Here is a 60,948-nt window from a genome sequence, read left to right on the forward strand (position 1 = left end):
CCCTCCCAAATCTAACAAACTAATTGTTAAATGGGCAAGGGAACTAAAGGGAGACTTCTCAGAAGAAGAAGTAAAAATGACAAACACATGAGGAAATGTTCATTATTCCTGGCTGTAAAGGAAATGCAAATAAATGTAAATAAAAACAACCCTGAGATACCACCATACCCCAGTCAGAATGGCCCACATACTAAATTCAGCCAACAACAAATGCTGGTGGGGATGCAGAGAAAGAGAAACCCTATTATATTGCTGGTGGGAAAGCAGGCTGGAGGTACCTCCGAAAGCTAAATATAGACCTCCCCTATGACCCAGCCATACCACTCCTAGGCATCTATCCTGAACAACAGGAACCAGAATACAAGGACATGTGCACCTCCATGTTCATTGCTGCACTATTCACAATAGCCAAGAAATGGAAACAACCCAGATGGCCCACTACAGATGAATGGATCCAAAAATTGTGGTACTTATATACAATGGAATATTATGCAGCCATTGGAAAGGACAAGATAATGGCTTTCTCAGGGAAATGGATGGAACTAAAGCAAATCATTTTGAATGAGGTAAGCCAAGATCAAAGACAAACGGCAGATGGTCTCCCTGATATGTGGATGTTAAATCCAAAATGCAAGGAGATATGACAAAGCAAATAGAACTCAGGGATATCTACTTAATTTGTCATATAATTTCTAAATGACTCCATGTTCTTGACCTCATCTATGGGGTATACATATAGATATGTATGTATATGTATATTTGTGTGTGTGTGTGTGTGTGTGTGTGCGTGCCTGCATGCACTTGCACATCTGAGGGAAGCTAGAAGGAGGGCACAGAATCAGAGGGAAAAGGGGAAAAAATACAACAGAGGGTCCCATCAGCTGTACTGGATATTAATGAAAATGAACTAAGAAAATCAAAGGCAGGGATGGGAGGGAGGGAAGGAGAAGGAAAGAGGGAACAGTTTACACCAAGCAAAAGGAAAGAAATGTACCCATTGCCCAATGCAGAAGAAGTAGTTGTAGTATCAAAGGTTATAGAATTCACAAACTTTATAGACCAAGATAATGAAAATTTGCCTTGTGAGGGTTAAAATGTGTTTATGGCTTTAAATATCACTATCCTACAATACTGTGAAATTTATGTAATCACTTAATCTCAATAAAAAAATTATTTTAACAATTTAAAAATTGTACAAATAGAAAATCAGTACTCCCACAACCCTGGTGATACAACCTGAAGAAGAGCCATTTAGAAAAGTTGCAAAAATAGCAGTTGTCCCTATTTATCTTTCACCTATTTCTCCTTCCAGGTTAGTATCTTATACACCATTGTATAATTATCAAAAACAGGAAATTAGAATTAGTACAACACTACAGACAAAACCACAGACATTTATTTGAATTATACCCGGCTTTTGTACTTTTCCTAGTCTAGGGTCCAACCCAACAACCCATACTGCAAGAAGTTCTCACTTCTTAGTCTTTCCAATACATGACAGTTTCCCCATCCTTGTATTTTACGACCTTTATATTTTTGAAGTCTACTGGTGAGTTGCTTTATAATTGACTTACAAGTCTGTCTACTATTTCCTCATGATGGTATCAAAGCAAAGCATTGTGATAACCTTCTTGGTGAATGATATCAAAGTCCATCATGATTGTCTTCAGAACTTTATTCACCTTGATACTTGGTAAGTGGTGAACTTAGTTTCTGCTGTGTTTCCCCATTGTGAATACTGTATTTTCCTGAGAAACCAATAAACACTTTATGGAGAACTACTTTGAGACCATGTCACTGTCCTGTTTCTCATTAAATTTTTACCCACTAATTTTAGCAAACATCAGTGGATCTTAGCAGCAACAATTATTACTGTAATGTTTAAGGGTGACTTCATTGCCCTAAATCCTTTTACATATGCCAATTGGACTTTAAGGAGTACTTTTGTCCCACTTTCTCAATTTCTTATTGGTATCAGTATAGATTCATGGATATTTAACATTTTCCAAAGATTTATAATGAAATACCATCATTATTTTATAGCTAAAATTAGTACTGATTTGGCCATTTATCAACTACTGTGTCCTGTTGTGTCTGCCTGTCTCTTTATCTCTTACATACACACACACACACACACACACACACAAACACACACACAGAGTTTCTTAATTGAATTTCCTTGTTTGTATCTTCGTCCTAAATCCCACTGTCCTCACCAGCAAGCTGGCTTACCAAAAAGGACCAATAATAAAAGAATAATCTGCCACAATCGACCTTTGCCTTCATAACATTTCAGATCCATCATATTCCTTGTCAGGAGGTTGGCACTCCTGACACTGAATTAGCAAGTCTGATATGGGCTTATATCTAGATTTCATAAAGCTAAAAACCAAATATCTCGTAGATGGTGATTCTAAAACTTGAGCAGGTATGGCTATTACTGTTATACTCCATAGGTTATGGTAGTATATTCCTTATTGGTTTCAGAGAACATTGCTAGTCAGCTCTTAGTCAGCAGCTGACAGTGGTGACTCAGCCTATGATCCTAGCTACTCAGAAGGCTGAGATCTGAAGATAACAGTTTGAAGCCAGCCTGGGCAGGAAGGTCTATGAGACTTTTATCTCCAATTAGTCACACAAACAAACCAACAAACAAAAACAGAAGTGGGGATGTGGCTCAAGTGGTAGAGTGCTAGCCTTGAGAATTTTTTTTTTTTTAAACTCTGGGCCTGGGCGCTGTCCCTCAGCTCTTCAGCTCAAGGCGAGCACTCTACCACTTGAGCTACAGTGCCACTTCCGGTTTTTCTAGTGGTTTATTGGAGATAAAAGTCTCACGGTCTTTCCTGCCCAGGCTGGCTTTGAACCATGATCCTCAGATCTCAGCCTCCTGAGTAGCTAGGATTACAGGCGAGAATTTTTTTTTTTTAAAAAAGAAAGACTTAGGGACATAGCCAAGGCACAGAGCTCAAGCCCCAAGACCAGCTTTAAAAAAAAAAAGGAGACTCTTCAGACATCACTGGAGAACAAGTTAGAAATGCTCATTTTTGAGCTCCTCACAGACATAAGAAAGAATCTCCAGGGAGTGGGGACGAATTAATATTTAATGAGCACTTTGGGGAATTCCTATGCATGCTGACCTATGAGAGGCACTGAAAATATCTTTTCTTGTAGTTAGAAAAAATAATAGACAAACTAACCTAAGTCACCTCTCCAGACTAAAATCTACACCAAGCAACTGCTCTAAGTGGATGGGTTTGTTTTTTTTAATGTGTTTACCTAAACTGACAGTCTCCTTTGCTCAAGTATTATCACTCAAACTGTTCCAAAAAGATGTCAGTGACCCTATAAAGCTGTCAGCTCAGAGGGAAGACAGCTGGATTCTTGTTTGCAAACAGTGACACAAATATTTTAACACAGCACTACATCCTTTTTCCTTACACTTCCAGTGTCTTTCCCATGGAAGAAACAATGCTTTTCAAAAAGAAAAAGCATATGCATTAATTAAATTGTCATCTTTTTATATAATGAAAATCACTTTCCAACAGACATATACAAGAATTCTTCTGTCATGTCTTAATTCATTAATTTTGTACATTATAATCTATTCACAGCAAACTCCATAGTAAGCAATAAGCCAACTAAGACCATCCACATTGTGCAATCAATTATTCTTGTTAACTTAGTAATTTGATGTTGTGTCTTTGTTAAAGATACATGCTTATAGTGAAAGGAAAGGACTGTAGTGGGTATTTTGTCTAAGTTTACCCATAATAGACTGATTTAATCAACGGGTCTGTTAAATCCTTTAAAAAAATCACTTCTTAATATAAGACCAATCCCCATACAAGTTTTTGTTAATAGTCAAGCCAATTTATTCAAGTACTTAGCCAAGCCAACATCTATTTGCCAGTTACTGTGCTGAAACCAGGAGAAATTTAACAAAAGAACAGGCTCTGGTAGAGATAGAGAAGGTTGCATGACCACACACTCATCTCTACTGCTATAAAGACGCCCTGTTCATTCATCTACTCTGTCTTCTAGACATAGTCTAAGTCATCTTTCCCTGGGGAATTGTGTGTGCATCCACTCTCTTCCAGTTCTGAAGCTTGAATGTGCCTAAAATACATGTAGATGCACAATGAGAGCTCAATAGGCACTTTAAAACATTTACCAATTTAAAGTTCCTACTGTGGGCTGGGTGCAAGGTGATCTTTATCCATTGCAACCAGTGCAGTATTGGTAAATGGCTCTCCAGAGGGAAAGGGCTTGACCTACAGTGTTTGCTGGTTTCTGTAGCATGAAGAATCCCATCACGACTAATTTAAAGTTACTCTATTTTTAACAATTGGCTGTAAAACTTCTGAAAATTTCACAGTTGAGTCTGCCCAAAATACAAGCTGTCTCTAGTCCCTACTGTGTGCAACCCTCACAAAAAGCTCATGTACTCACACTAGTATTTCCACAGTCATGTCATTGTCATTTCCATTTTACACATAAATAAAGTCAAAGCTAAATCATTTGTTCAGGGTCATACAGTAAATGATAAAGTTAGAATGTAAACCTGAGCTCATTATACTCTACTAACAAATATGAATAAGATAAGCCATGCAACGGTGACTCATCCCTGTAATCCTAGCTGCTCAGGAGGCTGAAAATAGGAGTACAGAGTTCAAGGTCAGTCTGGGTAGAAAGCTTTTGAGACCCTTTCTCAACCTGTAGCTGTATGCAGTAGTATGTGCCTATCATCCTAAACTGCTGTGTGGGAGATTGAGATTGGGTAAATCATGGTTCCAGGACAGCCCAGGCAGAAAAGTCTGTGAGACAGAAAAAGCTGGACACTAAACAAACTGAGGGAAGCAGTAAGGCTCAGGGAATGATGAAAGTGATGACATTGACCAAGTGCATTACACTCATAAATTGACATGCTAAATTGATACCCCTTGTACAACTTAAAAGATAATATAAAAACTAAAGATAATCCAGGCACTTGTGGTTCATGCCTGTATCCTAGCTACTCAGGAGGTGGAGATTTGAGGCTTGAAGTTCAAAGCTGGCCCAAGCAGGAAAATCTTTGAGACTCTCCTCTTCAATCAATCAACAAAAAGCCAGAAGTGCAGCTATGGCTCAGGTGGTAAAGCATTAATATTGAACACAAAGGCTGAGGGATAGCTCCCAGGCACTGAGTTATGCCCAAGGACTAGAATACACACACACACACACACACACACACTAAGGGACAGAACCTAGGCCCTGAGTTCAAGCCTCAGTACTAGTGTGATAAATAGATAGACAGATAAAATAACTACTATTAATATGCTAAAGCTAATTATATGTGATTTGTTGTTGCCGCTGCCATTTTCCTTTGTGTGTGGTGCTAGAGCCCCTTGTATGGTAGGCAAGCAGTCCATTAATAAGCCATACCCTCATCTTTCAAATATATGTATTTAAACTTGTTTCGGTAAATACCTGACTAAAGTTTTCCTCTCTTTCCATCCTAGTAAAACATTGAACCACTTGCTGCCTATCTTGAGCATCTCTGGATTCTCAAGTAAACTCAAAATTGTAATCTGTGCGAGCTCATCTTTTATCAGTATTAACATTCCCACTGGAATCCTTCCAGATGAACCCAAAGCATACTAGGTCTTCACATCTTTTGCACTGGAATGTGAAGCCACTTCTCCATTGCCCTGAGGACCTTTAGACTTTACCCTTTCTCTTGGATTCAAGTTGTATATACCTGTCATAAGGTCGGAGCTGGATCCATTTGTCCAAGAACTTGCTTTTCACTTGAAATTTTGCTTATTATCCATATAGCCAAACATTTTCCAAGAAAACTAATAATAGCTGTTGTTTATTGTACCACACACTGTGTCATTTCCACTTATCCTCACAACCACCCTGGAAAACAGGACCAATTCTCACTATGTGCAGGAAACACAGGCACAGAGGAGGACAAAAATAAATTACCCGCAGGTCACACCACTAATAACTATCAGACACAGGATTTCAGCCCCTGGCAAATGTTTTTAGAGCATGAATGCTTAACTGTCAGATTATCCTATTTAGTCCCTATACTCTTGTTTGCTAAGGAGCTTCCTGATTTTATGACCTAGTAGCCAAGCATTATATTTCCTGCTGGGTTTTGAGTCTCTTTTCCTGCCCTAACCATTTGTCTTACATAAAGCAGGTGTTCCCTGGGAAGAGAGGCGCTGGATGCTGCCTCCTTATCTCCGAGCTGCTCTCCAAGGCTGCCTGCTATAAACGTGTCATGCTCTGTGACATGAACCACTCTTTCTCAATGACTCTTGGAGAACTCGGTCATGGGAACTGAAGAGTCCAGTTTCACATAACAGGACGTATAAACTTGTTCATCCACATCATTGTGGGTGGCCAGCTCACTGCTAAATTTATGGAGCAAGTAAATTATAATAAAGGCCCACAAACCATGTCTAAATATTTAGATTTATAAATCAAGCTAGCTAGTAAGCTTATAAAGCATATTGATTCTGTTCTTGCCTTAGGAGGCCAAGTTTGAAATTGAAATTATTGAACTTCTTAGTGGTTCTTGGTGGGGCAGGGAGGCCTGGCCCAAACTCAAACCCTGTCCCCATTTCTTCCTACCCCCAGGCCTGTTCTGGCACACATGAATGTGGACACCTGAGCTAGCTCCTCTATGTGCAAGCCTATATATCCAAGTAGCAAACAGAGCTGCCAGTCCTTTCAGGTCTACATTGTACAAACCAGAGCTATGGCCTGTCCCTAGAAAGACAGATCTGAGGGAGGGGCCAGCTTCAACCTTGGATGTCAACTCAGGGTGTTTGGTCAGGAAAATCCAGGGCCCAGGGTCTGGAATAGATGCCCTAAGACCCCGAGGTGGGGCCTTCAAAAGCATGGAGCTCAAGTCCAAATCCAAGGTAACATGAATTTGTGCTTCCTGAAGTATAGCTTTGAACTTGTAAGATTTAATTTTCAATGACTCAAGTATTCTACAAACAGATGAAATAAGGTGAACTATGCTCTAATATAGTACTGGAGCATGAACTCAGGGCCTCACACTCTTACTTGGCTTTTTCACTCAAGTTTGGTGCTCTACCACTTCAGCCACACTGCCATTTCCAGCTTTTTGCTGATTAATTGGAGACAAGAGTCTCAGGGACTTTTGTGTTCATGCTGAGTTCGAACTGTGATCCCCAGATCTCTACTTCTTGAATAGCTAGGCTTAAGGGTGTGAACTTCTGTTGCCTAGCTTTCATACTTTTATTTGTATTGTTATGAAATGGTAGCTTCATATCAATGGCTAAAAGTTTCTTGTTTGGCTCTTAAAGTCAACAAAACCAGTGTGAAAGGGAATATGGTATTATTTGGCTAATGGATTTTAATAAACACTATGACATTCCAAGAAATTCAGTTTAAATAAAGGGAAGACATCCAACACTCTATGCTATGCAATCTGATTTTGTACTTTATCCTTCTAAAGCTCCTCTCTTGAAAATGCAAATTATTTGAATAATTTTCTTTTTTTAGTTCACGGAGTGTGAAAGCATATGATTTCCTAAAATTAAAAGTTTGACATTTCAATTGCCTAAGCTCAAAAAAAAAAAAAAAAAAAAAGCTCACAGTTGTAATCCTAGCTTCTCAGGAGGCTGAAATCTGAAGATCTGGCTTCAAAGCAGGCAGGCAAGTCTGTGAGATTCTTATTCTCCAGTGAATCAACAAAAACCCAGAAGTGGAGCTGTGGTTCAAGTGGTAGAGCCAAAGCTCAGGAAAAGTGCCCAGGCCTGAGTTCAAGCCCCAGTACGTGGGGGTTGGGGAGATGGGGGAGGGAAGGATTCAATATAGTGGAGCCACACTGCATAAATGAAGAAGAAGAGAGAAAGAGAGAGAGACATAAAGAGAAAAGAAAGAGAGAATAGGAAGAAAAAGAAGAAAGGAAGAAAGAAAAAGACAACACCTTAACACAGACACTGAGCAACTGAAGTGGAGAGGCTGAGGGACCCTGCCACACCTAATGATAAGCAAGGTCACTGTGCTAGCAATTCTCAGCGATGCACACCAGGTCCAGCTTGTTCTCTTTGGCATGGAATTTCTGAAACATTCTGGTGTCTTGTTATAAAGCAGCAGAGTACCCTTGAGAGTTTCTAGGTCAGTAAATCAGGCATGGAGTCTGAGATTGCACATTTGTTAACAAACTCCCAGGTATGCAGATATTGTTATTTTTTGATTCTTTGCAGTTATTCAGTGCTGAGCCATGACCAGGCCTCTGTCTGTAAATGCTCCTCCTTCTTCCTTCCTAACTGCACAAGTCATAGCCCATCCTCCCCGCAAACACCCACACAAGGAATTAATATCAACAATGAAATCCATTTGCACACTAAACAACAAAAAGAGAAAAAGTATATGCAGTTTTCTAAAGTCAAAATTTTTTTTTGCTACAATCAAACAAGCAAACATCATCTTGGCAGCCATGGTATTTGGTATGAGTCTTTTACTTAGCCATAGCTTCAACTCATTTATGATCTGTTTCTGCTCACTTCCTGTGCCACCAACTTAAGAAAACAGGTGGATCCCGCTCAGGGCGACTCAGGGATATGCAGAAACGCAGCCTTATACATAAAGCTACCATCTTTTAGCATACCTTGAGGCACAAACTAATCATTTCCTAGTGCCCAAAAAATGTTACATCAGCAGATAAATCAAATCATATCAGAAACACCAGAACGACAAATTCAGCAGACTCAGCAGATGCAGTAATTGATACAACTCCTTCACCTAAGCTGTATAAAGGGACCTAGCTGGAGGACATAGCACCACATGGACCCATCATCAGACCCTCCAGTTTGTTCCAGTGTATACATCAAGGATAGACAGGTATGTCCTTGGAACTTCAGCTCAGCTCCATCACCTGCTGGATATGACCCATTCAAATTGCCTGCTATCCATCAGTGGGGGCTCAAATTCAGGGCCTTGAGCTTTCACTTAATTAATTAATTAATATCACGGGGCTTGATCTCAAGGCCTGGGTGCTGTCTCTGAGCTTTTTCATTCAAGGCTAGTGATCTACCACTTTGAGCCACAGAGCCAATTTTAGTTTTCTGGTGGTTAATTGGAGATAAGAGTCTCAAAGACTTTCCTGCCTAGCTTCAAACTGTGATCCTCAAATCTCAGCCTCCTGAATAACTATGCTTATAGGTATGAGCCACCAGGGCCCTGCTCTTAGTTTTTTTTTGCTCAAGACTAGTGCTTTACCACTTGAGCCATATCTCCATTTTCAGCTTTTTTTTTTTTTAATTGGAGACAAGAGTCTTGAGGACTTCCTGTACAGGCTGGCTTCAAACTGCTCTCAGCCTCTTGAGTATCAGCTAGGATTACAGAAATGAGCTACCAGCACCCAGCAGGACTATATTTTGACACTACTGGGCCCCAATAGCTCTATGACTGCGTAGTTACTATTATCTTACCTGACTCCCTACCGGGACTCTCTTGGGTTTTATTTGTTCTCCCTCTTGTCTCAAAGCTTCTTTGAACACTGCAGCCATTCTAACCCTTACTGTGAAGTGCATGTGTGATCTGTATTAATATTAGCAATTCAGATTGGAATAGAAGAGCCTTTGTTACCAATGGCCCAGGCTATCAAGTGACCTCAGCAGTATTTGATAAATTAACACCAATGAAAACTGATGCAGTCTGTGCATTTCTTGTTATTCAATAAATTATGACATTGTGGAAAGAAAGATACAAACACATTTGTTTCTAATACAGCTTGCTCAACACCAACAGACCCAGGCTCTCTACATTTCCACTCAAACCACTGAGAGAGACTCAATGGGTCCTTTTCTTGGTGCCTAAAAGTCACTGAGTGGGGCTAAAGGTGTGCCTCAATGGTAGAGCACTTGCTAAGCAGGCCTGCGACCCCAACGTCCATTCCGAGGACTTTGGAAAAAGTGGAGATATTCACAGATACTCTTTGAAAGTTTCCTAAGAACAAAAAAGAATTCCATAGACCAAATAGGCCCAATATTTATTCATGCCCGATGAAAGACTAATTTGAGATGGTTAGATATAAGGTATAGAAATGTCTGAGGGTGTTTGATAGGACTAAAAGAACACAGAGACAGGAAGCAGACATAGTAAGTGGTTCATGTGGAGGGGACGCATGCACCTGTGCTGACAGAGGCCCAGGGCCCTCTACCAGACAGTGCACTGGGGAGTAGAACCCTGAGTAGCTCACGCCAGCATATCACTTTGCAACCTGCCAGATTGGAAACCAAGGAATATTCCAGAACATCATTTTTGAAAGTTTTCTACAGAGTTGCCTTTCATAGAAATGATTCAAGACAGGCCTAATGCAGATGGATAAATCCATGCTAGACTTTTCTGTCTACTGCCATCACAACACTGCAATATCATAAGCGGTTCTATTATAAACTGATGTGGGATCTAGGGAACTTAAGGTCTACAGTGTGAAGTAAACTTACTTTTTACTCCTTTGAGTTCAGTTTAGTTTTTAAATTTTTTTTCCTGTGTGCATTTTTTATTTGGTGTTGGTGGGGAGATAACATAGAAGACCTTCTCTCATGGCAAGGTCTTGTTTTTAATCATGGGATTTTAATTTACATAGTTGATAAAATGCTGACACAGAGAGTCCAATGCCATTAAAAGAATTTATTACTTAGATTTCCCAAGACAAAAGGATATGCAATACAATACTATAAAGAAGCAACAGGAAAGCACCAGGTTCAATTAGGAGGCAGAAAGGAACCTGGGCTTCATTGGATTTTTTTTTTCCAGGAAAAGCAGGGCAGGGGGACAATTGGGACTGGCTGGTTTGAGTACTTCTGGCAGGCTTTGGGGACACTGGGTGGTCTTTACTTAGTTGATATGACTTAGGGCAGGAAAAAAATAATTGGATGGATAAAAGAAAAGTATTCATGGAAATTGCTCACCGTGTTTAGGAATTATCAAACCCAAATGAGGCAGTATCACTACAATGCCTCCAAATGTCAGGGCATTAAGAATACAAAAGAAAATATATCTAATATAACTGAGCTTATTATAAATAGATGCCAAATAGAAAGATGTTAAGAAAGTACAAAGTAAGATGATAGGTACCCTTATTTCTGGTGCAATTTAGTATTACTGTGAAATGAATGTGCAGTTTTTGTAAATCCTATGCTGTGGCTATAAAAATGGGTGTAGAATAAGTGTTCAGATAAATACCAGAATTGCATATCACATACTGAATAGTGCAGTGTCATACAGGCTTAAGCAATCCAATGAGATCTCAGTATTTCTGATTATACATACCTCTACATCCTTTGCAGCTGAACATAGTGAAGGAAGTATATTTGAGCACTGCAGCTGAGATTGTAATAACAAGTAGAAACACCTAAACGGCTCTCAGTATAACTTCTCCAGAGTATCTCAAGAAGTTAACAATAAAGTCTGTATGTATTAACACAGCAGTAATTAAAATCAATGTTGAATTGAAACTGCAAAAACATTATGGATTCAGATGAATGTCACTCGATGTTTAAAGTATACAAAACAATAATGTATATCATGACTTAGGGATCTAATCATGTATAATAAAAGTAGACAAAATGTAAACTAGCTATACTCCAATTTTAACTGATTTTTTTTTTCAAGAAAGTGACAAATGAACACATAACAGGAAACACAGAACTTTACAATTTTAATAAAACTTTGACCTTAGGGTTTTTTTTTGTTTTTTTGTTTAGGGTCCGGTTGTGGGGCCTGAACTCTGGGCCTGGGCGCTGTCCCTCAGCTCTTCAGCTCAAGGCTAGCACTCTACCACTTGAGCCACAGCGCCACTTTCAGCTTTTTTCTTTTTGCTTATGTGGTGCTGAGGAATCGAACCCAGGGCCTCATGCATTGCAAGGCAAGCGCTCTACCACTGAGCCACCTTCCCAGCCCCTTTGTTGTTTTGTTTTGTCTTTTTTTTTGGGGTCCAGTCGTGGGGCCTGAACTCTGGGCCTGGGCGCTGTCCCTCAGCTCTTCAGCTCAAGGCTAGAGCTCTACCACTTGAGCTACAGTGCCACTTCCAGCTTTTTTCTTTTTGCTTATGTGGTGCTGAGGAATCGAACCCAGGGCCTCAAGCATGCAAGGCAAGCGCTCTACCGCTGAGCCACCTTCCCAGCCCTGTCTTTTTTTTTTTAAACCGGTCATGGTGCCTGAACTCTGGGCCTGAGCGCTGTCCCTCAGCTCTTCAGCTCAAGGCTATCACTCTACCACTTGAGCCACAGGGCCACCTCCAGTTTTTCCTGCTTATGTGGTGTTGAGAAATTGAACCCAGGGCCTCATGCATGCAAGGCAAGCACTCTACCACTGAGCCAACTTCCCAACACAGACCTTATGTTTTTATTAAAGGAAAAAATGAATTGAAGCAGAGGTAAAATTTCAGTGTTTTACATTATCTATTATAGTTTTCAAAATTATGAAAAAGCTACTGGCAAAGATTGGGGTTTAGCTCAGTTGTACAAGGTTTGCAAAGCATGTGTTAGCTCCAGCATTGCCATAACAAAAAAAGACTACACGCAAAACATCAAAACAAATAGGTTCTGTTCACACACACACACACACACACACACACACACACACACACACACACACACACATGTTTAGCTGGGCACTGGTGGTTTACATCTGTCTATAATCCTAGCTACTCAGAATACTGAGATTTGAGAATCATAGTTCAAAGCCAGCCCAGGCAGGAAAGTCCATGAGACTCTTACCTCCAATTAATCACACACACACACACACACACACACACACACACACACACACACACACACACACTCACGAAAGCTAGAAGTGGCTTGTGGTTGAAGTGGTAGAATGTTAGCCTTGAGCAAAAGAAGCTCAAAGACAGCACCCAGGCTCAGAGTCCAAGCCCCAGAACTGGCACACACACAAAAAAATTTGTGTGCCAATCCTGAGGTTTAAAACTCTGGTGCTGTCCCTGAGCTCTTTTTGCTCAAGGCTAACACTCTATCACTTGAGATTCCAGCTTGGGCTGGCTTTGAACCATGAGTCTCAGATCACAGTCTCCTAAGTAGCTACAATTACAGGCATGAACCACTGGTACCCAGCAATTATTAATATTCCTAAAATGAGACTAACAAAAGGACTAATTAGGAGAAAGAGGAGGTATAGGAAGAGGATAGAGGGTAATAATTTTGAAATACATTACAATTATATATAAAAACATCAAAAAATAAAATAAAATAAAACCCCACCCTCAATGAAGACTGTAGACCAATAGGGAGTGGGGGAAAGAGAAACAGATTTTGCTGGAGGGTAGGTACAAGCAGGATGCATGGGTCTTTACTATTTGTCTAGGTTCAAGTGAAACCACAGGCTGAGTTGTTGCTTCTGCCTGAGAAGGCTTCACCACCATGATAGGCCATGCAGCCACCAATGGTATCACCCAGATAATTGCCACCACACATTTGCTAACACGATAGGATTTTTTAAACCCAGAATAGGGTTTTTAAACACAGACTTTTTTTCCTTTTTTTTCAACAAAATATCTGCCATCTTAACTAAGATGACCATTAATTTTTATCTTTCCCTTAACAAGTTGCTGAAAATGTACTAGCTTAATACTATAGTAATATTTCCTTATCTCTGTGGCTCCTAATGGCTCAGAATTCAGAAAGGGCACAATGGGAGTGGCTCTGCCTGGGACCTCAGGTGGAACCATGGGAAGGCCTGTTCACTTCATGTTCGTAAGCTTAGAAACTGCCATGCTTTTTAATGTCCATCTGTTCACCGGTGTGTTACCTGTGAAGCAGTGCAGTTTCACCTCAGTCTTTTGTCTAAATTGAGGTTTCATCGATCTCCTGGGGAATGGTTAAGTTTAGTGGTAAAATCGACTGTCATAAATCACAAAGGAAAAATTAATTGGCATAGCAATCCTGTTAGAATATGATTTAAAAGTCCATGCTTGGGATTTTTATTACTGTATATCATAACTTAGTGCTTTCATTAATATCGCTAGTCATGTGCCATAAAACGGACTCAAGAGCGTATCCATGGGCTTTTATAAAATTCTGAGGTGCTCTTTTTTCTGTAAATGATGTAAAAATTTTTTTTGGGGGGGGGAAGAGACAGCTCACTTGGTTTTAGTCTGGCACTTGCCTTATCCATGAGCACAACAATGAGGCCACTGGGAGCTCCAAGAAGTCACCCATCTTGCCATGTCTCTGAGCAGTGGGATATGGCACTGCTGGTAACTTACTACCTTGCAGCATCCCAGGGGCTTTGTTTGCTTTAGAGACAAATCCTAATTATCAGAAATTTGTACTATTTTCTTTCCTCTGAGCACTACAGACTTAACATAGGTGGGGTCTGATTCTTTGCACCTGATTTCATAGGGGTCCCCAGGCTTCATGTTCTCAGTTCTATCTAACTTGGCATTTTGCTTTGGCCGTGTTCCAGTCCCTTTACACACTCATTGCATTATGAATCTCTAAACCTTCTAGTTTTCTGGCTCCACGTTTATATCTTACTCATGATGTCTCAAAAAAATTGCCAACTTATCTGGTGATGTCCAGGTATCTTTTTCCAGTAGTCTTTGTCTAGCCAAGACAAACTACCAAAAACAAGAAAGGAGTTTTGTCTTATGTTTTTCTTATGCAGAACATTAGAATTTTGTTTTGATTGATGTATATTGTCCAATTGATTTTACCATGGGATTTCATACATGCTTGTATCGTACACTGACCAAATTTGCCCTCTCTACTGCTCTTTTTTCTGGCTCCATCTTATTTTTAACAGCTTTCAGTGTTACGGCATCTTCATACATAGACATGATGTATATTGGAATTATTTTTACCCTCATTGTTCTCATCTCCAGACAATTCCTATATGACAGTAATGTGTGTGTGTGTGTGTGTGTGTGCGCGTGCACGTGTTGACTGAATAGTATTTTATCATGCATATATACCACATTTTCTTGATCCATTCATCAGTTGAGGGGCATCTATTTAACTATTTACATGTCTTGGCTATTGTGAATAATACAGCAATGAACATCTCTATTGTATCCTGACTTAGCTTCTATCAGCTTATATGGTAGCTCGAGTTTTAGTTTTACTGCTTTTTATAGTGGCTACACTAATTTACATTCCTACCTAGTATTTAAGGGTTCCTTTCTGCCTGCATCCTCACCAGCACATTTGTAGCAGAGAATGTCATTTCAGAAGTGAAATACCTTTTCCATTCCATATTGAAAAAAAAAATGCCAAGAATGATGAGAATGATATCACTGCTATGAAAAGAGCTGGCTTTCTCTGCAGGAGCAGAGTGAATGGAAGTATGTAAAAGATGTATATGCAGCCAGATATGACCTTGCCCAACCCTTTTATCCCTTAGACATCTTGGGAGATAACAGACTTCCCATAAGCCTGAGAGTAGCACAAAAATTGAGAAAGTCCTGTGAAGTTGAAGGACTTAGGGCAGAAATTCATCGGTACTTGGAAGAAAACCCTGCCTTTCTCCATTTTTGGTTCTTTCATTTTGTGATTTTGTTTTTGAAGTTGTTACTCTGTAGCCCAGGCAGGCCTCAAACTTGAAGTTCTGCTGCCTACTTTCCAGAGTGCTGGGATTTCAGTAATGCACCACCATGCCTGGCTCCTGCATTCCATCTTGTAGTGGACACTATATTACTTAACCAGAGCATCCCTTTTCAAGGTCAATGCATCTCCCACCCCTTGGGACAGTGCCCATGCCCTGAGTTCAAGCCCCAGGACTGGCAAAAAAAAAAAAACTTCTTTAAAATTAAACTATCTTCCTAGTGACATCTTGGAGTATACAGTGGATGTAATGGGCTGTTCTGAACTGGAAGTTATAGATTCCAAATGATGTCAATTACTATTCTGCTGGTTCTCCATCCACTGCTCCTCTTTCTATCCCTGTAGCTGCCCAGAACCTAATTCACTAGTGCTGAGACTGCCACTGCCAATCTAGGATCCACCTCCAGAGATGCCCCAGCCCCATTCCCAGAGCCATATTTTTGGGCTCATCATGACCATCTTTCCCGAGCCACTGTATCCAGTGATGAGAACACAAAACACTGGGCTCCATTAGCTATGATAGCCTGTGGTGGCAGATGGCACTTCCAAAGCCACAACAATCAGCCTGTCTCAGGCCAACAGCAAGTCCCATTTTTGATCTAACACAAGCCCAGGAGTGGCAGGCAGCTGGAAGATATTGAAGCTCTAACTGTTGGCTGGTTCAAACTACATCTAAGAAAAGTGTCCTTTAGGGGATTTGATAAGAATCGCTTATATAACTACCTAATAACATTCCTCAAGTTTACTCTATTTAAAAACTCATTAAAAACCAGTGCACTCTTCTATATAACAATTCACAAGGTTAAGAGAACTCTAAGGGGTTTCAACAGGTCAGTTAGAACATGAACCTGCTCACTATCATAGGCCCGAAACTGCTACACTAAATATTTCAAACTTAGAGCTGTGCTGGATTAAAAGAAAACCTACCAAAATAATTTAGACAGAGAAGAGAGATCAATCAATTTAGGTCTTTAGGATCATTTTACAGCCTAAAATTTCAGAAAGCAATTGAAAAGAGGAATAGTTATTGTTTAGCATATTGCAGTGTCCATTTGAATATTAATCAGCCTAGACTTCAGTCTAAAATTCAGCTACTAGTAACATCATTTCTTCAGTAGTTATCACTTACAGAAAGAATTCCGATTTTTACAGAAGGAGAAAAACAGAAGCAAATCAAACTGAGAAAAGATTTGGGCCAATTCTTATACCCTTGAGTTACTAATGAGTGGAAACAGAATAAAACCTAATAAAGGCACTATTGTAAACAGCAAAAAAAAAAAAAAAAAACCAGTGCACTAAGCTAGGGGTTGGTGACTCATTTCTATAATCCTAGCTATTCAGGAGGCTGAGATCTGAAGATCACAATTTGAAACCAGCCCAGACAGGAAAGTCTGTGAGACTCTTATCTTCAATTAACCACAAAATGCCAGAAGTGGAGCTATGGCTCAAGTGGTAGAGCGCTAGACTTCAGCAAAAAAAAAGCTCAGAGACTATGCCCAGACCCAGGTTAAGCTCCAATACTAGCATACACACAAAAAAAATAGTCAGTGCACTTAGCATATGGTATATTTAATAACATTACCCTCTGGCTAGCTTTAAACAAAATTAAATGGGTTAATAACTACGTTAGCACACAGCCACTATTCACTTCCCTACTTCTTTGTACTTGAAGCCTCAGCATAAGCAGTTATGTTTTGCTACTAAGTTCTCATTGTCTTCTAAATTTTATCCTTCCATTAGTTTTCCTTGCATTGGTTACTATCCTTAGTTTTCCTTGTGGTACTGTTTTATTTTAGGATGTCATTGACAATATTTTTAATCATCATTATTATGCATTTGCAAGCATATACTTCTAAGGGCCTAGCAAAAACTCAGCATTAGGAGAAATATTAAGAAGATGAAAACCAACAATTCATATTATATCAGGTATTTTATATACCATAATATTATAAAAATTAATTTTCTTCTTTCTCCTGCTACAGCATACCTCTAGAATCATTTTTGACCAAATAATTTCATAACTAGAAAACTATAGTATTTTCACATTGTATTAGAACTTTTTTCCTCAACAGAGTTAGAGTAAGATAGCTGTTGCACTCTAAGTACAAAACCTATGGTAAAAAAATATTACAGCATTTTATATCTCTATTAAACTTATAAATGTCTTGGTCACATAACTGTTTTTTTTTTTCCTAAAGGAACCTTTCCAACATTTTTAACATCTTACAAGCAAATGCCAACATTTCAATCACAGCTACAAATTTCTGACAATATTCTCTGTGACAACCATAGAAAATGTGCTTATAAGGCAGGCACTGGTGATGTACAACTATAATCCTAGCTAAATAGGAAACCAAAATCTGAGGATCATGGTTTGAAGCTATGCCAGGCAGGGAAGTCCATGGGACTCTTTTCTCCAATTACCAACAACAAAAATGTGGCTCAAATGGTAGAGCACCAGCTGGCAGCAAAAAAAAAAGAAGCCAAGGGGCAGCACCCAGGTGCATGCACACACACATACATGTACACACATATAAAGTTTGCTTCTAGATTCTCAGGAAAGAATTCCTAAAGAAGACAACCCTCATATGGACTTTATAACAAAGTAAAAAAGAGATATTACTGTTTGCCCACAGTAAAAAAGACTAAAACTAAAAAAAAAAAAAAAAAAAAAAAAAAAGACTTCAAGTAAAAAAGACTGAAGTACTGCAGACAAAACTAACCATCTTGTCATCTGTGAAAGTCTTATGGCTAACATGGCTGAAGAAATGTGAAAACGCAAGAAAGACGTGGAATTAAAGCACATGGGACAATAGCTCAAGAATGTCAGAACTAATCAAACTAGTAGCGTGTTCTTAAACATGCAAAAGTCTTTCCCACAGCACTAATTATATTACTTCTCAAGTGGACTGTGTTTGACTGTAAGAAAATTAGGTATGGAAGTCAGAAGTTAATCACATACAATAAAAAGTTCCTTTGGCAAAAGCCATGTTGGCAAACCACCTGATTCAACCCCGATTACCCACACTTTGAGACTTCATATTATGTACAATTAAAACATAAACTGAAAGCTGCTGACTGACTTGGTTTCCTCTGGTTAGCCATTCAAAGCCACAGAGGGACTATAAAACTATAAAACTAATGGTTCCCCTCCTCTGAAGAGTTCTGTTATGAAGATGAGAACAACTGCAGGTTTCTCAAAGAAAACTCTAAATGTAAAGAGAACCTGAAGAGGTATAATTCAAGCTTTGAATAATAACAACTGTCAAACTACACTAGTGTACCCAGCAATACTATCATTCACAATTGATAGAGAAACTAAAACCTTATACAGTAAACAAGAACTAAAGGAACTAAAGAACTAAAGGGAAGCATAGTGTCAGAAGATGACAATCAAAATTTTAAAATACAACAATAAAGAAAACCACCAGAGGATTGTTTAGCCAAACAGGAAAAGATGCAGGCAACACAAACAAAATGGCAGGAAACACATGGCATATCTCTTTATAATAATAATAAATACCAATGGGCTCAATTCTCCAATCAAAAGACAGAGCAGCAGCCTGCCTCAAAAAAACAAGATCCAATCATTTATGTCTTAAAAAAAAACCATTTCACTATCAAAGATAAACACAAATTCTGAGTAAAGGAACAGAAAAAGATCTCCCAAGCAAATGCATGCTGATATCTGATAAAAATGGCCTCATGTTAAAATCAGTAAGAAAAGATAAAGAAGGTCACTACACAATAAGTAATATAAAATACAAAGATAATCCATGAAGACCAAATTACAGTGGTCAATATATAGGCACCAAATTGTGAGGCCCCAAATAAAATTAACACTCTTAGACTTACAAACACTGATGAGCACAACACAATAATGGGAGACTTTAACACCCCGTTCTCACCAAAGGGCTAGTCAACCAAACAAAAGATTAACAAAGAAATCTCTGAATTAAATGACACCATCACCCAAGTAGATTTAATAGACATCTGAAGAGTATTTCAGACAGCAACAACATAAGACATGTTCTTCTCAGCAGCCTATATAACCTTCTCCAAAATAGATCATATCTTGGACATACAAGAAGGCTTAGTAAATATTAAATATTGATTTAACTTCCTGTATACTATCTCATCACAATGGAATTAAACTAGAACTCAATAGTAAAAGACAGTACAGGAAATACTCAAACATATGGAGACAACAACACACTGTTGAATAATAGCTGGATAATTGAACAAATAAAGAGAGTTCCTGCAAAATAATGAAAATGAAAGCACATCATATGAGAACCTCAGGATACAGCAAAAGCAAAGTTGAGAGGAAAATTCATAGCTCAAAGCAGCTACTTAAAGAGAACAGAAATTTCTCAAGTCAATAATCTCATGATGAAAAACAGGAGCAAACCAAACCCAAAATTACTGGACAGAGAGAGATAGTAAAGATCTGGGCACAGATCAACAAATTAGAGACTAAAATCCTATACAAAGAATCAATGAGACAAAAAGCTGGTTCTTGGGGGGAAAAAAAGAAAAGATAGAAAAACCTCTAGCAAATTTGACAAAAGAAGAAGAAGAAGGAAGAGGAGGAGGAGGAAGAAGATGAGGAGGAGACCAAAATCAGCAAAATTAGAGATCAAAAAAAAAAGGAATCATCACAACAAAACACCTAAGAAATCTAAAAGATTATGAGGGACTTTCAAAAGCTATACTTAAATAAAGTGGAAAATCTAGCAGAAATGAAGAAATTGCTAAAGACATATGAGCTGCTAAAGCTGAACCAAGGTAATATAAACCACTTACACAGACCATAACAAGCAATGTGATCAAAGAAGTAATAGAGTCTCCCAATTAGAAAAAGTGCAAGGGGCTGGGAAGGTGGCTCAGTGGTAGAATGCTTGCCTTGAATGCATGAGGCCCTGGGTTGGATTCCTCAGCACCACATAAGCAAAAAATAAAAAAAAGCCGGAAGTGGCGCTGTGGCTAAGGGACAGCGCCCAGGCCCAGGGTTCAGGCCCCACGACTGGACCCAAAAAAAAAGAAAAAGTGCAAGTCCCAATGAATTCATAGCTGAATTCTATAAGATTGTTAAAGAAGAACCAAGAGCAGTACTCATCAAAATTTTCCATGCAATAGAAATGGAAGGATCACAACCAAATTCATTCTTATGAAGCCAGCATTACATTTATCCCCAAACCAGGTAGGGATCCAACAATAAAAGAAACTATAGACTAGTCTCTCTCTCTCTCTCTCTCTCTCTCTCTCTCTCTCTCTCTCTCTCTCTCTCTCTCTCTCCTTCCCCCATCAATCATGGGGCTTGAACTCAGGACCTGGACAATATTCCTAAGCTCTTTCACTCAAGTCTAGTATTCTACCACTTTGGGCTACAGTTCCACTTACAGTTTTCTGATGGTTAACTAGAGATAAGAGTCTAGGATTATAGGCCTGAGCCAAACGCCTGGATTCGATTCCTCAGCACCACATAAGCAGAAGGGAAAACAAAGGAGGCAACAATGCTTGATAAGAAATGTACTCATTACCTTGCCCACATAATTGTAACCCCTCTGTATGGTATTTTCACAATAAAAAATTAAAAAATAAAATAAAATAAAATAGAGAACAAGACAAGGATATCTCTCCCCTTCTTTTCAATATAATACTGGAATTAATAGCCAGAGTAATAAAGCAAGATAAAAGACATAAAAGGGACTCAAATAGAGAAAGAAAAAGTCAAACTATTCCTATTTGCAGACCCTTGAGACTCCACCTCCAAGCTTCTGGAGCTGATCAATAACTTTGGCAAAGTAGTCAGATACAAATTTAACCCTCAAAACTCAGAAGCTTTTCTGTATACCAATGACGTGAAGATTGAAAGAGAAACCAGGAAAACAATTTTATTTGTAGTAGCCTCAAAAAAAAATTAGGAATAAACGTAACCAAAGAAGTTAAAGACCACTACAGCAAAAAGTATATTAAAAAATACATCAAAGAAGACATCAGGAAATGGAAAAGACCTCTATGTTCATGGATAGATAGAATATCATGAAAATGGTCATACTGCCAAAGGCAATCTACAAATACATTGTAATACTCACCAAAATCCCAATGTCAATCTTCACTTAGATAGAGAAAACAACCCAAAAATTCATATGGAATCACAAAAGGCCCTGAATGGACAAAACTATTTTAGGCAAAAAAAAAAAAAAAAAAAAAAAAAAAGGCAGTATGGGAGGTATCACAATTCTAGACTTCAAACTTTACTACCATAATAACAAAAACAGCTTGGTACTGACACAAAAACAGGCCCAGTTGGGCACTGATGACTTATGTCTATAATCCTAGCTATTCAGGAGGCTGAGATGTGAGGATCAAAATTTGAAGTAGCTTGGGCAGGAAAGTCTGTGAGACTCTTTTATCTACAGTAAAAACTAATCAGAAAAAAAGCCAGAAGGGGCACTGTGGCTCCAGTGAGAGCAATAGCTTTGAGAAAAAGAATCTCAGGGCCGGGCACTGGTGGCTCACGCCTGTAATCCTAGCTACTCAGGAGGCTGAGATCTGAGGATCGCGGTTCAAAGCCAGCCCGGGCAGGAAAGACCGTGAGACTCCTATCTCCAATAAACCACCAGAAAACCGGAAGTGGCGCTGAAGCTCATGTGGTAGAGTGCTCGCCTTGAGCTGAAGAGCTGAGGGACAGCGCCCAGGCCCAGAGTTCAAGCCCCACGACAGACCAAAAAAAAAAAAAAAAAGAATCTCTGGGACAGTTCCCAGGCCCTGAGTTCAAGCGCTGGGACAGGCACACGCACATGCGCGCGCATACACGCACATGCGCACGCACACGCGCGCACACACACACACACACACCTCAAACTGGTATCAATACCAATGAAATGGACTACAGGACCCAGATATAAATCCATGTATTTACAGTCTTCTTGTATCTGACACAGGAGCCAAAAATGCATGCATGCTGACTAACAGACAGCCTCTTCAATAACTAGTGTTTGGAAAACTGGTTGTCCATAGGTAGAAGTCTAGAACTGGGTCCCTGTGTGCTACCCTGCACGAATATCATCTCAAAAGGATCAAGGACCTCAATGTCAGACATGAAACTTTGAAACTATTACAAAACGGAATATGAGAAACGTTGGAACTTATCAGTATAGGCAGAACTTTCTGAAAAAAGTGCCATGGGCACAACAAATAGGAGAGAGATGTGACAAATGGGATTACATCAAACTAAAAGTTTCCACACAACAAACTACAGAATTACTAAACAAGATAGCCAAGAGAAGCTGGGTGCTGGTAGCCATGACTGTAATTCTAGCTACTCAGGAGGCTGAGATCTGAAGATCATGGTTCAAAGCCAGCCCAGGCAGGAAAATCCATGAGACTTTTTTTGTTGTTGGTGGTGGTGGTGGTCATGGGGCCTGAACCCTGGGCCTAGGCACTGAGCAATTCAGCTCAGTGTTAGCGCTCTACCATTTGAGCCATAACACCATTTCTGGTTTTCAGGTGGTCAATTGGAGATAAGAGTCTAACAGACTTTCTTGCTGGCTTTGAAATGTGAATTTCAGATCTCAGCCTACTGAGTAGCTAGGATTGCAGGCGTGAGCCAACAGCAACCACCAGAAAACAGCACAAGCTCAGAAACAGTGCCTAGGCCCTCAGTTCAAGTTCCATGCCCCACCAAAAAAAAAAAAAAAAAGAGGAAAAAAAGACAGCCAACAAACTGAGAGATCTTTACCAGTTGTACATTCAACAAAGGCCTAATATGCAAAATATAAAAATTCTCCCCACCAAAAAAGTAATAACCTAACCAATAAATGGGCAAAGGAGACAGAGGAAAGAAGAAATAAGGAAGAAGGAAGAAGGAAAAAGAAGGAGGAGGATGAAGAAGAGGAGGAGAAGGAGAACAAAAGAAGGAGGAAGAGGAGGAGCAGCAGCAAGAGCAGCAGCAGCAGCAGCTAAACACATGAGGAAATGCTCAGCATCCCTGGCCATAAAGGAAATACAAGTCAAACAACACTGACATTCTATCTCATCCCCAGTAAGATTGTTCAAGAATTTGAACAACAAATTCTTGCAGGAATGTGGGAGGAAGGAACCCTATAACACTGTTAGTGGGAATGTAAACTAGTACAACTACTCTTAAAGGCAGCTTGGAGATTCTTCAAAAAACCAGGTGCCAGTGGCTCACGCCTGTAATCCTAGCTACTCAAGAGGCTGAGACAGACTGGGTAGGAAAGTCTGTGAGACTCTTATCTCCAATTAACCACTAGAAAACCAGAAGTGGCACTGTGGCTCAAGTGGTAGAGCACTAGCCTTGAGCTTGAGAGTTCAGGAACATTGCCCAGGCCCAGGGTTCAAGACCCACAACTGACAAAGAGAAAAAAGAAAAAAAAATTAAACATATAACTATGATCCAGCAATACCAATTTTGGGCATCTACCCAGAGTATTACAAATCAGGATACAGTAAAGATACCATGTTCATTGGTGCACTATTCACAATAGCCAAGTTATGTAAATAGCCCAGTTCTACAATAAATGAGTGGATCAAAAAAATATGGTATTTAGCTGATCACCAGTGACTGAGGCCTGTAATCCTAGCTTCTCAGGTCTGAGGATCATGGTTCAAAGCAAGCCTGGGCAGGAAATCTGTGAAACTCTTATCTCCAGCAAACTACTCAGAAAATTTTAGACTGAAGTGGTGCTGTGGCTCAAGTGGTAAAGCTCTAGTCTTGAGTACAAAAAGGCTCAAGGACAGCACCCAGGTCCTAAATTCAAGCCCCAGGACCAACAAAAAAAGGAAAAAAAAGAGAAAATATGGTACATATACACAATGGAATTTTACTCATCCATTAGAAAGAATATTATTCTATTTACAGGGAATGGATGGACCTAGAACAAATCATGTTAAGTGAAGAAAGTCAGAGAGACAAGTGGTACATATTTCTCTCATATGTGGAAGCTAGATCTAAAAAACAACATAAAAATATATACATACAGCATAATAACATATACAGGGATCAGTACATTTACATACAAGTTAAACAGGGGAGGAATCTAAACATGTCACTCCTCTGAACAACTAGTATAATGAATACCAGCAAGTGGAAGCATATTTTAGGGTTTGAATAAAGAGGGGGGCACAAGAATGGAAGGAGGAAGAGTGAGTAAATGCAGTCATTATATTCAATGCACATTATGTAAAAAATGAACTATGTAACTTGAGGGTAGGATGGGAGGAGGGAAATATGGAAGGATAATGAAAGGGGTAACATTGACCAAGAAGTATTGCACTCATAACCTGAGTTATGGAGTTGTAAGCCTTTGTACTACTTAATAAAGAGTTCTGTTATAGAACTTATTGTCTCAACAACCAAGGCAAGCTGTAGTGCCCATATCCTATCACCTGGGTAAATATCAAATCTATCTTTGACTAGGAAGTTTAGTTCTGACACTCAACTGGTAAAAATCAGAGAGGAGTGGTGATTCAATTTACAAAGGAACATTGTTCAGGTGTGTATAAGCCTTTTCAAAACCACACAACAGGTCTATGCAATAAAACATCCACATTGTTTGGATAATGAGAATTTAGGATATTTCAACCATATAAACCTTACCTCTTGATTTCCTCACCACAATATACCCATTGTCTTGTATCTAAGTATCTGTTTTGAGGAGGATAAGGGGGAGCACAGAAATGGTGACACAAAGGATAAACAAATGTAGCAGTGATACTCACTAGACAGTATATTGAAAATGGACTCTACAACTTGTTGAGGAGGGAGTCAGGAGAGAAAGCCTGGGAGGAAACAAGGGAAGAGGGGACACTGTTCATAAAGAAATGTACTGCCGGGCGCCGGTGACTCACACCTGTAATCCTAGCTACTCAGGAGGCTGAGATCTGAGGATCTCGGATCAAAGCCAGCCCGGGCAGGAAAGTCCGTGAAGCTCTTATCTCCAATAAACCACCAGAAAACCGGAAGTGGAGCTGTAGCTCAAGTGGTAGAGCACTAGCCCTGAGCTGAAGAGCTGAGGGACAGCGCCCAGGCCCAGAGTTCAAGCCCCATGACCGACCAAAAAAAAAAGAAATGTACTCATTACGTTATGTAATTGTAACCCCGAATACATCACCTTTACCATAACAATAAAATAAATTAAAAAAGAAAACTAAGTTCCAAATTGTTCTACTTAGTGCAAGGTACATTTTTTAATGTTTATAGTCTATTGAACATTGAGGAAGAAAGAAATTCCTATTTAAAAATCTAATTATAATTCTTACAAACCTAATGTGACTTGATTTATTTTTATTAAATGAATTAACTCATGTTTTCAGTTTATTGACATACTTTATAAAATAATATGGTAGATTCTCATTCCAATATTGCTATATAACAACTTCACAGTACACAGTGATACAAACTGATCAGTATTAGGTATGAAGGCAGCAAACCAAACCAGGGCAGGGCAAAGTAGTAGGTAGAGGACAAAATATTTTGCTAACCTTTCTAAAATATATTGGCACATTCCATTAAATTCTGCAGTTAAAAAAAATCACTTAGTTTCTACTTCTTAATCTTCCATATGTTTTTAGTTTTAGGGTTTTTTTTTTTTGTTGAAATGGGTTATTGTTATATAACCTAGACTGTCCAGGAATTAGCAATCCTCCAGCCTCAGCCTCTGTAGTGCTGAATGATAGACATGTACCACCACACCAGGCAGCAAAACATTGTTATATCTACATTATATAAAATTAATGCTAATGGACAAAACAGCTAATGTGACAATCTAAACATCTTTCGGGTAGCTCAATGACTTAAAATTAACAAGGAAAAAGCTCTCCCAGAATATTTTTGTATACACTTTTATATTGTCACAAATGACAAAATTAATAATCTGTTACATGGGCTGGGAAGGTGGCTCAGTGGTAGAGTGCTTGCCTTGCATCTATGAGACCCGGGGTTCGATTCCTCAGCACCACATAAGCAGAAAAAGCCGGAAGTGGCACTGTGGCTCAAGTGGTAGGGCGCTAGCCTTGAGCTGAAGAGCTGAGGGACAGTGTCCAGGCCCAGAGTTCAGGCCCCATGACCAACCAAAAAAAAAAAAAAAAGTAACAATGTAAGGCCTAATAAAGAGGGGGGGAAAATCTGTTACATCTTAAAAAGAAGCTAAAAGCAAAATAATTCACTTTTCTTTAGAAAACACATGTCTTAGCTCCTAAATCTAAAGAGAAAAACTTTAATTTTTTGGGATTCTTTTTTTTTTTTGGTCGGTCGTGGGGCTTGAAATTTTTTGGAAGGCAGAGATCTTAGGATCCCGGTTCAAAGCCAACCCAGGCAGGAAACTGTGAGACTGAACTCCAGTAAACCATTCAGAAAATCAGAAGTGGCGCTGTAGCTCAAGTGGTAGAGTGCTTGTCTTGAGTTGAAGAGCTGAGGGATAGTGCCCAGGCCCAGAGTTCAAGTCTCATGACCAAAAAAAACAAACGAACAAAACAAAACAAAAAAATCAAGTTTATGTTAGCTATACAATATATCATGTAATAATAATCCACTGTTGCAAGAACATTTAGTTTAAAGCTAAAATGGAAATATATTCAACCAATATTAGTCACACATTAACATGTTCTATCTTTTCTCAGAAAGCCATGATTAGGAACAGTAGGTAGGATAAGGTATCTTTTGGTCTGCTGAGCTAAGCAACACTGGGCCAGCAGTTCCTCAGCCTCAGGAAGGAGCCTCATTTCTTAAAGGCAGTATTGAACTAATTCCCATCCTGTTCTCCTTTTCTCTTATAGCTTTTTGCTTTTGTAGTTGGGCTTTTTTTTTTTTTTTAAGGTACTTTGGTAGCACAGAGTGATAATCTAAAAATCCTTTCATGACTAAAGGTTTCAACTCAATGCATTTGCTAGGTCAAATCACCTTACCTCCCAAGAAAATGAAGGAATAACTTTGTAGTCCCCTGGACTTGCTATCCAATGTGACCAACAGGGATATGGGCTCTGGCTCCATTCTGTGTGACTCTGGCTCCCCCTGAGTAAAAGCCAGAATAATACCACCTGCTCCATAGCTCTGTATTTTGAAGACCAATAAAGTTATACCATTTCAACGCATTTGTATGAGTATAGATTAACACACAAATGCAAAGGACTGTTGTAATCAGCCCAACTTGACTCTTCCCTGTTAATGAAGTCGAGCTACTTTTAGAAAACATATTTTCTTCATCACCACTTAAACTAAAACAAAGTGACTCTTTGGTTAACCAACTTTCCACTACAGTCACCTTCTCTGGCTTCTAATAGCACCAAGCCTGAGATTCAATTTGTCTCTCCTAGAATCTAGAAATCTGACCTTTAGATAAGTGAGAAGAACCAAAACCTAATGATTTCTCTGTCACTTTGGCAAAGGTAGTGGCATATTTATGCCCTATAAGAGTGGCCTCAACTAGGCTAGGCATTAGCCTTACCTAGAAAATTTTAAAATTTGACCCCTGGACTCTATCCCTGGAGATTCTTCTCCAGAATGACAAAAGTAGGACCCAAAAAAACCTTTTTTTTTTCTGCAAAAAAAAAAAAGACTACTCCCTCAACTGATCTCAAGAATTAATTAGCTCAGTTTTGCCCCCAATTTGTTATACATACTTTCAGTAGCTGTTAGCTTATTTGCTTTTAGTATAAAAATTTCCCTTTCAATAATCATAAGCACACTCAGAATAAACTGCCCATGATCTTGGCTTAGACTTATAGGGAACTAAACCATTACAACATATTACAATAAGATTAGAATATAATCAACTAACTTCAGAAATAAACAATGCTTGTGAATGTTGAAAGGCAGCTGGTTTATACCATCAACTGTGTTCCACTTTGCTGGTAAACATGAAGACAACCTTATTGAATGCTTAATAAAAGATGACAGAACTCTTCCAAGGTTTCTAAACCAGGTAATCGCTATTTAGAAAATGTTTCTAGCAAATACACTGAAAACTATTACAAAGAAACAAACAAAAACAAAAAACAGAAACCCATAGCCTCCTATAGAAACCCAAAGACTCTATCCACAGTTCAATCATAAAGAGAAAAATTGGCTAAAACAACAGTTGTTTAAAAATATGTTCAATTAATTGACAGTATCAGTATAAAATAGATATAATCCTTTCAGTTGAGCAGGTGCAAATGGAACCTAAGTTTCCATTTATTCTACCCAAAGACTTAACTGTGAAACTGACACATAAAGTTTTTAAAACAATGTAGATCCAAATTTAAGGAAACCCATGATTAGGTTTTCCAGGGTCCTGGGTGTGCACCTAGGCGCTGCGGAACGTGGTCATATCTTTAGGCTCCCTGCTGGGAACACACCAGTCATCAGCCTCATGGTTAGTGTTGTAATGCTTCCAGGCTGCTCTGTTGTACACAGGGAGTCTCTCAATTGATTCTGTTGACAGGGCCTGAAAACAAAAAGCAGAAACTCGAAATCTAGTTGTCTTGTTTTTTCAGTGCTGTGGACTGAATCAGAGCCACCAATTGGGCCACATTCCAACCTTTTTTCTATTTTGCTTTTGAGACAGAATCATGATGCTATACTTGTCCAAGTGGGTGCATACTTGAGATCCTCCTACCAACCTATACTTAAGTAGCTGGGATTATAGGAAGTACAACCTAGCCCACCTTAAGTCTGACATTTCTAAGAATTCATTATTTGAGAAAATGTACAATGGCAAAAAAGATAACTATAAATTAAGTGATATTCTATTTGAATCTTACTAATCATCACACTATATGATTTGTATTTGAAATGTGCTATTTACACATAGTACTACAGATTGATGTGAACAGTGGGTTTGTTGCTTGTGGTAATTCCATACCCAGTTTATGAATCATGGATACCTCTTATTTGCAAAAGGTGAAAAAAAGCCTTGAAAAAAACAGGGTAAGTATAAAAGCACAAAAAATTAACATGCATATCTTAATAATAACATACAGATTTAATGAAGACTGTAGAAAAAATACTGCTTTTTAACTGTCACTTACCATACAATATGACTATCAATAAATATAAAGCTGTCTAAGGCATCTTGGCTCTTGCATAATTCTTCACCCTTGGTTTGATTTTGTTTTCTTTGTTTCTTTTTTTTGCAGTGCTGAGAATTAAAACCATAGTCTTCAGCATGCAAGGTAAGCACTATCACTTAGCTGCTTTACACTTCGGACTCTGTGTTGTCTTCTACTGCCATTAAAGGCACTAATTTTAGTCATAAAACGTGATTTCTGCATCTTGCATAATTTCATGTTTCCAATTTAACATTATCATCAATTCATTCTTCTTTTTCAGTTTTCTATAAACCACTGGAACCTGAGATAAACTATAGTCCTTCTATCTTCTTCCACTTAGGAATATTCAGAACTTTGCCCTCAGGCCAACGGCGTTTGTCCTAAGATGCAGACAATATTTAACTAAAAATCTCCTGATAAGGCTAAGTAAGGTCTTTAATGTTAGGCCACTAGCATTTCCCCTCAAGATACAGACAATATTTAACTAGAAATAACCTCCAGACATGGCTAAGGTCTTTATTGTTGATAATTATAGTAATTATATAAGACCTCTTATCTTCTAAAATGGAACTACAAACTTTTCACTTGTACGTTCTCTTTAAATATTCTAAAATTTCATAAATCTACAAACTAGACCAAAATGTTACATTAGGTAATAAAATATTTTATTATTTTTGCCCTGTATTTCTGTGCCTCCCAAATCACATTGTAAATGGGAGAAAGGGTAGGATATTACCAATGAAGAATTTAACTTCTCATGCAGGGTGCTAGTGGCTCACATCTTTAATCCTAGTTACTCAGGAGGCTAAGATCTCAGGACTACAATTCAAAGCTAACCCGGGCAGACAAATCCATGAACTCATCTTCAACTGACCAGCAAAAAGTCAGAACTGGCAGAGCACCAGCCTTGAACAAAAAAGCTAAGGAGAGTGTCCATGCCATGAGTTCAAGTCCCAGTACAACACAAAACAAAATACTAACAACAAAATTTTAAAAAGAATTTAACTTCAGACTATTTTTTTCTCATATACATTTTTCAGCACATCTTATGAAATAGGTGCCATCTGGTGGCCAAAATAAGAAACTTCAGCCTCTAAATAAAACTGCTTTTTAATCAGTGATGAGGCCCAGGGCTTTTCCAAACCTGTAAAAATATAATGACAACTCCATAAATACAGTGACTATCCATGCTAAGTGTTTCTGCTGTTATCGTATAAACTATATCCTTCCCAAGAGTCACCTGTATTTGTCCCTGAACTGTTATTCAATTACTCGTCACTATAATTGTAACATATAATCAAATTATTATGTAAAAACCACACATATGTGCAAACATACACAGACACAGAGGAGGATATCTTTAAAAACTAAGAGGAATGCTTTAGAAAAACTCATGAAAAAAATTCATGAAACTACTGTCAAATCTGAATCAGAAGACATCTTTAAAAAATTGCAGAAATACTCCAAAGGACTATGCATTTGGTGGTAGATTTTTGGTTTAAAGAACTAAAACAGTGCATTCACTAAATAAAAAGACAATATTATACTACAATCTCCAGATCCACGTACAAAGAAAAGGCCTTAGCAGTGCCTCAAAAATCAGTAGATCAATGTACACTCCTACGGACACATGAAAATTAAATTTATGTGATATCTAACCCTATGACTCCCCACTTTATCCCAATTTCTTCCTATCAACAATAATTCCTGATCATATAGTGAAGAATGTTTCTTTCCCCACAGCCAAGGGAAATCAACTGTTAAAATGGTGGAATACCATGTAAAAGTTTTTGTTTTTATTAAATATGTCATTACATTTAACTATTAGCACCTTCTTAATTATCAAAAGAAACAATATAGTCAAGAAGTCTATAGTTATTACCTTAATGTAGATAACTGCATCTGTACCATAGCCCTCTAAGGAATATAGCTTTAGGTCTCCTTGGAAGTACTGGGCATAAAGACGTGATATGGGCAGTCCATAACCAAAGCCAGCCTGTTTAATGAGAAAAACAAAACTCTATTCAGACAGCTATCCTGAAGTACTCCTCTAATTAAGATAAACTTCTCAGGGCTCCTGGAGCCAAAATCTGAGAGACATGGTAAAATCTAAGTGTTCATAGTGATTGAGCATATTAACTGATGACATAGAGCTTTTAAAACTCTTTATATTTCTATACAATAGCTTGCAGTGGTCTGGAGAAAAACATTACTTTTCTCTGCTCTAGGAAACCCAAACTGCTTTTATCACTATCATATAAAACATACTATCTTTTTAGGAGCAACAGTGGAAGAAGACTTGTTGCCGCTTTTAATAGATGACCTAACTTTACACCATTAATTTCCAGCCCCTGTTCTGAACCTGGAGGTAACCTATTAAGTCTACTTTCTTAATTCTCACTGACAGGTCAATCCTTGTTCAGAAATCTTCAAAGCTCGGGGCTGGGAAGGTGGCTCAGTGGTAGAGCACTTACCTTGCATGCCTGAGGCCCTGGGTTCCATTCCTCAGCACCACATAAGCAAAAAGAAAAAAACCGGAAGTGGTACTGTGGCTCAAGTGGTAGAGAGCTAGCCTTGAGCTGAAGAGCTGAGGGACAGCACCCAGGCGCAGAGTTCAGGCCCCACGACCGGGAACCCCCCCCCCCCCAAAAAAAAAGAAATCTTCAAGCTCAACAGCATTTCCACTATCCCTACTCACTGCCTTACAGATAAAAAGCCAAGCTTTGAACATGAGCTTTTGAAACTAGAGATCGGTTCACTGCCTCCCACATTCCCATCTCCTTTCCTGTAGCTCCTTAGACAGTACTTCTGAATCCGTGTTTTAATCTATTCCAAGCATCTGGTCCTTCTTTACTGAATGTATCTTACTAGCTATTTAATATGAACAAAACACTTGTATAAAGGTACAAGTATTTTTTATTCCAAATTATATGCTCAATGGAATTCCATATAACAAGTTTGCTAAAAATTTAGGTGAGCTCCGGAATCTGAGTGCTATTAATAAACCCAGACTTCAGCTTCACTTTTCTAGCCAGAGTTTGTTTGTCCCTGCATATCAACTGTCAAATTTCCATATTACCCTCTGCCCTGGGAGGTTGAACAATGTTGTTTTCTGTCTTCTACTTTCAAAGGGTTTTGTCATTGGGAAAACAGCAGGAAGTCACAAGGAGTCATGCCCTTGGTTCCTGTGGTGATAATGCCTTGAGCAAGAAGGTCTTTTGGGAGTAAACAGCTGCTCTGAAACTATACTTCTTCTGGATTCTGCTCACTTCTCCTTTTGTTCCATGATGGTTCCAGTATTGTTAATACTATTTACAAGGAGACTACTTACATAAGCATGGGAAGGGGGGCATCCTTGTAAATAAACTGTTCTCAAATTATTATAACTTGACTGAGCTTACACACTGTGTCCAGAAGTAGCCAAGAAAACTACATAAGCAAGTCCTCCCATAGTTCCTCTCCAACTTAATTTAATCACTGTTTCTCCCTTGACCACACTTGTGGACTCATGGGTTTCCTCTATGAATAGCAGAGATGGAACACAGCACAGGCCTATGCCACCAATGGACCTACCGCATGCCCATACCTGCTCACTTGAGACTGCCCTTTCCTGTCACCCTCTCAGGGTAGGGCAGGCCTGAAAGACAAGGATGGAAGTGAAGTCTACCAGCAAACAGGTTGGCTAGCTGGCTAGGGACTTGGAAAGAACGAAATTGATAACTGATGAGCAGGCCTGAGCAAAATACACGTATTCTTTTCTGCATAGGCTTCCAGTGTGAAGATGCTCTGTCCATACAAATAACCATCAGGTATATAAGACAAAAATCAGGTGCATAAGACACCCATCTTGTATTTATCAGACAGCCTTTCTCCAGCTCCCCCAGTGCTTGCTGCCTGGGTCTAATCGCAAAGTGGTCACACAAGCAGGCAAGAGGCTGGCAAAGGCTACCAGACATACAAGGGAGACTTCGCCCCACATCACGCCACTTTTCTGAAAAATTCACATCATCTTACAGCCTATATTTATTATACATCAGGCACTACTATAAGCATTTTTTCAAATTTTAACTCATCTTCATAATAACTCCGTATTTTACATTGAGGAAATTAGGCATTGAGATGTCAATGATTGGTTCCCATAGACATGCTTCTGGGATGTGGTGGAGTTGGGTCATGGGGTAAGACAAGTTAGATCCACCTGGGCTATTCTCTACAGCAGTCCTTTAATACCTACTACCAAAGCTACACCTCCCTTCTTTGTCACTCCATGTCAGCAAAACTAAAATTCTAAGATACCTAGGTTTATCATTTGGCATCACCTGCCTCTTAGCATATGGAAGCCTACTCCCAGGAGCCATGTGTTACATACGGTTTATCACAAGAAACCTGCTATAACATCAGCACCAAGCTCAACAGGAAGAACTCCAAAAAATAAGAACCCCAAAACAATTTACCTTGTGACCATTTTAATAAAAAAATATATATATATAAGCTATTCCAAATGTGTTTAAGTTTAGAAAAAAGTTTCTTTTTCCTTCTGGCATTCTTTACACAAAAGGGTTAGCTATTTACTGGCAGCCAGAGCCTGATGAAGGCAATTTGCAAAATCTCTCTCTCTCTCTCTCTCTCACACACACACACTCTTCATTATTTCCAGATCATATACCAGGGGCACTGCACGGGATGTCTCAACACGAGGCCGGGGTGCAGTTGAATACATGTAGTTGAAGAGTCTGTCAATCTTCCTCAATGGAACACCACCTCCTCGGTCACTCATCTAAGATGAGAAAAGGATCATACTCTGGTGACCAAGTCTCACACCATCAAAGTACTAATACATACAGTATCACAGCTTAATGGCTGGCAAAGACTCCTGCTTTTGAATATTAATACCACAAAGCCCAAGGTGCAAATACAAACTGGGGTAGCTGCCACCACTCCTCTTCTATGTGAACTTCTAATACATAATTCACTGATTTACAATCAATTTATTACTCCTTTCTGGTGGGCAGTGTGGTAACAACAATCAAATTTAATATGCAAGTAGCATTCTGACACGGCAATGTCAGTTCCAGAAAATAATTCTAAGAAAATAAACAGAAAAGGGGACGAGGGATATGACTGAAGTGGTAAGCCAGCCGTGAGTGAACAAAGCAGAGAGCATGAGGCCCTAAAGTAAACCCCTAGTACCAGCACAAAAAGCATAAGAAATTAAAGAATGCAAAATGTGGCAAAATATGAAACAAAACTTCCACTTCAGTTGTAAGATAGAACAGACTAAACATGAGATTAAGTACATTCTAAATGTAGTAGCATGACAGGTGTCTAGACAACGCTGTTAGGAAGCAATGACAAAGTTAGGAAGAAACATTTATAATGAAAGATACATTTATAATGAAAGAAACATTTATAATGTAAAGAAACATTTACAATGTAAAAATCACCTGATATGATGTATAATTGTACATTTGGAATTACTTTCTTCTGTTTAGTTTCTAATTTTTTAAAATAATTACTTACATTATAAAATAAAATTGTGATTTTTTTTTTTAATGTCAGTCGTGGGCCTGAACTCTGGGCCTGGGCGCTGTCCCTCAGCTCTTCAGCTCAAGGCTAGCGCTCTACCACTTGAGCCACAGCACCACTTCCGGCTTTTTCTGTGTATGTGGTGCTGAGGAATCAAACCCAGGGTCTCATGCTTGCGAGGCAAGCACTCTACCACTGAGCCACCTTCCCAACCCGTAATTTTTGTTTTTAGTGAGGAAAAACCAGAACCACTACATTGTGGTCAAATCTAAAAGCAGTTTTACAACACAGAACTCTGGACAGCTTTTTAGTAAGTTATTAAGCACTGAGCTCTTTATTTATTTCTCAACTCAACCATAGAGTAGATAAATTTAGTCACTATATACATATTGTTTCACTTTCCAGTTATTATAGACTATTTTCCTAGCTATAGTAGAGCAGTATGTTTACAATTGTTCTTAGTGCTACTTACAGTAATACATGTCTGTAATCCCAGCATTCAGAGGGCTGAGGCAGGATGATTGCAAGTTAGAGGCCAGCCTGATCTAATAGTGGGTCCCATCTCAAAATAAATCAAAATCAGCTGGGCACTGGCGGCTTATGTCTGACTCCTAGCTACTTAGGAGGTTGAGATCTGAGGATCCAAATTCAAAGCCAGTTTGGGCAAGAAAGGCCCTGAGACTCTTATATCCAATTAACCACTAGAAAACCAAAGTGGCGCTGTGACTCAAAATTGTAGAGCATCACCCTTGAGCAAAAGAGCTCAGGGATAGTGCCCAAGCCCTGAGTTCAAGCCCCATTGACAAAAATTAATTCATTACAACAAAATCATCTATTACCATGAATTCAAAGCTTTGTAATTTAATTAAATGATTTAAAAACTGGGGTTTTTGTTTGTTTTTTTAATCGGTTGTGGGGCTTGAACTCTGGGCCTGGGCGCTGTCCCTGAGCTCTTCAGCTCAAGGCTAGCGCTCTACCACTTGAGCCACAGTCCGGGGTTTCTGAGTAGTTTATTGGAAATAAGAGTCTAACCTTCTTTACTGCCCAGGCTGGCTTTGAACCTCAATCCTCAGATCTTAGCCTCCTGAGTAGCTAGGATTACAGGCGTGAGCCACCGGCACCTGGCAAAAACTGGGTATTTTTAAAAGTCTATGAATTTGTAAATCATTCAATGTTCTGCTATGCATTTCCTGGTAACAATAGTAAGAAGTGTGGGTATTCTTTGTTGCTTTGTATGTCCCTCCCCCACAGTATAACCCTTGCTTTCACTATATTTGATGTCAGTATAACTTGTGGAGGAGATGGGGAAAAACCAGTTGTTTAAGGATACAGGTGGACCTGTTGCAACAATGAGAAGTACAAGTTGTCATGTCCAAAACGAACTTTACAATGTTGGTGGGGGGGGGGGGCTGGGGGGAGGGAGGAAGGAGAAGGATTGGGATTAGGGGGGGAGGGGGGAGGCTGGGAAGGGATGTGAAGGATAAACAAAGGAGGAGGCTGCAATGCTTGGTAAGAAATGTACACATTATCCTGCCCATGTAACTGTAACTCCTCTGTACAGTATGTTCACAAATAAAATAAAATTAAATTAAAAAAAAAAAAAAAAAAAAAAAAAAAAAAAAAGAAGTGTGGGTATTCTGTAACTACTAAGTAAACAATATATTAGAATAGATATTGTTTCAAAAGGTAGACTTAATAAATATTTCCTGCGTTTCCTAGATTAATCTCCTGGCCAAACAAGCTGTAACAAGTAGTACAAAGTAGGACAAAGCAGTAAACTGACATGAGCACAGAAATTGAGCAGGAAGAACCAAGAGAGGAGTTATGGGAAGTGGCATCTCACTAAAGATAAAGAGGTAAATCTTGAGAAAAACTGGCTAAAACTGATAAAGGGAAGGTTTTTGGCAGCTGAACAACACAATAAGCTAGAATCAGTGTATCATAAAGTGGCCAAAAAAGCTTCCAAGAGAACTGCCACAGATGATCAGATCCCAGTCCTTTATGAAGAGTAAAGGAGGGATCATGGGGAACATGGACATTTGGTGTATATACTTAAGGCGAGAATGATACTCTGCTGACAAACATGATGAGAGATGTGAAAAATAAAGAAACTATCTCTAAGAGCCAAAGAAATCCAGAAGGTTAATATAGCCTGTGACAAATGAGGAAAGTGATATGTATTATCAGCAGAAGGCCATGGAAGAAAAGTTTGTCAAATAATTTTAAAACTTTTCTGTTCAGTGCACAAATTATCATTTAATGTCATCTAGTTTAGATCTGCCATTCCTAACTTCCTGCTTCCTTTTAACTGAGCTCCTTCAGCTAATTCATGTAGTAAACAGGGAAGGAATCACTATGAGTTGAGGACAACTTTAAGCTGTAGCATTTACTAGCCCTGAACTCACTTGGAATTCCTAGTCTCTTAGACAACATATTTCCATTATCAAGTCTGTAAAGTAAGCAACAGTGAATGATGCAATTGAAAAGACAGAGAGCTGTAACACTTACATTACTGAATAGAGACCACACACAAAATCTGAAAGAGCAGCAGCTGTAACAGAGAAAAAAGAAGGAGGAAGAGGAGGAGGAGGAGGAGAAACTTCATCTACAGGATTTTTGCAGAATGATAAAAGGTGAAACTGGATAGATATCAGTGGCTCACACCTGTAATTCTAGCTACTAAGAGGCTGAGACCTACGGGGAGGATCAAGATTCAAATCCAACCCAGGTAGAAATGTGGGACTGTATCTCCAATTAATCAGTAATATGCTGGTCTAGAGACATGGTTCAAGTCATAGAGCACCAATCATAAACAAAATATCTAAGGGAGCATGAGACTTTGAGTTCAAGTCCCAATGTCGTCCCCAAGAGGATATTCCCCTCAAAAGGTGGGAAAAAAAGAATGAGGAAAAAGCAAAACAAATCCAACACCTGATTTTGCAACTAATGGGAATAAGTAACTAATGGGGATGAAATTTCCCTTGAGTGAACTTAAATCAAGCTTTTAACATCTAAAAAAATTTACAAAGATAGGTATATTCATATGATTTTGAGCATACTGAGGAGGAGGAATGGGTGAAGACAAAGCCTAATTCAGATAGGGTTTCTAGAACAGTCTTGTAAGACCCTAACAAAACTTTCTATTATAAGGAGTTTTGTCTGTATCTAAGACCTGCTGAAAATTTATAAGATAATAGAAATAAAAATCCAATAGAAGGGTTAGGAATTTACAATCATAAAATCCCAAAGAACAGAATAAGCAATTAAGACAAAAGCCAAAGGAAAAGCCAGGCCTAGTACTTACAATCCCAGCTTCTTCTGAAATGGAAAACATCATTTGAGATCAGCTCAGGCAAAAAAGTTCACAAGACCCTATCTCAATTAATAGCTGGATAAGGAGGAACACACTTATCATCCTAACTACATGGAAAGTGTTTTTTAAAAAAAGAGTAAGCTGGGTGCAGGAAATTCCCTGTGAGACTCATCTCCAATTAACCAGCAGAAAACCGGAAGTAAAGCTGTGATTCAAAGTGGTAGAGAGCTAGCCTTGAGCAAAAAGAGCTCAGGGACAGCACCCAGGCCCTGAATTCAAGCCCCACAGCTGACCAAAAAAATGAAAAAAAAATTAAGAATGAAAAAACAAAAGGGAAAAGAAAATCATGACCAGAAAGAGAACACAGATATGATGGGAAGGAAAGTTTTAAGGAAATAACGGTCAGTCCAGAAGCCTGAAAAGATCTAAAAACTTCAGCTAAAACAAACCAAACCAAATACTGCATTTGCAGGAAAATGGATGAACCTAGAACAAATCATGCTTAGTGAGGAATCCAAGCTCAGAGACACAAACAGCACATATTTTCTCTCATATGTAGAAGCTAGATCTAAAATACACTGATATGATAAATTATACAAGCCTCTAGGCATTCACAAACATTGAGACCAAAGGAGACTACTCATAGGAGAGGAACACAAAGGCATGTCTATATATATATATGTACATATATATATATATCTGATTATATATAATTATAATTATTGAAATGAACTCCAGAAAATGGAAATAAGTTTTTTCTTTTCATCTTGGTTTTTTTTTTTTTTTTTTTTTCAGGTAAGGGGTAAGTTTATTCAGTAGACCTGCTGGGACCAGGCAAGGTTGGCACTCCACGTGGCTGGGAAAGGCCTAGGAAAGAGAGAGAGCTGGGAAAGAGAGAGAGGAAAGAGAGAGAAAAGAGCTTGAGAAGAGCTAGACAAGAGCAGAGAGAGCTAGAAAAGAGCAGCAAGAGAGCAGAGAGAGAGGAGAGAGCAGAGAGAGCAGGGAGAGCTAGAAAAGAACAGAGAGATCTGGGCCTGGGCTAGGCCTTATCTAGGGTATGGGCAGAGAAAGGTGTGGCCACATCAAATTCAGATGTGACCTCAGCAGATGCAGATGTGACCTCTTCCAGGTATCCCAGTTGCCTAGGTAACGCAGGTACTGGGTGGAGACTTTGCTTGTTTGTTTGATTATCTGTTTGGGGAATGGTAAGGAGAGCGGAGATGGAGGGACAAAGGGTGAACAAATGCAGCAGTGGGACTCATTAGACTATGTTGAAAATGAACTATACAACTTGTGGGTGGGAACAGGAGGGAAAAACTGAGAGTGAGGGAAGGGGTGACTTTGTCCAAAAAGAATGTAATGTTTACCTGACTTATGTAACTGTAACCTCTCTATATATCAACTTTATTGTAATAAAAAAAATTAAGAGAAATTGCACTTAACACAAATCTTCACAAAAGGAATGGTTTAAGGGCATCAGTAAATATAGTAGGGAAAGGATTTCCAGATGTCTCTTCTCTAATATGACACCAAAAAAAGGCAAAAATGGTCAGAATCACCTTTGTTAGAATCTTGGAAATTAACCAGAGGCTTGTAGCCATCTGAAGAACAGTTAATTCAAGAGAGCCAACTGAATCTGTATAAGAACAGGGAGCTTTGTGGCAGTTAACTTGTTCTATCCCATCCGTCTCCTTACCCTTCCCCCCAACCAACATCAACAACATGCCTTCTCAGTGAAGCCAGCAGCTGGTAGCCAAAGGGAAAGCTGTATAAAAGTCTCACAACCTACATCCCATTCCTGGAAATACCTGCCAAAACCAATTAGAAGTCATGGATGAAATGTAAGGACTGCCCCAGGCAGGACACAAGCTAGGGCAGATCTTCAAGCTAACCAAAGAGCTTAATAGAGAAAAAACAGGGAGAGATGGTCATAGGGAATATGAAAAGCTCAGTGAAATCCTGGGACTCTAGAAGCCCATACTCATATCCTACGCTAAGCTAAAGCTCAAGAAAAACCTGAGAAGGCCCAAGCTCTCCATCCTAACTGACCTTGAGGCTATGTACCCAGCAGAGCAACAAATCAGGGACCCCTGACTACTTCACCCCTTTAGAGCAGGAAGTAGCTCCAAAAGAAAAGACCTCTGCCCATATTCCCAGCCTGGTATCCTTAGTTATTATTATTAAACAACAAAGTGGGGAATGCTTGCATATTCCCCACCTCAGCTCCACCCAGATCTGAGCTCCTCCCTCCCTAGAGTTCTAGCCAGACAGCTGGCCACCCAGACCTATCTGCACACAGACCGAGCCACTAGCCCCAGAGCTACCCACCTGGATAAGGGCAGACACCATATTGGTCCCTCTCAAGGAGATATGGCCTAATAAATCTTACAATAATCTTTAAAAAAAAAAAAAAAGGAAATAAGATCAAATCTTTGAGACTTTCAAGTATACAATGGTTTCATAGCTGAGATATTGAAAGCACAAGTAATAAAAAGTAATTTTAAAAAGTAATAATAATAAAAAAAAGAATAGCCAAGCTCTGGTGGCTCATGCCTATAATCTTAGCTACTCAGGAGGATGAGATCTGAGTATCATGGTTCAAAGCCAACCCCAGCAGGAAAGTCCATGAGACTCTTATCTTCAATTAACCACCAGAAAACTGGAAGTGGCGCTGTGACTCAAGCAGTAGAGCGTTCACCTTGAGCTGAAGAGCTCAGGGACAGCACCCAGGTCCAGAGTTCAAGCTCCACAACTGACAAACATAAATAAATAAATAAATAACAGAATAACTAGAATTTTTCAAAATTAAATTTTTGTGCTTCAAAGGATACTATGAAGAAAATGAAAAGAACCCACTAAATGGAACAACATATTTATAAATCAGATTTTATTAGAGATTAGTATTCACAGTATATATATAACATGCCGTAAAGAAAATCCATATACCTCAACAACAGAAAAACAGCCCATATAACTGTGCAAAACATCTTATTTGAGAGATCCTCAAAGATACATAAATGGCCAATCAGCAATGGAAGAGATGCTCAATGTCATCAGTCAAGAGAAAGAAATGCAAATGAAAACCACAATAAGACATCACCCTCAAAAATGGATTTAATCAAAAACTGACAGCAAAAAATGCTGACAAGGATGTGGAAAAAACTGAAGCTTTGCTATACTGCTGATAGGAATGTGAAGGGCCACAGTCACTTTGGAAAATAGGTTGGAAGTTCCTCAAAAAAGCATAGAGTTATCCATAATTCAACTCATATATCGCCTCCTAGATAAATACCTAAGAAGACTGAAATACATGATTACACTATAACTTACACATGAATGTTCATAGAATATTATTCGTGACTCAAAAAAATGGTAACAGCTGGGAGCCAGTGGCTCATGCCTGTAATCCTAGCGACTCAGAACACTGAGATCTGAGGATGGAGGTTCAAAGGCAGCCAAGGGACAAAAGTCCATGAGACTCTTATCTCCAATTAACTACCAGAAAACCAGAAGTGGGGCTGTAGCTCAAGTGGTAGAGCACTACTAGCCTTGAGCTGAAGAACTCAGGGACAGTGCTCAGCCCTAGAGTTTAAGCCCCATGACTGACAAAAAAAAAAAGTTAACAAAGCAAATACCTGTCAAATGATGTATAATGAAAATGTGATATACATCTAATGGAATACTATTCAGACATACAAAGGAATGAACTACTAATACATACTGTAACATTATACTTTGTGAAAGAAACCAGGTACAAAAGACCATATACTACATTTCTATGAAATGTCTAGAAAAGGGCTATCCACAGAGAGAAAATAGATCAGTGCTTGTCAAGGACTGGCAAAAGATAGAAATGGAGAGAGGTAGAGAGGTACTGAGACCTCCTTTGGGAGTGATGAAAATAGTAGATGGTAGCATGATCTTGTGAGTATATTAAAAACGAGTTGTAATGGGTAAAGGAATAGGTGACTTCAAAATTCTGCAAGATGACTATTTCCAACTCAATTCCCTACATGAAATCAAATACTGAAACAGTCCAAAAGAGTGGTCCTCAGGACTGTGTGCAAGTACCTCAGAGGGGAAAAAGGACTCTGTTTGAAAGAACCAGTTCCTCAATTACCATCTTAGAAAGCACTAGCTATTTAAAAATGCAACAATTTCAAAACAGCAACATCAGAATACTCCAAAATACAAGAGTAACAACCAGAAGAAATAAGTAAAAGATTCTCAGTAATGAGGCCCATTCTATTTTATCTAATTATTATTATTATTTTTGTCGGTCATAGGGCTTGAACTCTGGGCCTAGGCTCTGTCCCTGAGCTCTTGAGCTCAAGGCGAGCTCTCTACCACTTGAGCTACAATGCCACTTCCGGTTTTCTAGTGGTTTATTGGAGATAAGAGTCTCATAGATTTTCCTGCCCAGGCTGGCTTTGAACCATGATCCTCAGATCTCAGCCTCCTGAGTAGCTAGGATTACAGGAGTGAGCCACCAGCACCCAGCTTTATCTAATTATTTTTTTTTTAAAGAAACATCATGGGGCTGGGAAGGTGGCTCAGTGGTAGAGCGCTTGCCTTGCATGCCTGAGGCCCTGGGTTCGATTCCCCAGCACCACATAAGCAAAAAAAAAAAAAGCCGGAAGTGGCGCTGTGGCTCAAGTGGTAGAGCGCTAGCCTTGAGCTGAAGAGCTGAGGGACAGCGCCCAGGCTAAGAGTTCAGGCCCCACGACCGGACCCAAAAAAAAAAAAAAGAAAAAGAAACATCACACACTCAACTAGGTTAGCTGAACAATGTAGTGAAAAGCCAACCACTGGAGTCAGCAGAGTGGATTTTACATCTCATGATCTCATTATTATTCCCTGTAGGTTCCTGAGCTAATCTCTCTTGATTTCCTCATCTGTGAAATAGGGTAAAATTATCTGTGCTCCTGAGGAGTAGTATTTGATTTCCTATAGGGAATTGTGAGGATCAAATGAAACAAAGTAAACTGAAAAGTTTACTTTGGTTTGGATTTTTTTTTTCTTTTTTGTGGTCCTGGGTTGAACTCAGGAGCTGGGTGCTGTCCCTTAGATATTTTGCTCAAGGTTAGTGCTCTACCAGATAAGCCACAAAAAAAGCCATTTTTGACTTTTTGGTGATTAATTGGAGATATGATTCTCACAGACTTTTCCTACCCAAGCTGCCTTTGAACTACAATCCTCAGATCTCAGCTTCCTGAGTAGCTAGGATTACAGGCATGAGTCACCAGTGCCTGGTTTTGAAAGGTATTTTTAATTTTTTAATTGTTATTATAAAGGTGATGTATAGAAGGGTTACAGTTACATAAGTCAGGTAAAAAGTACATTTCTTTTTGGATGTCACCCCTTCCCTTGCTCTCTCCCAGTTTTTCTCTCCTAAAAAGTATTCTTTAAAAATAAAAAACTATGTACTTTCCCATTACAATGCAAAAGCCCATATTTCAGGTTTATTTTTATGTTAAAATTTAAGTCTATTTTAGGCTGACTAAAGTAGATATTAATGATAATGGCTAAATTGTCGGTCTTCATGTTTACTTTAATTTAATCACCTAGATTAGAAGCCAGAATAGACACAGACTCTAGATAATTCCATAATCTTCCAGATAAATGAAGCAATGTAGTTATTATCTGTAGGCTAGATTTCTTTCTCCTGGGAATAAATTACATCTTCCACAAAGTATGTGTACAGCTATCTTTGCATGCTTGTCCAGTAATTTAGAAAAAACAAACAACTTACCTTCACAGTCAAATCCTCATTACCCAGTGTGACATGAACTTGAATAGGAGGATAAACACCTTTGTCAGCATGGTGTTCCATAGTTGCTCTCATTGCATTCTGAAATATATTAGGGTTACATTAAAAATACACCTTTTGAAGAAAAGATGCTAATTATAATTTTTAAAAACATATGCACTATATAAACTTTAAAAAATTAATCACAATAGAAATATGCCAAAGAACAGTAATTTTATGGATATAGTTACTTTATTAAATGTTGTGTCAATTTTAGGAGACTTGCAGGATATTTTGATTTAAAGACTCCAATCAAGATTCACTTATTTTCCAAAACTAGTCTTCTAAACACTTAACTAATTTACATTAGAGCAAGAAATTCTGCCCATTTTTATAATTATTAGATAATGGACATAATTTATCTTTTAAGAACCACTGGCCAAAATCCCTCCCTTCCCCCATTCCTTCCTTTGTTCTTTTTCTGGTGGTATTGGAATCTGAATTTAGACTTGTGCTTATTAGATGAATGCTCTACCATATGAGCCATGTCCCCACACCTTTTCTGCATTAATTTTTCAGATAGGGCTTCATGCTTGCATTTTCCACAGAGATGTAACATCACAATTTCTTTATGAGAAAATTATGCTTTTCATACAGTAGCAATGGTCTTCCAATGATTATTTCCCTTACCACTGATTTGAAACGAAGGATATTTATATTGTAAAACTGTTTTTGATCAATTTCAACATATCAAAAACATTAACACTACCCATCTGACAAACAGCACTGGAAAAGAAGCTACTTAAAACTAAGCAAAACTAACCTGATTAAAAATAAGTAAAACATGCAAACATCTGGGCTGAATTTGGAAATAAAAGCAAACATCTCAGAAAAGACGGCATCCACTCTATCAAAGGCAGTTTAATATTAGGTTCTAGATGAAAGCCATTACTGGCTTTTGTTGTTATGGGGGCAGACATTTCTAGAGAAAAATAGCTTTAACATTTTAAGTGCCAAGTACTATTTATTCTACCACTGAAGATTTTTGTAAAATATTAGATATATTCTTATTGTCTTAGAATTGTTGAACCCTTGCTTTCTGAGAGTTTTCTGTTTTAGTACACTTTTCTTTTTTATCATCAGAGAGAAAGCCACCACTTCTTTGAAAGACTGCAAGTGTCTGATTTAGGACAGTCCTATTCAGCTACAAAGATGAGTGCTATTCATCACCCACCATTTTGTCAACCAGCAAGTTTCACTGGGGAGCAAAAGGTCCTCTCAATTTTACCAGCATAATTTTATTTCGTTTTCAAAAAAATGTATTTTTTTGCTGGTTCTGGGGCTTGAACTCAGGGCTTGGGCACTATCCCTGAGCTTCTTTTGTTCAAGGCTAGTACTCTACCACTTCAGCCACAGCTCCACTTCCAGCTTCTTCTGTGATTAATTAGAGATAAGAGTCTTACTGACTTTCCGGCCCCTGCTGGCTTTGAAACTCAATCCTCAGATCTCAGCCTCCTGAGTAACTAGGATTATAGCCATGAGCCACTGGTGCCCAGCTTAGTTTTCAATTTTTGTTGTAAAAAGCAATATAACATAAGCTCTGTAATACAATATAAATATAAATGACTTGACTTGGTCTTTTGTGGCAGGATTGAACTTAGGGCCTCAAGCTTGCTAGGCAAGCTCTCTATCATATAGGCCACATTCACCATTCTCCAGTCTTTCATTTTTATGTTTTATTTCTATGATAGGTGGGGTCTTGATAATTGTGCCTGTCTGGTCTCAAACTCCAGATCCTCCTGCCATTATCTCCCCACCAGCTAGGATTATAGACATGTACCATCATACCTAATATAAATGACTTTCTCAGGGAAGAAAAAAAAAAGGCATGCTTACCAGTGGGGCTCAATGGTAGAAAAGAATTACTCTTCTAAATATTTTTGGCTTATGAAAATATGAGTATAACTTCATCAAGCGTCTATAACGTGCTGCTACTAGGTCACTTAGTATGCTACTCCTAATCTTCACAAATAATCCTAGATAGAATTATCCCTGTTTTACAGAAGAGAAACTGAGGCTCAGAGAGCCCGAGTAACCTACTGGACAAGTCACTCATTAAGCGAAGTCATTCTCAGGCCTTTCTGACTCCTAAATCTGGGTTCAACACTACTATATGGAGACACCTTCTTGCTAACAAAAGGTTCACCTCTAGCAATGTGATGTGAAAATGACATGAAATGGCATATTTTGAGGAAGCAGAAGAACCCAAAGGAATATGTGACTCACAGAGTAGATTCCTATCCTGAGGCAGGGGTTGATAGAGGTTATGCAATACCATTTTACAAACCTTGAAAAGTTCAAACACCATGTGATAGAGGTGGGATGGTACATAAACCACTTGTATTGGCTGTCCTGGTGATTTTGCTACAGAGCAGAAGAGAAAAATATGAAAGTACAGAGAGATGTGCTTACAGCATTTTTAAGAATAAATTGTGTAGTGATGAAAAGAAAATGTTCATTATGGAGGACAGTATTATTGGGGTAGAACTGTCACACCATTTCTTCACACTATTAGTGTTTATATCCCACCCTCATAAACATTTTGCAGCTGACAATGACAAGGGCCCTATGGCCATCCCTTACAATTCAGTCTAATAAGTTAACCAACCCATCCTCCCTTACTTCTCTTTCTTGGCAAGTCTTTGAAAGGACACTCAATCTTTATATAGAGATTATACTTTCCAAAGAGAGGCTTTAAAAATAAAAAGCTATTTTCTAGTTTTCTGAATGTGTCACCTGGGTGAAACACTGTCTCCCTTGTTTCAGACATTTCTATGTATAAAAAAGTCTTAAACTAGCATCCATTTCTCAAGAAGCACACACACACACACACAAAAAAAAAAAAACCCAGTTAGTGGCAAATGGAGGAGGGAGGCTATGTGTACGTAAAACAGACCTTTAGAAAAGCAAAGGAATAATTCATCATACCTCAGAATAATTGAACCAATAAATCAACTCTAATTCAACTAATAATCAGACTCTACTCTGAGTAAATTAGCTCTTGGGAACAAGAATGGGACATGCGCACACTGCCCACAGCAGTTGAGGCTCCCCAGCTAGCATGTGCACACTGTATATTTACTAAATGGTGCCATTGTGAATCAAAGATCAATACAGCTTTAGAAACCCACCAAGAAATTCTATTTTCAACTGGTAAGTTCCTCCACTACTCTCCTATTCTGAGAATAAGAATATGCTTTTAAAAAGCCTACTTAATTTTTTTCTTCCCACTACCTTCGTAAAAGTATCATCTGAACCTAGGAAATGTTTTCCTCCTTTGTCAAACTACCATACCTCCAGGAAAACATTGAGCCTCAATCTCCTTCCAAGAGAACAAAACCATTTTTGTCTAAAAGGCACTAGTCAGGGTAAAGGAAAGACCACCAGAAAGAAACGGATTCAAGTAAATGAGCAGCTTTCTTTCCGCTCTTACACACCTAGTCATCTGACTTCTTCAACAATAAAAATGGTTTACAACTTAAGCAGAAAAAAAGGATAATATATGTGTTACTGAGGTATATACAAAAATCAGATGTAACTTTCTTGGCACCATTTTTCTTATGACTATCAAGAAAATTAAAAATAAGCAAAGAATCAAAGTTATCACTTTAAGGGACATAAGCTGAAAAAGTTAAAATGCTTTTCATAAGAAATCTAACTATACATATACATATATACATATGTATATGGGTTTGTGTGTACATACACATATTTTATATGATTGCTCTTTAGCCTTTTTAATCAGTGAAGAGTTGATGACAATGTCCTTCTCTAGCAAAACAAATTTAATTCTACTATGATTTCTTGTCAGGTGGGCATAACAATCACTGAGGAAAGGACAACACCAGGCAGACTTACCATTTAGTTCTTCAAGTTCTAGTTCGGGAGAGTTTATATAATATAAATCACAAAGACGCCTAGCATTTTCATAGCCATCTAGTATGAATCAAAACAAGACAAAAAAAGCATTAAATAAATTTACTTCTGTTTCATGCAGTAAGATAGCAACAGTACTGACAAATGAAAACTTAAAATTCTTTTTTTTTTTTTTTTTTTTGGTCAGTCGTGGGGTTTGAACTCTGGGCTTGAGCGCTGTCCTTGTGCTCTTTAGCTCTACCTCTTGAGCCACAGCACCACTTCCAAAAAACTTAAAATTCTTTACAGGAAAACATACACTTTACAACCTTAGGATGGTAAATGTCTTTCATATGACAAAGCCTAACAGCTACAATAGAAAAATGACAAAAATTAATAACATCTGCACAGAAAAATATACCATAAAAGAAGCAAAAGAAAAAGAGCAGGCAAAAAAATATTTATAATATACTTATCAAAAACAGCTGGAGAAGCCGGGCGCCAGTGGCTCACGCCTGTAATCCTAGCTACTCAGGAGGCTGAGATCTGAGGATCGCGGTTCAAAGCCAGCCTGGGCAGGAAAGACCATAAGACTCTTATCTCCAATAAACCACTAGAAAACCGGAAGTGGCGCTGTAGCTCAAGTGGTAGAGCGCTCGCCTTGAGCTGAAGAGCTAAGGGACAGCGCTCAGGCCCAGAGATCAAGCCCTATGACCACAAAAAAAAAAAAAAAAAAAAAACAGCTGGAGAAGCTGTAGAGAATAGGTACTCAATCCATTTTACTTTTTTTTTAAGAGTATTCAATTTTAAATGCTTATAAATGTTTTCAAGTCTACAACTATTTCCTTATAAAATACTAACAAAAAGCAGTATAAGCTGAGTGCTGGTAGCACACATCTATAATTCTAGCTACTTGGGAGTCTGAGATATGAAGGACTATGGTTTAAAGCCAGTCTGGAAAAGCCCTCTAGAGTCCATCTCCAAAAAATAATCAGCAAAAAGTCAAGCAGCAAATATGGTCCAGGTATTAGAGTACCAAAAACAAGCATTATAAGCAAGCTCAAATGTTTAAACCCTGAGTTCAAACCCCAGACATGAAAAAATCAATAGATATATATATATAAAGACATTCACTGTAGTACTGCTGGGTAAAGGGAAAAAAATGAAAATAGCCCAAGTGCATATCAACAGGAGGGCAGATTAACACATACTGATAACATTCTACGTAACTACTAAGAAGCTTGGAGTATATCCATATGCATTGACATAGCAAAAGATCTGTAAACTTCCCACTTTCTAAAAACAACCAAAAATATAAAACCAATAATTTTGTTTGTGGGTGGGCACAGGGGGTATAAACAGACAAGATAGAAATAAACTGTTATGAATTATTGTTCCTAATGTAAGAACTTAGAAAGAGGAAACTAGGGACTTAAATTTTGGGGAGGGAAAGATAACTAGATTGTACCACTAAACTTTGCTAACAAAGAATTCTATCAACGTTCATCTTATATATAATGAACAACTAATGTTATAAGGAATTAAAAAAACCCACATATTTGCTTCTAACATTTTCCCTAATGACACAAACAGATGTTTTAATAGCAAAAACAACACTCAACACTTGGATTTCTGTATCATTTTAGAAATGAAAGAATACCTTTAATAACTTCAACCACATTGCAGTTTGGATTTATGCTTCCAATGTGTTTTCTATGAGAAGGACTTCCTTTTCCACCAAATAATAAAGCTATTAAAAATAAAAACAAATAAAAAGTAAAAAAAATGTACTGAATGTCCTTTTCCAGATTTGAATAGTTTCCCTAAATGGTACAAAACAGTAGAAAAAATATTTTCCTTAAGTATAAACACAGTATTCGTTTTCAATTAAGATGGAGGGCAAATAATATAAAAATTTAGCATAGGAGACTTACTGAAAACTAGCAAACCCTAGGGGGCAAGAGAGGGTGGGGAAAGAGAGAGCAATAGAGGGGGTTAATCTGACTAAAATATATGTAGGCAAGAAATGTCATAGGAAAGCCCTTTTGTGGAGCTGGGTGCCAGTGGCTTACACCTGTGATCCTAGCTACTCAGAAAGCTGAGATCTGAGGATGGAAGCCAGCCTGGGCAAGACAGTCTATGAGACTTTCCAATTAACCACAAGAAAATCAGAAGTAGCACTGTGGCTCAAGTGGTAAAGCGCTCACCTTGAGCTGAAGAGCTCAGGGACAGCACCCAGGCCCAGAGCTCAAGCCCCACAACTGACAAAAAAGAAAAAAAATCAGTCTATTCAACACTATTTGTAAAAACAACTGACACATTCAAGTTAAGTTAATTCAATTTACCATTAAGAAAACAATCTGCTTTGGCTGGGCGCTGGTGGCTCGCGCCTATAATCCTAGCTACTCAGGAAGCTGAGATCTGAAGATCTCAGTTCAAAGCCAACCCAGGCAGGAAAGTCTATGAGACTCTTAACTCCAATAAACCACTAGAAAGCAGGAAGTGGCACTGTAGCTCAAGCGGTAGAGCGTTCACCTTGAGCTGAAGAGCACAGGGACAGCACCCAAGCCCAGAGTTCACGCCCCATGACTGACCAAAAAGAAAAAAAAAAGAAAAAAGAAAATAATCTGCTTTGTATCTCATACTTTTCTTAATAAGCAAAAAGTATGTTCTCTTTAAAGGAAATTTAAATAAATTTAGAATATACCAACAGACGTTTGGCATAAATGTCGAAATAAATTTAAAATACCAATAGACATTTCTATTTCTCTTGGCTTTGGGATACTTACAGTGTTGATTGAGCAACATTCTAATTGAAATGCGACTCATGTAAAATCGATCCAAAAAGTATTGAACATTCTGGCTGGTAACAGGATCTACTCCAAAGCTTTCCTTGTATTCAGTCACACCCTGTGCCATTGTGGGAATGACATCATTGTGTCGGTTTCTGATCCGTATCACAGTATCTGTAAAGCTAAACAAACCTGTCTGTCAAGACAGCCAAATATTGTGACAAATGAGTTTAATACTAAAGTATAAATTTAAGCAACAATGGTAGACTAGAAACCATTAGTTCAGTATGAGAAACATCAATGAGTATTTTCCTAAACTGAAATATATTTCAGATTATAAAATATAGCAGATCTACCAAGGAGTAAGGACAGATCTCCAAAATAAGACTTTCACAATTTAATTCTTAACTTCTTAGAATAAGATTGCCATACAACACAACTGTAAATGGGTTGAATTTTCCTTATCCTTTATAAACGAAACTCATCTGAGAACTTGTTAGTGAGGCTAGTATTCCAGAGACTTTCTAAGCAAGAACAAGCAGAAAAAGCACACTCTGTAACAATCAAAATGCAAAGGGTCATTTGGATATTTATAAGATCATTATGGGCCACAAAATTATCAATGTGAGCAGACTGACGTGGTTAGTCAACAAGAAGCATTCTGTGCCTAATCATCCAAATGATGAGGCTTGTATATATCTGTGGGCTAGATGTTTCCCACCAGCAGGTAACTGAGGTGACTACCAGGATTTATCAATTCTGTCATGTTGGTTATGAAATTGTTCATATTACTTAACATTATTTTATAAATCACAGGTCAGAGAGACCCATAGACATGGTGTTTTTTGTTGTTGCTCAGCATAACAAAAGAATTATAACTAGTTACCAATCTTTCAAAATTGGGAGCTTTACAGTGAAAATACAGTTACGTGTGTGTGTGCGTGTGCGTGTGCGTGTGTGTGTGTGTACGTGTGTACATGTGTACGTGTGTACGTGCAGGTCCTGGGGCTTGAACTTAGAGCCTGAGTGCTATCCTTGAGCTTTTGTGATAGAGACTAGCACTCTACCACTAGTTACCAATCTTTCAAAATTGGGAGCTTTACAGTGAAAATACAGAGGTGTGTGACTTAGAGCCTGAGTGCTATCCTTGGAGCTTTTGTGATAGAGACTAGCACTCTACCACTAGTTACCAATCTTTCAAAATTGGGAGCTTTACAGTGAAAATACAGGGTGTGTGTGTGTGTGTGTGGTGTGTGTGTGTGGTGTGTGTGTGTGTGCGCATGCAGGTCCTGGGGCTTCAACTTATAGCCTGAGTGCTATCAGTGAAAATACAGAGGTGTGTGTGTGCGTGCATGCGTGTCCTGGGGCTTGAACTTAGAGCCTGAGTGCTATCCTTGAGCTTTTGTGATAGAGACTAGCACTCTACCAATTATGCCACAGCTCCACTTCCAGCTTTTTGACAGTTAATTGGTGATGAGAGTATCACAGACTTTCTTGCCTGGCCTAACTTCAAACTGTGATCCTCAAATGAGTATCTAGGATTAAAGGCATGAGCCACCATACCCAGCTTCAACTTTTATTTAACAATAGAAAAATTCAGCATTTGCACATAGCCATGATGAAGAGCTGAGGGGAGGCATCTATTCTCCCAACAATCCAAACTGTACACCTTTATTTCCACTGATCATCACATTTGAACTTTGGCTTTTCATATGTAAAGAGGAATATGAAGCATGTGTATCCACCCTCAGCTCACTGATTTTGTTACCTGCCTTGTTTCTATAGGTTTCTTTAAACAGATGTTCACAAGTACTGGAAATCTAAAAGTTACTCAGTTTCCCCAAAAGTAGCACATTTAAGCATAACAGATTAATTTTTATATGATGTTTGAGGGTATAAAAACTGTGCTTAGAATAAGGTCCAACTAGAGTACTTACTCATAAATAGTTTTAGCATTTTCAGCACTTTTGTCCTTAAAATCAAGAAGCTCCTGAAGACTCTGGATGTACCTAAAATACAAATCAATAGTGGTTTGTTCTTCTATATTACAAATATTAAATGTTGTGAAAGTTATTTCAAAACCTATTTTAAACATTATATATATATATGTATATATATAATTATTTTTATTTTTATTTTTTGCCAGTCATGGAGCTTGAACTCTGGGCCTAGGTGCTACCACTTGAGCCACAGCACCCACTTCTGGCTTTTTTCTGTTTATGTGGTGCTGAGGAATTGAACCCAGGGCCTCATGCATGCAAGGCAAGCACTCTACCGTTGAGCCACCTTCCAGCCCCATTTGATAATTTTAAATGTAGAATACTGCTATAAATTATGACTGAAGTAAGTAGGTTTTTTTAATATACATTCATGTTTGAATAAAGCAACAAGAACAAAGTAGGAGAAAGTACATATTTTTTGTGTTTAAAAGCATAGGTCAGAGGTGGGAGTTGCAGTTCAATGGTAAGCCAAGTGCCTAGTTAGAATTTATACACCTATCTATCTATCTATATAAACATAAAAAGCATTGGTCAAATTTGATTGAGGTTTTTTTCTGTTTTTCTGCTTTATTTTTTTTTATTTATTGTGAAAATACCGTACAGAGGCGTTACAATTACATGAGCAAGGTAATGAGTACATTTCTTATCAAGCATTGTTGCCTCCTCCTTTGTTTCCTCTTCCCATCCCTTCCCATCTCCCCTCCTTCCCCTCCTTCCCCTCCCACCCCACCAAAGTTGTAAAGTTAGTTTTTCGACATAATGTCTTGTACATCTCATTGTTGCAATGGGTCCACCTGTATCCCTATTTAAACAATTTGTTTTTTCCCTTCCCCTCCACAAATGAGACCAACTTCAAATACAGTGAAAACAGGGGTTATACCATGGAGGAGGGATATACAAAGCAACAAAGAAATATGTTAGAAACAATAGCAAGAAAGAAAAAACATTTGAGTCCTTATCTTGGGGTTCATTTCGCCTAACATCAACTTATCTGACTGTTTCTGCTTGTCTCAGACATATACTAGTTATTGCAAATAAGGGAAACCATGGAACCTATGTTTAAGAGGTCCTTATTCCTTTTAAATTCTACAACTTATAATCGTTTCAAAAATGATTCAATCCCAATATATATTTATGGGGGGGGTAAATAATGACTATCATGAGACTTGAATCTGTTACACTATGTAATCTTGAGCAAATGAACTTAGACTCATTAAGAACAGCTTACCTTCCTTTGTCTAAAAGTCTGATGTTAATGCTTTAAAACTTTAATGTTATCCCATTGCCAGTGGCTCACCCTTGTAATCCTGGCTACTCTCAGGAGACTGAGATCTGAAGGATGGTGACTGGATGTCAGCCCAGGGAAGAAAAGTCTGTGAGACTCCATCTCTCAACAATCAGCAGGGCTGGAGGTACAGTTCAAGTGGTAGTGTGCCAATCAGGCACACAAAAAATTTCAATTTAATTTTTGTAGTAATTGAGCTTGCTCAGCTCAATTGCTTGACAGAGCTCTACTATTTGAAATGTACTTCCAGCCCAGAACTTGAGATGTTTGTGTCCAATCAATAAATATTTCTTGGAAACCTACACTATGCCATATGATTTTTTAAAACAAAACTGAATAATATGAAAGCCATAAAAATGTTTGATTTATCTTAAAATTTAAGGTAACAAAGTACTTAGAAATAACAAAAAAAACAAAAGGCAATTTATTTTCTCATGCAGCCAAGTACAATGGCACTACAAGGGCCAAGGCTAAAAATACCTTACCACTATTCAATTACCCTTTTCAACAGTTTTAAGTCCTGATTGGTTAAGAACTTTTCCCAGGGACAATGAAAGAATCTTTAAATTCTGTGAATCTGTATGTACATTTGGGAAGCTGTACTGGACAAGTAACAGACTTCAACAAGACTTTACCTTCCCTAGTCAAGTGATTCTGATAGCTGCTATTCTGTTTATACCTTAATTTTCTTTTCATTGGCAAGAGATAAACAAATAACTGTCCTAGGACAGTATTGTTAGATGCTAACAACATTAGTTAGCATCTAATTATCATATATGTAGCAATCATACTTCTTTTGTCTATTTTTAATTAATGTTAGGGCAGCTTTCTTACAAACTATAATGCTTACAAAAGGATTAATAAGGATCTCTATGAACATCATTGGGAAATTTGATGCGGTTAAAATTTTCCCATTTAAGACTTAATTATGGAGCAAAGGGGTGACATTGTCCAAAAAGGAATGTACTCATTACCTGACTTATCAAACTGTAACCCTCTGTGTATCATCTTTATAATAACAATAAGAAATGTCAAAAAATACCTAACTCTGGCCAGTTATCAGATAGATAGATACATACATACATACACACACACATACATACACACATACATAGATAGATATACAGATACACAGATACATAGACAGACCTTAAAAGAATAAAACTTTTAGCCAGATAAGGTGGTTCACATTTGTAATCCCAGATATTTAGGGGACAGGATCAGGAAGAGCATGGTTCAAGGCCAGCTAGAACAAAAATTTAGCTATCTCAGTGTAAAAGTTGGGCATGATAGTACACCTGCCATCCCAGGTACATGGAAAGCTAAAACAGAAAGACCAGTAGGGCAAAAAAATCTCAATACCAACCTGAAAAATAGGTAAAGCAAAAAAGGTTGAATATGTGGCTCAAGTGATAAGAACTCCTGCCTAGCAAGTGTGAAGCCCCGAGTTCAAACCCAGCACCAAGGGGGAGGCGGGGGAGGAGAAGGAATAATACTTTTAAGATCAACAACATTAAGAAAGGCTATAGCTAGATGTCATATAGTAATAAATGCACTTAAAATGTTTACTATCATTTTTTGGAGGAGAAACAAGCTTTCGAAAACTTCTGTTTGGGGGTTATTTTTTGTTAGTCATTGGGCTTGAACTCAGGGCCTGGGCGCTGACCCTGAGTTTTAAGCTCAAGGCTAGCACTCTACCGCTCTAAGCCACAGCTCCAATTATGGGTTTCTAGTGGTTAATTGGAGATGAGTCTCATAGACTTTCCTGCCTGAGCTGGCTTCAAACCATGACCCTCAGATCTCAGCCTCCTGAGTAGCTAGAATTACAATCATGAGCCATGAACACCTGGAAACTTCTATTTTAAACTGGAAAAGATCAGGATTTTATGTGTGCACATATTAAAATATCACACTGAGCCCATTAATTCATGCAATTAACACATGCCAAGTAAAAAATAAAAGAAGAATAAGTCAGATGTCAGTGGCTCACATCTATAATCCTGGGGGACTAAGATCTGAGGACTGCAGTTTGAAGCCAGCTCAAGCAGGAAAAGTCCATAAGAGTCTCCTCTCCAAATAACCATTAAAAAGTCAGAATGGAGCTGTAGCCAAAGTACAAGAGCGCTAGAGCCTTGAGGACAAAGGCTCATGGACAGCACCGAGGCCCTGAGTACAAGCCCCAGGACCAGCACACAAAACAAAACAAAAACAAACAAAAAAACCTGGAAGAAAAAAGAGTTTCAACTTTTTGTAATCAGTTTATTAAAAAAAACACCTCTGGCATTCATCATTCTGATGATGTTCAGGCACAATACATAGTAATTCATGAATCTGAGCTGCAATCCCAGAAGGAATTAAAAGAAATGTACATAAATATTTGGCCATCAACAAATGGTAGCTTGCCTGGTGCTAGTTGCTCCTGACAGTATTCCTAGCTACTCAGGAGGTTAAGACCTGAGGATGGTGGTTTGAAGCCTGTAGGGGCAGGCAAGTAAATGAGACTTTTTTTTTTGGTCAGTTGTGGGGCTTGAACTCTGAGCCTGGGTGCTATCCCTCAGCTCTTCAGCTCAAGGTGACCGTTCTACCACTTGAGCCACAGTGCCACTTCTGGTTTTCTGAGTAGTTTATTGGAGATAAGAGTCTCACGGAGTTTCCTGCCTGGGGCTGGCTTTGAACGGTGATCCTCAGATCTCAGCCTCCTGAGTAGCTAGGATTGTAGGCAACTCAGCCTTCTCACCTTTATACATTCATAACACACATAAGGCAGAAGAGAACTACTGATACTATCTTAAGACTCTACTAAATAGTAAAAATCATGTGCCTTAAACTTAAGAAAAGTCTATTAAATCCACTAAAACTGAAACCACAAGATGGAATCTTACCAGCTTTGTACCAATTGAACGGATGGGGTTCTGAGAAGATTATCTGGAAGAAGACTTATTTCTTTCATTATATTTGCCAATCGAACAGGTAACTCTTGCCGCAGAAACATAAATGAGGTCTTTTCACACGCATTTACTGATCCTGAAACCAAACACAATGGGAAAAACAGTAAGTGTCCATAAGGCATCAGAAGCCAGACAGCAAGGTGACAACCCAGAGGGAGTCAGTCACCCAGCAGGCCAGAGGAGTAGAGAACCACCATAATGACCAGCTTCACTTAAAGTTACACTAAAATAGTCCTATTATTTCAGCAATGCATTGTACACTAATTCCAATCTTGCTGCTTTAGCAGTCAACCATCGTAAAAAAAAAAAAAAAAAAAGACACAGTCAGCAGCTGGAATTACTATATCAAAGGAAAACATCTTGTGAACCAGGTCAAATCCATCCCTTCGCCACACTCTAGTCATTTGAATGGAAAGCACAAACAAAACCTGTGGGCTCTGAGCCATAAAAGGGGGGCGGGGGGCAGGGGCCCTGACACTGTAAAGTAGTTGTAAGATAAAGAGACTACTGGTTATCTTTCAAGCTAAGGATGGTGGTCACCTGATAGCACTCACCAAAGCAAACTAAGATTCTACGTAAACTTGAAGACTCTGAAGTGTCTATTCAGTTTTCTCCTTTCCTTTCATTGCTCGGATTAGAAAGTGCAGTCTCTTCCCTGCAACCTGCCACACACCCTCCAGGGGAAAGCAGGGTGAAAAGCCGTACGCTGGACCAACCCTTCGGCTCGTGCACTTCGCACGTGTACACGACCTCTTGGCCGCTGAGGAACGAACGTGCTCGTCGGTGGGAAACCTCGAGCCACGAGTCAGGAAAACATTCCAGGAAAATGTGGGGCCCGTTGGAACTTGTAGGCAGTCATCGTACGATTGCACGGATCGTCACTCTGCAGAACCCCAGCTAGACACCTGGAGGGGCGACACCTGGAGGGGCACCTCGCCCCGCGGGGCCCGGAGAGGCGGGGCCGCGCTCGGGTTGGTTTTCGACCCCGCAGCGCCAGGCACCCCACGAGTCTCCAGTTGTTTACGCGGCCCGCAGGAGCCCGGACCCTCGGGGAGGAAGGAAGCAGAGGAAGGAGGCGGTGGGAAGGGCTGGTGCTCCGAGACCCGCGGGGGCCGGCGCGGCCGCAGCTCCCCCGCACGGCGCGCACAAAGGCCGGAGGCCCGGGCCGCACTCACCGAAGTCTAGGAACTGCTTCATGGAGAGCGGCGACGGCGAGAAGCGCGCGTAGAAGTCCACTTGGCCCGGAACGCCGCGTTCCGACGCCGGCCTGGAGCTCGAGTCCGAGGCAAGGCCGCGGCAGACGCTGGGGCCCGCGGGGCGCCACCCTAAGCCGGGGGCCCCCGAAGCGGCTCCGAGCAGCAGCCGCGCCAGCTTCATGCCGAGCGCCGCCCGAGGAGCCCGTGTCCCTGACACCAGCTCCCTTCTCCCCGCCGCGGCCAGGCGCTACGTGCGGGACGTGGCGGGCCGCGGCTGTCACCGCCGAGGAGCCCGTCCCCCCGGCTCCCCCGGAGCCCCGCCCCTGGGGAAACCACACCCTTGTGTGGGCGGGGTCTCTGTGGATGGGGGCGGAGCGACGCGGGGAAGGCGTGCGCGGGCGGCCGCGGGATAGGAGCAGACCTTCGGCCGGGACCCCCGCCTTGGTCGCCCTGTGTGGCCCGCCCTTCCCATGCCCTTTCGAGCAAATGCCACCTTCCTGCTTCCTCATCTCTCAATATCTCAGTCCAAAGGCTCTAGGTAGGCTGCGATCTGCTAGTTCCAGACTCCTCCTCCCCCTCTCCCTCCCGGCTTTAGGAATGGAGCCCCGTCTTTTTCAAGTGTGCTGGAAGAATCGGGGAACTTCCAAGAGCTCACACTTGCCAGACAGCCGCACCGAAGCCGGAGTGTGGGGCGCTGCCCCAAAGCGGATCACCGAGACCTCCCCCTTGCGGGACCGAGCGGGAGAGTGCTCTCCCGCTGGGCAGCCCAGCTCGCGGGTCGCTCGCTCCGCAGGCCCGGCGCATGGGCGTGAGCAGCGCTGCGGGGCACGCGGGCCCGCCGCGTGGCTGCTCCACCTCGCCAGGCTTCTAAATGGTGAACCTAGGACCGGACGGTTTGCAATGTTAGTTTAAGACAATCACTTTCCCAGTGTCTGGCAGCCTGTTATCCTAGCTATTCAGGAGGCTAAGCCCTGGAGGATTGCAGTTGGAAGCCAGCCATAGCAGAAAAGTCCCCAAACTCCAACTCCAATTAACCAGCAAAATGCTAGGCTGGAGGCATAGCCAGCCATGAGCAAGAAAGCTGAGAGTGCAAGATCCCGTGTACAAGACCTAGTACTCAAACACACACACACATCATCATCATCATCATCATCATGGTCCGTTCTTGAATTGTGTAAAAAAATATATTTATATGAGATGAGATTCACTTTGGGGACTGTATTAGTGTGTATGCGTTTAGCAAAAAGAGAAACATTTACTACCTAGTGTTAGCCTTCCCTCCTCCATCTTCTTACCCAGTCTGCCACCTTAGACCTTCGACAAAAACAAAACTGCCTTTCCCTGAAATCAGGTGATGCAGGCCTTTCCCTGAAAACAGATAGCACAGGCTTTTACCTGAAAACAGGTGAGGTAGGTGGCTGCAATCTCAAGTGGCAGCCCCTCCCCAAAATACAATTTCCCTCTCCCTTGTTTGTGCAGCTACAACTGTAAATGTTAACCCCTTGCACAAAGCAGTTTCCCACTTTCACGTTCCACATGAACCCAGCCCTATAAAATTGTGCTTATAGCCCTACCGTAGCCTGTCAGGTTCCTGACATTGAAACACCTCTTCCTTTGTAACCAAGTGTCCGAGTGATTTTCTTGGGCAAGCCTTTTACCTAAAAATATGTTGGTAGTTAGGGATTAGAAAAGGAAAAATAATTGCCTCAAGCATAGTGTTTTATTAGAATAGATGGCTGTAAGGAAAGTGATAAACAAGAAAAAGAGATTAATTAACATGTATATTTCATGTATTCATGAGAAATACTCAGAGCTAAGTAATTCTCAAGCGACCTTAGCAAGTGCCAGCAAACCACACCTGTAAATCCTAGCTACTCAGAAAGATCCAGAGGATGAAGGTTTAATTCTGCCACACTGTTTCCAAAATAATGAGCAAAATAAAAGGCTGGAGGTGTGAATCAACTGAAGAGTGCCAAGCAAGCTCAAACCCAATAATCACCAAAACAAAGCAAAAATAATGGCCTTGAATTCCAATTTATATAGTCTGCAACAAAGAATAGTAGATGTTTAGACATGAAATTTAGAAAATAAAGCACTTTAAGTCTTTAAAAAAATATTTGCACATCTTCAGTTATAAAAGGGGTTTCATTACTACATTTCCACACATGGCTACAGTGTACCCCCATCAACCTCCCTATTCTTCTCCTTTATTCCCCTGCCTCTTTCTTTTTTTTTTTTCATTTTTGTCGGTTGTGGGGCTTGAACTCTGGGCCTGAGTGCTGTCCCTCAGCTCTTCAGCTCAAGGCGAGCACTCTACCACTTGAGCTACAGCGCCACTTCCGGTTTTCTGGTGGTTTATTGGAGATAGGAGTCTCACGGTCTTCCCTGCCCGGGCTGGCTTTGAACCGCGATCCTCAGATCTCAGCCTCCGGAGTAGCTAGGATTACAGGCGTGAGCCACCAGCGCCCGGCTCCCCTGCCTCTTTCTTTTTGGGGAGAGGGGAGGGGCGAGGAGGAAGTTGTAGCGCTTGAACTCAGGGCCTGGGGGCTGTCCCTGAGCTCTTTTAATCA

At 39.4% G+C, this 60,948-nt stretch overlaps 1 protein-coding gene across 1 annotated transcript; it reads right to left on the reverse strand.

Annotated features, from left to right (window-relative positions):
* Window positions 1-28,773: 28,773 nt before the first annotated feature.
* Window positions 28,774-58,667, reverse strand: Pdk1 (pyruvate dehydrogenase kinase 1). Its single transcript, XM_042694226.1, has 11 exons — window positions 58,358-58,667; window positions 57,117-57,258; window positions 52,887-52,958; window positions 50,947-51,131; window positions 49,818-49,907; window positions 48,161-48,238; window positions 46,590-46,666; window positions 44,246-44,344; window positions 34,321-34,431; window positions 31,537-31,650; window positions 28,774-29,050 (listed from the first exon to the last, which is right to left on the reverse strand). Exons 1-11 carry the CDS (start codon window positions 58,557-58,559, stop codon window positions 28,910-28,912), a joined length of 1,311 nt encoding a protein of 436 aa, XP_042550160.1. The 5' UTR covers window positions 58,560-58,667; the 3' UTR covers window positions 28,774-28,909.
* Window positions 58,668-60,948: the final 2,281 nt, after the last annotated feature.

Source organism: Dipodomys spectabilis, unplaced genomic scaffold, assembly GCF_019054845.1.
Source record: "Dipodomys spectabilis isolate Male_0828 unplaced genomic scaffold, ASM1905484v1 ptg000174l, whole genome shotgun sequence".
Classification (NCBI taxonomy): domain Eukaryota; kingdom Metazoa; phylum Chordata; class Mammalia; order Rodentia; family Heteromyidae; genus Dipodomys; species Dipodomys spectabilis.

Excerpts from the sequence above, each read along its gene's own strand:
- Pdk1 (XM_042694226.1), bottom strand. The coding sequence starts at position 58,559 with ATGAAGCTGGCGCGGCTGCTGCTCGGAGCCGCTTCGGGGGCCCCCGGC. Across the intron at positions 48,239-49,817 it reads TGTGGTTGAAGTTATTAAAG|ATGGCTATGAAAATGCTAGG; the intron begins GTATTCTTTCAT and ends GATTCATACTAG. Across the intron at positions 34,432-44,245 it reads ATGAGGATTTGACTGTGAAG|ATGAGTGACCGAGGAGGTGG; the intron begins GTAAGTTGTTTG and ends TTCTCATCTTAG.